General features: G+C 45.6%; 1 protein-coding gene across 1 annotated transcript; it reads left to right on the top strand.

The window, feature by feature from the left end:
* Positions 1-18,810: 18,810 nt before the first annotated feature.
* On the top strand, positions 18,811-54,402 carry CCDC69 (coiled-coil domain containing 69). The gene is made up of 9 exons (XM_055558891.1): positions 18,811-18,982; positions 34,401-34,470; positions 39,525-39,631; positions 40,143-40,230; positions 48,573-48,646; positions 49,553-49,654; positions 50,144-50,263; positions 51,195-51,292; positions 51,927-54,402. The coding sequence occupies exons 1-9, from the start codon at positions 18,935-18,937 to the stop codon at positions 52,102-52,104; spliced, it is 885 nt and encodes a 294-aa protein (XP_055414866.1). The 5' UTR covers positions 18,811-18,934; the 3' UTR covers positions 52,105-54,402.
* Positions 54,403-71,881: the final 17,479 nt, after the last annotated feature.

The raw sequence follows: 71,881 nt of genomic DNA, 5'->3' as shown, positions 1-71,881 counted from the left end.
CTGGGACAGAGTGAAGGGACAAAGTAGGCGATTAAATAGTTATTTGCACTAGGGGATTTTAAGTAGAAAAAATATGGGAGACCCCTGGAAGTTAATGATTTCTCAAGAAAGCAGATTTGCTTAACCACAAAACCAAGCAGGCTTGCTTAGCAACAAAGCCATACAGTAGATGCATGATACATGCCCCCAAATAACAAATCAGTGGTGACAGGAGACCCATATACCTCCAGGTGAGCTCAGCAAGTTAATGATCCCTAGGACATGCTCTCTGCACACATAAAAAAAATAATAATTTGTGGACCTAGCTTGACATGTAGGGACAAAAAACTCTCCCGCCCAATCTGGAGGAGGATCTGATGTTGGAAATGTGATATCTACTCAAGAAAAACAAAATTCTTCTCCCCTCCCCACCTTTCCTTTGATTATAAAACTGTAGCCCAATAAGCTTTTGGGGCATGGCACCCCCACAACTACGCACTTGAAAGCCTCACAGCGGTCCTATTCTAATGAGTCACTTCTTATTTATCATTGCGCCTCTCGATGGATTCTTTTCTGCTCTAGGACATAAAGGAGCTCTTGGAGCTCTTTGGAGCCCCTGAAATGACACCCTAATGGTTTCAGTCTCTGTGAGTTTCAACCCCAAATTTAGCCTGGACCTCTGGTTTTAAACCAGTTAGAACTGGACATGGAACAACTGACTGGTTCCACATCAGGAAAGAAGTACGTCAGGCTGTATATTGTCATCCTGCTTATTTAACTTATATGCAGAATACATCATGAGAAATGCTGGACTGGATGAAGCACAAGCTGGACTCAAGATTGCCGGGAGAAATACCAATAACCTCAGATATGCAGATGACACCACATTTATGGCAGAAAGTGAAGAAGAACTAAAGAGCCTCTTGATGAAAGTGAAAGAGGAGAGTGAAAAAGTTGACTTAAAGCTCAACATTCAGAAAACTAAGATCATGGCATCCGGTCCCATCACTTCATGACAAATAGATGGGAAAACAGTGGAAACAGTGGCAGACTTTATTTTCTTGGGCTCCAAAATCACTGCAGATGGTTGACTACAGCCATGAAATTAAAAGATTCTTGCTCCTTGGAAGAAAAGTTATGACCAACCTAGAAAGCATATTAAAAAGAAGAGACATTACTTGGCCAACAAAGGTCCATCTAGTCAAAGCTGTGGTTTTTCCAGTAGTCATGTATGGATGTGAGAGTCAGACTATAAAGAAAGCTGAGTGCTGAAGAATTGATGCTTTTGAACTGTGGTGTTGGAGAAGACTCTTGAGAGTCTCTTGGACTGCAAGGAGATCCAACCAGTCTATCCTGAAGGAAGTCAGTCCTGAATATTCATTGGAAGGACTGATGCTGAAGCTGAAACTGCAATACTTTGGCCACCTGATGCAAAGAGCTGACTCACTGGAAAAGACCCTGATGCTGGGAAAGATTGAATGTGGGAGGAGAAGGGGACAACAGAGGATAAGATGGTTGGATGGCATCACCGACTCAATGGACATGAGTTTGAGTAAACTCCTGGAATTGGTGATGGACAGGGAGGTCTGGTGTGCTGCAGTCCACCGGGTCTCAAAGAGTCAGACACGACTGAGCGACTGAACAGAGCTGAACTGGTTTTAAATCTTGACTATTCTTATTATTAAATTCTTTTCAAACTTTTTAAAAGGTAAAATCATAACTCTCATACAGATGTGAAATGAGCTTGCTGTAGTGATTTATTTTTAACTCCTTTAATGTACGAACCTGTGAGATGTTACAGCCAGTGTAAAGGAGAGTCCAAAGAACAAACATAAGTATGGATCACGAATTGAGATAAAAGTACATATGGAGGCAAAATTAGTCTCTTCCACAGTGGGGCAGAGAAGTCAATTTAACAAGTCACAGGACAAAAATGACTGTCTATAGGCAAAGATTATTTTCCATTGCTCTGGGTTATCTACATCTTCAGTCAGCTCTTCACATCAGGTGGCCAAAGTATTGGAGCTTCAGCTTCAGCATCAGTCCTTCCAATGAATATTCAGGGTTGATTTTCTTTAGGATTAACTGTTTTGATCTCCTTGCTGTCCAAGGGACTCTAAAGAGTCTTCTTCAGCACCACCGTTTGAAAGCATCAATTCTTCAGAGCTCAGCCTTCCTTATGGTCCAACTCTCACATCCATATATGACTACTGGAAAAACCAGAGATTTGACTATATGGACCTTTGTCAGCAAAGTGATGCTTCTGCTTTTTATTACGCTGTCCAAGTTTGTCATAGTTTTTCTTCCAAGGAGCAAGGGTCTTTTAATTTCATGGTTGCCATCACCATCCACAGTGATTTTGGCGCCCCCCCCCAAAACAGTCTGTCACCGTTTCCATTGTTTCCCCATCTATTTGCCATGAAGTGATGGGACCAGATGCCATGATCTTAATTTTTTGAATGTTGAGTTTTAAGCCATCTTTTTCACTCTCCTCTTTTACTTTCATCAAGAGGCTCTTTAATTCTTCTTTGCTTTTTGCCATAAAGGTGGTGTCATCTGCACATCTGAGGTTATCAATATTTCTCCCGGCAATCTTGATTCCAGATTGTGCTTTACCTACCCTGGCATTTCACATGATGTACTCTGCATATGAGTTAAATAAGCAGGGTGACAATATACAGCCTTGACATACTCCTTTCCTTATCTGGAACCAATCTGTTGTTCCATGTCCAGTTCTAACTGTTGCTTCTTGACCTGAATACAGGTTTCTCAGAAGGCAGATAAGGTGATCTGGTATTCCCATCTCTTTAAGAATTTTCCACAGCTTGTTGTGATCTATAGTGTCAAAGGCTTTAGCATAAATGAAGAAGAAGTAGATGTTTTTTTGGAATTCTCTTGCTTTTTCTATGATCCAGCAGATGTTGGCAATTTGACCTCTGGTTCCTCTGCCTTTCGTAAATCCAGCTTGTACATCTGAAAGTTCTCAGTTCATGTACTGTAGAAGCCTAGCTAGGAGAATTTTGAGTATTACTTTGCTAGCATGTGAAATGAGTGCACTTGTGTGGTACTTTGAACTTTCTTCGGCATTGCCCTTTTTTGGGATTGGAACGAAAACTGACCTTTTCCAGTGCTGTGGCCACTGCTGAGTTTTCCAAATTTGCTGGCATATTGAATGCAGCACTTTAACAGCATCATCCTTTAGGATTTGAAATAACACAGCTGGAATTCCATCACCTCCACTAGTTTTGTTTGTAGTGATGCTTCCTAGGGACCACTTGACTTCACACTCCAGGATGTTTGGCTCTAGGTGAATGATCACACCATCGTGGTTATCTGGGTCATTAAGACCTTTTTTGTACAGTTTTTCTGTGTATTCTTGCCACCTCTTCTTAATATGTTCTGCTTCTGTTAGATCCATACTATTTCTGTCCTTGATTGAGCCCATCTTTGCGTGAAATGTTCCCTTGGTATCTCTAATTTTCTTGAAGAGATCTCTAGTCTTTCCCATTCTATTGTTTTCCTCTATTTCTTTGCATTATTCACTTAGGAAGGCTTTCTTCTCTCTCCTTGCTGTTCTTTGGAACTCTGCATTCAGATGGGGATATCTTTCCTTTTCTCCTTTGCCTTTCATTTCTCTTCTTTTCTCAGCTATTTGTAAGGCTTCCTCAGACAACCACTTTGCCTTTTTGCATTTCTTTTTCTTGGGGATGGTTTTGATCACTGCCTCTTATAAAATGTTACAAACCTCCATCCATAGTTCTTCAGGCATTATATCAGATCTAATCCCGTGAATCTATTTGTCACTTCCACTGTATCATCATAAGGGATTTGATTTAGGTCATACCTGAATGGCCTAGTGGTTTTCTCTACGTTCTTCAATTTAAGTCTGAATTTTGCATTAAGGAGTTCATGATCTGAGCCACAGTCAGCTCCCAGTCTTGTTTGGCTGACTGTATAGAGCTTCTTCATCTTTGGCTGCAAAGGATATAATCAATCTGATTTCGGTGTTGACCATCTGGTGATGTCCATGTGTAGAGTCTTCTCTTGTGTTGTTGGAAGAGGATGTTTGCTATGACCGGTGCCTTCTCTTGGCAAAACTCTGTTAGCCTTTGCCCTGCTTCATTTTGTACTCCAAGGCCAAACTTGCCTATTACTCCACGTATCTCTTGACTTCCTATTTTTGCATTCCAGTTCCCAGTGATGAAAGGACATCTTTTTTGGGTGTTAGTTCTAGTAGGTCCTGTGTGTGTTCATAGAACTGTTCAACTTCTTCCTCTTCGGCATTAGTGGCTGGTGCATAGCCTTGGATTACTGTGATATTGAATGGTTTGCCTTGGAAATGAACAGAGATCATTCTGTCATCGTTGAGATTGCACCAAAGTACTGTATTGTGGACTCTTTTGTTGACTATGATGGCTACTCCATTTCTTCTAAGGGATTCTTGCCCACAATGGTAGATATAATGGTCATCTGAATTAAATCTGCCCATTCCCATCCATTTTAGTTCACTGGTTCCTAAAATGCCAATGTTCACTCTTGTCATCTCCTGTTTGACCACTTCCAATTTACTTTGATTCATGGACCTAACATTCCAGGTTCCTATGCAGTATTGTTCTTTACAGCATCAGACTTGACTTTTGCCACTAGACACACCCACAACTGGGCATTGTTTCTGCTTTGGTTCAGCCTCTTCATTCCACCTGGAGCTATGTCTCCACTCTTCTCCAGTAGATATGGGATACCTACTGACCTGGGGGGTTAATCTTTCAGTGTCATATCTTTTTGCCTTTTCTTATTGTTCATGTGTTCTCAAGGCAGGAATGCTGAAGTGGTTTGCCATTCCCTTTTCCAGTGGACCACGTTTCGTCAGAACTCTCCACCATGACCTGACAATCTTGGGTGGTCCTACACGGCATGGCTCATAGTTTCATTAAATTACACAAAGCTGTGTTCCATGTAATCATTTTAGTTAGTTTTCTGTGATTATGGTTTTCAATCTGTCTGCCCTCTGATGGATGAGGATTAGAGGCTTAAGCAAGCTTCCTGATGCCCTTAACTTTATTGGGCCTCAGTTTCCCCATTTGTTAGAAAGTAAGATCAAGCTAGATGATCCCCAAGGTCCCTTTCAACTTTGAGAGTCTGTCTATACATGTAGATTGAGCTTCCCTAATGGCTCAGCTGGTAAAGAATCTGCCTGCAATACAGGAGACACAGGTTTGATCCCTGGGTTGGGAAGATCCTCTGGAAGAGGAAATGGTGACCCACTCCAGTGTTCTTGCCTGAAAAATCTCATGGACAGAGAAGCCTGGCGGGCTACAGTCCAGTCCAAAGGGTCACAAAGAGTCGGACTTGATTGAGCACCTAAACACACATACACATCAGTGGACCTATGGCTGATTCATGTTGATGGTTGGTAGAAGCCAACACAATACTGTAAAGCAATTATCCTTCGATTAAAAATAAATAGATTTTTAAAAACACATACATACATACCTGTAGAAAACTGGTAGGAATGCTCTGGAAGTCATTTCAATCCCCTTTGGCTAGCCCATTTTAGAGATCAAGAAATTGAAGCCCAGAGAGGGACAGACCTTGCCCAAGGCTACCCAGCAGAAATGGGATGATAATCCAGGTTTGTGGCCTCTCGCTCAGGCTCGCACCTCTGGATTGCATTGCCAAAGCACAGCCCCTTTCTCACTTCATCCCTCTGAACCAGGAAAGCAGCTGGAGGCCTGCCAGGGCCTTGGGGAGCAGAGGCTGGACTGCTCAGGCAGGCCGGGCAGGGCTGGGGAAGGTGCCACAGGAGTACCCGGGGTGGGACACCCCATTCAAATTTGCATTGCTTTCATTCCCCCAAATTTTCATCTCATTAGAGCCTTTGCCTAGAGCTGTGATTCTCAATGCTGGCTATACACTGGAACCACCAGGAGAGCCTTAAGCAAACCACCTAGGAGCCCAGGCCCAGGCTGCACCCCAGGGTGGGACCCAGGCAGCAACATTTTTTTTAAGTAACCCCCAGATGATTCCTAGGTGCAGCCAACTTGGAGAACTACTGGACAAAAGCAGCTTTTCTCTAATGGTAATAAACATGCACAATACCTGGGATCTCATTAAAATGCAGATTATGCTTCAGCAGTTCTGGGTAGAGCCCAAGAATCTGTGTTTCTAAGAAGCTGCTGATGAGGCCAGGGTTATCCAGAAGACCACAGGGTAGCAATAGTCAGGACCAGACACTCTCTCCACCCCTGAGTTGTGGGAGTGGGATACAGATGGAATCTCTATTTCCTCTCAAGAAAGGCGTCTGGTGAACTAATTTCCCCCTCCTCTGTTTACTGAAACAGAGCAGAAAGGACAAAGCCTCGGCTGTGCCAGATTCTCACTCTACACCTCATTGCCCTGCTACAGGTTGAGGCAGGATGGATTCCACGATGTCTGAAGGTCAATGCAGATGCAGCACCCTTTGGTTCTGTGAAGTGTCTGGCTCCAGTGAGCTGCCCAACGGGAGCTGGGTGGATCCAGGCAGTCTGGCCTAAAGCCTGTTCTTTGAACAGCTCTCCTCAACCTTTCCTACCCTTTCTCCCGACTCCTTCCCTGCCCCTTCACTAGCCTCCAAAGTGGCTCTCAAAATAGTTTGAATCAAACAGACCTTGGCTGTTTTTGCCAGTAACCTTCCAACCAAGGACAACCCCACTGACTTATGAGGAAGGAGGGCAATGCCTAACTGAGGGGGAGAGTATTAGGAACTTTGTCCCTTCTAAGGGCTTGGGACATGGACTTAGGGACAGGGTCACAATGCAACAGATTTCAGTTGGCGGCACCTTGGTCGAAACTCCTACACGTGTGCCTTTACAATTGAAATTGAGTCCCCCTAAAACTGAACTCTCTGTCTATCCACAACTTTATTCTCTTTCTTGTCCTCTCTGACCTCAAGCCTGTACTAACTGAAAACTAATCAACTAGAGTCAGATAACTAAAATTGCTCTTGTCAATAACATGTTAATGTACCAAAATTACTATTGTAGATATCATTATTAATGTACAAACTCAGGTAGTTTTTCTAGGGGCAAGATGAGCTAATAGACCCCTGAGCCATGGATCACCTGGCTCGAGAATCATAAACCAGAGATATCCTGACCTCCTGAAATGACAATTAAGAAATGTCACAAGGATAATTATTTCCAACCTCTTTGTTCCTGCCCTTACAGAAACCCCTAATCAGTGACTGCACTGGAGTGGATCTCTGAGGCCCATCTCCCAGTTCCCTACTGTGGCACCCTGCAGTAAGTGCTGTTCTTTTCTTCACTGCCACTCCGTGTCAGTACATTGGCTTTCCTGCGCATTGGAGGAGCAGATCCGAGTTGGTTTGGTAATATTAATGACAGTTACCAAAGATTTCTATCAGCTATCTAATTCATTCATTCATTCAGCAAGCATTTGCTGGGCAGAGCAATGCCAGTGTCCCAACTCTGGGATGCAATCTGCCGGCACTCAGTGTGCTCACTTCTATTGCTTCAGGCGCCTCACACCCTGAAGCTGCTGCTGCTGCTAAGTCACGTCAGTCGTGTCCGACTCTGTGTGACCCCAGAGACGGCAGCCCACCAGGCTCCGCCATCCCTGGGATTCTCCAGGCAAGAACACTGGAGTGGGTTGCCATTTCCTTCTCCAATGCATGAAAGTGAAAAGTGAAAGGGAAGTCACTCGATCGTGTCCGACTCTTCGCGACCCCATGGACTGCAGCCCACCAGGCTCCTCCGCCCATGGGATTTGCCAGGCAAGAGCACTGGAGTGGGTGCCATTGCCTTCTCCGCACACCCTGCAGGGTTGGTCAGAAATGAGTAGCTGTCAGCAACCACCTGTAGTACATTCATGCCGCCAGCAGGGGGAGACCGCCACCCAATTTGGGCTCCTTGTTACCTGACACAGTGGCCCAGTGTGGACAGACCTAGTTTTTCAAGAGAAGCTGAGAGTCCAGATTTTTATGTGAATGTTTCAAATCGTTAAGGATGGGCAGAGAATTCAGATCGTAATAAAAAACTGTGTAAGTTAAAAATAAGTCTGTAAGACAGATATCCCTAAATAACCCAAGTGGGCACACTCTGAAGTTGACCCCAAAGCGTGGGATCCTGAAATTCATTCAAAAATGCCAGGGCTTCACATCATTCATTTAATGCTTGCTTTTGACATGGGGAGACTGAGGATCAGAGAAAAGAGAGACTTGCCCAGGTTTGTTAGGGCAGAGCCAAGAGTTGGCGCCCGGGGTCCTACTTCTGGTCCAGGTCATCTTGCCTTGGGAAGCATTCCCACCAAAACCCTGGGGTCCTAAGGGAGACGAGACTGGCATGCTCCGAGAGCTGGTCCTGACCAGGGGAGCCCTGACAGGACCGGGGAGGTCGCCAGAGCCCAAGGGCAGGAGGGGGAGCCGGAGTTTATTTTTAGCTGCCTAGAATGTGCCTCTAAGCCTTATTTAGACATCAGGCGACAGAGTGAGCTGGAGGCAGCAGGGACGGGGGAGGAGAGAGCCCCCCCCTCCCTGGGCTCCTCTTACAACTGTTCTTCCCTGCCCTGCCCCTTATCATCCTTTCTGGGGGCTCTGGGGCTGCTCTAAATAGCAGCCCTTGCTGGCGTGGGTGCTGTCCTGCTCTGGCTGGCTGGCTGGCTTCCTCCTCCACCTCCACCCTTCTTCCCATTCCCCACAGTCCCGCAGAGAAATAGAACTCCAGGATCCTGGGATGTTTTTTCTTCATCTTCTGGGGTCACAGATCCCTTTGAGAAGCTGTAGTAATTTACTACGGTGGTTTAGAGCGTACGTTGTGGAGTGTGATGGACCTGAGTTCAACTCTAGCACATGACCCTAAGCAAGACCTTACACTCCCCAAACCTGAGCTTCCACTTCTGTAAAGTGGAAATAGTAACCCCCTCCCACCCCCGCCCACAACCTCCATCATGGTACCTGAGGATTAAATGTGATAAAATATGTACAGACCTTAGCCTGTCATAACAAATCCTCAGTAAATTATGGCAAGAGTGATTAAAGCTACAGATCTTCTACCCAGAAAAAACAGAATTGCTCATACATGTACAGTTGTGAATGTAATTTCAGGAGGTTCAGGTAGCCCCTGAAGCCTGCTGATCCCAGTCCAACTTTGGACCCAATTCAGCTAATTCAACCATTCATTCATTTGTTCAACAGATTTTGCTAGAGTTTACTCATGCCTGGCACTGGATAAAGTGTAGGGTTGGGGGATGTGAGGCCTGAGAAGGGAATGCATGTGAATTAGCCAGGGTTAAACATGGAAACCAATCGCAAGTTAAAGACTAGAATGAAAGTCTCTCTCTTTTTTGAAAGAACTTTCTTAAGGTATAATTATAAGCAAAATTTTTTAAAACTGTACATATTTAACCTATATGACTGAATGAGTTTGGTCATACGCATGCACCCCTGAAACCATCACCACAATCAAGGTAACAGACATGTCCATCACTTCCAAAATTTTCCTTGCTCCCCTTTGTTTTTTGTTTTTGTGTGTTTTGTTTTTGTGGCAAGAACACTTAACCATGAGATCCACCCTCTTGACAATGTTCAAGTGCACAATACTACTGTTAACTCCAGACACTGTGTTGTTCCACAGAATCTCTGGAACCACCGAACTCCTCTCTGCTTCTAAGACATTATTTGAAATACCTCATATGAGTGGATTCATGCAGTATTTGTCCTTCTGTTAACTGGTTCTTTTTGCTTAGCACAATATTTTCCAGGCTCAGCCATGTTGTCCCAAGTGGCAGAATTTCTTTTTAAAGGCTAACTAAACTTTGATTGTATGCATACAATCATTTATCTGTCATCGGACCTTTGGCTGATTCCAGATCTTGGTTTTTGTTAATGTTACAGTGGACATTAGGAGTACAAATAACTCTTCACCATCCTGATTTCAATTCTTTTGAAAATATACCCAGAAGTGAGATTGCTGGATTATATTACCATATTTTTTCATTTTTTGAGAACCCTCCATACTGTTTTTCATAGCAACTGTACCATTTTATATTCCCACCAACATGTACCAGAATGCAAGTGTCTTGAGTGCCAATCTTGATTTCTTTGAGGAAGAATTTCTGTGTCTGGAAAAAAAAAAATTAGTCACTCAGCCTTGTCTAACTGTTTGCAACCCCATGGACTTGTAGCCCATCAGGCTCCTCTGTCCATGGAATTCTTCAGGCAAGAATACTGGAGTAGGTAGCCATTCCCTTCTCCAGGGAATCATCCCAACCCAGGGATCGAACGTAGGTCTCCTGCATTGCAGGCTGATAGATTCTTAACCCTCTGAGCCATCAGACGGTGTCCCCATGTCTGAAAGGGGACCACAACGAAGACTTCTTCAAGTCACAATCACAATAGATCTGAGCGTCCATTCCCTCAGCACCCGTACTCCAGCAGGCCCTTGCGTGCTTTTTCCAACATGCTTTACCTCCCAGTGTTAGCCTCCCTCAACGGGGACCTCACTCACGGCCAAGCTGGACCCCTGAATCTTGGACCAAGCTGGAAGGTCTTTCTTCCCAAGGAGCTGGAGCCCCAACAATCCCTGATTGCTCTACCCACTGCTTCTAGTTTTCCAGGAACACTGATTATCTTCAAGTGCTTGAGATGCAAAAGTGCCTTGAAAAAGGCACAGTGGCAGTGGGGTGACCTGAAGATCTGGTCTCCTTCCCACTTTGCCCAACTTCCAAGGCCTTCCTGACCTCGGGCTCCCCCAGCAGTCCAGGCTCCAGCTCCCTCCCTCTGCAGCTGCTGCTTTAAGAAGCATCATAGGAACTGGTCCTGCTACTGTCCTTGGATCCTGTCCAGGGCCCTGATTTAAAAGGTATTGCAACGGTTTGAAAAAAATATATATGTGTTGTAACCCAAGGCCCTGGTAACCACAACACTGCCGGCTGCTACAGCCGCCTCCTAGGCGAGAGGAGAGGAAACTGCTCCCCGCCTACCCGCCTACTCCGGGGCAGACACTCATGCTCGGCCTCAGTGCAGCTCCCGCCTCCCTACCATATTATCTCTGGCTGGAAGCTCAGCAGGGGCGGGACCTGAGCCAGACCCGGGGGCTGCAGGCCTTCTGGACCCTAGTGCCTTTGGGAAGCGCCCCCGTTCCCTCCTGAACAGTTCCGGGAGATGTTTGAGAGCTTCGGGAGCAGCAGGAAGAGCACTTTCTGTCGGCTCTCCACCTGAGCCCCGAGAGTGACCGTGAATAATAACACCAAACACTTGCGCCGCTCTCACTGTCCACATGATTAAGTAAGAAGGTCTTGGCCAAGATTTCAATGTTCTCTGGTCTCTCTCCGTCCCCCACACTCCTTGCTCTCGCCGGACACAGGCAAAGCAGCTGAGCCCCTCTGAAAACCCACCCAGCACTGTGCCTGGGCACGCATGTTCTTCCCCACTTTCTTTTCATTTTATACATGTATGCTGCTCCTGCTGCTGCTAAGTCGCTTCAGCCGTGTCCGACTCTGTGCGACCCCATAGACGGCAGCCCACCAGGCTCCACCGTCCCTGGGATTCTCCAGCCAAGAACACTGGAGTGGGTTGCCATTTCCTTCTCCAGTGCGTGGAAGTGAAAAGTGAATGTGAAGTCGCTAAGTCGTGTCAGACTCTTCGCGACCCCATGGACCACGGCCTACCAGGCTAGATTGCAGAAATATCAGCACAATAAGGTCAGTTAACGCAGCCATCTCCTCACAGAGCTATACTTCCCCACTTGCTTGATAAGAAGAATCCGTGCTTAGTCTACATAGCTCAGGTCAAATATGACATCCCTGGGGAAGCCTGCCCTTCCTTTTCCTCCCAGATAGCGTTGGCTACTCCTTTTGCTTCCATGGTATTTTTCCATACCCCTTGTTGCATTATCTGCCTACCTAGACTAGAAGAGATGTAACCGCGCCTGAAAATATTTTCTTTAGTTTGCATGATGGTGTGTGTGAGAGAGAGAGGAAAGAAAAAACAGATTTTAAAAATCCCCCAAGATTTCTAGTTTCTCTTGAAAAGGAAGGTCAGGCCAGCTTGGGGTTTCATTTCCTTCTAACACCATCCACCCCAACACATCCACTTGTGCTTCTTTTAGAGGGGTATGTGGTCCCTGATTTACGCCCCATCCCTGTCTTATGCCTCTCCTCATTTATGTACCTTCCCTGTCTCGTAGACAGGTTTTAAGCCTTGGGGCTGGGTCATACCTCTCATATGTTCTGGGTTACTCCTGTTTACAAAATATTCTGCCTCCTTGTCCCCATAAACCATTTGGATACCCTAGAAATTCCAGTATGTTGGCAAAGAGTAAATGAATAGAATCAGGTAAATAAAAAATGTACATGTCACAAATTCCTTTGCTAAATCATGTGTTCCAAGTTTTGACTTAGAAAACAGTCCCTGCTTCACCTTCTTCCAATTCTTGCTCCTGTTAGTTCCCTGTGGGGAAGATGCTCCCATTGGAGTTGAGCAAGGAAGGAGGCATCAGGGCAGGAAACAGATTTTCCAGGAAGGAGGGATTTAGGGCAAGTTATCTGTTAGAAAAGGATTGCTTAAATTTTGATTACATAGCAGGTGACATAGATGAGAAAATATGGACAACGGGGCACCACTCGTGGACTCAGCCCTGGACCCCACTCAGTCTCTCATCTCTGTGCCCATTAAAAAATGGATGTCAGGAAGACATAAGGTTGAAAGCAGTTCAAACGTAAGCACACATGAGAATTATCTGGAGGATTCATAAAACACAGATTCCTGGGTCCCCCACCCAGAATTTCTGAGGCAGCTGGTCTGGGTCAGAGCCCCAAAATTTGCATTTCTAACCATTTCCCAAGAAATGCTGATGCTTCTGATCCCCAGACCACATTTGAGAACCACTGATGTTAAAAAAAAAAAGGCGGGGGGGGGGGGTGGGTGCTACTGTTCATTACTAGCAGCCTGCAGACCCTAGAAAGCACTTAAAGAAGTAACGTCTATTAATAATTTTCCCTGGACTCCCTTGGCAATGCTCTCTACCCTCCTATTCTGCATCACCAAAGAAGCCCGTTGAGGCTCCTTGAGGACCTCCATCCAAACCTCATCAAACAGAGAAAGCAGCAACCAATGATGATTGCTGTTGTTTAGTTACAAAGTCTTGTCCAATCATTTGCAAACTGTTCAGGCTCCTCTACCTATAGGATTTTCCAGGCAAGAATACTGGAATGGGTTGCCATTTCCTTCTCCAGGGCATCTTCCCACCCCAGGGGTCGAACTTGCTTCTCTTGCATTGGCAGGTGGATTCTTTACCACTGAGCCACCAGGGAAGCCCCTAAACGATGATTGTGGCATGAAGTCATTCTTGGTTTAAAGGAAATGGTAAAGTGAATCTTGTTGCCTCTCCCAAGGCACCCCCAAGTCCCAAACCACTGGTCTTCTGGGAAAATAGGCAGGGATGGCTTCTTGCTAATTATCATTACTCAGGCTCACTTCTCCTTTCCAAGGACCTCCCCATTAATTCAGTTCAACCCAACTCAATATGATTAATGTAGCAATTCAATTCCCTGGAGAGATGACTGACCACAACCACTGGAGCAATCAGGTTCAAATTTTAGTGTGAAAATGCCTCAGACTCAGCCCTGCAGGTCCAGACTGAATAGATGGCAAAAGGATCCAGATGATTCTGTAGCACACGAATCTGCCCACGCTTTGAGAAACACTCCAATGGAAGCCTAAGAATTCAACAATTTTAGGACCCCTCTCTTTTATTTCTCTTACATATATTTCCAAGAGGAAGCTGTCAAAACTAACATTTCTGTCAATAGTCTGGCAGATCCAGGATACTTTTTCAGCAGGTCCTCCTGTTCTGCCCCTCGAACTGAAGCTGGGGTACATGCAATATCTCTAAGAGTAAATTATTCTAATTAAATTAAATATAACAAACTTTAATTAGTGACTTATGAACTGATTAGAAATGGCATTCTACTGCAGAATCTCAGTGGCAGTAGCTTAAACAAATATTTTATTTATTCTATTATGTGATAATATTAGGAAGGAGTTGATCAAAGCTGGCCCTGAGGCTGCATCAATTCAGAGATCAAGGCTCCTTCCACCTTTTTGCTCAGGGTAATAAAATGGCTTCTGTAATTCAGCCATCATGTCTGTATTCCAAGCAGGAAAAGCAGGGGCAAGGAAAGGGGAGTCCTGCTCCCAGCTGAGTCATTCTTCTATGACACGTTTTCCTGGAAGCTCCAACCAGTAATGTCCCCTTACCTATCACTGACTAGCTGAGTAATAACGTGTTCTCCCAGCATACCGCTGACCCAGAGAATATCAGGATTCCGTCACTAAGGGAGCAGGAAGAATGGAAGTTGAGTAAGGTGACTGGAAGTCTCTGCCACGACCTACTAAGGAGCAGGGGGTGTGAGGAGGGAGGAGGCAGAGCTGTGTGACCTGTAGTCCCTTAGGGAGGACTCACAAAGCACACAAACAAGAGACTTGTAGGGCAGGAGCTGTAGGGCTTTGGGAAGAAGAGGGGATTTGAGCTGCTTGCTGCGGTGCAGGTAGAATGATAACCACACAGACAGATGGTGAAGAAAGTCACTCCCAGCAGACAACATGTTTGGGAAACTACTGGGCCCAGTCGGAACCCACACAGAGAAAACTTTCAGGGCTAGAATGTGGTTAGCGATCACTGCATTGAGAGGTACTTAACCCAGTATCCACACACAGCCCCACTGTGTGTGGGCTGCAGGGAACCCTGAGCTTCCTGAAATTCTAGGCAAAACTTGTTATGTGTGAGTATATTGTAATTTTCATATGAAAGATGTTCAAGATAATTCCCATATCGGTCTTTCCAGTCTTTCCCCAAAATTGTTCACTCCAGTCTCAGCTTTTGTTTCTTTACACCAAGTTAGTCACCAACACATTCCTCCTTCCCCAGCTCCCCAGCCTCCACATTTATCCTGACTTGACCCATGTTCTTGATCCTCCCCCTTTTTTTCCTCTCTCTTTTTTATTTTTTAAATTATGAAAGTATGGCAACACATTTACAGGAGATATGGAAAATGCAGAACAGAGTTATTTATAGTTCCACTGTATATTACAGTTATTTTAGGTAGATAAAATAAGATTTTTAGTTAGTTTCGATATCAAACTCTGAAAAATTAATAGAATGAATATACAGGAAAGTAGACGGACATAGTAGACCTGAAAAGCACTGTGAACCAATTCATCATAATTAAGAATTATACAATTCTCACACAATGGTAGGATACAAATTCTATTCATGTTCCCAAAGACTATAAGCTGATCCTCCCTCTTGTAATTACTCCTTCTTGCTTCTCCTCTTCCCCCTAGATATGGAAAATAGGTAATCACTGGAAGTATTTTAAAATAGACTTCACAAACACAGTCAGAAGGGTAATTATAGAAGAGAAATTATAAAAAAATATTTATCTGAGTTGCAAGCAATGAAAGCAAAGCATCAGATTCCATCTCAACCTGAGACTCTAGGATTCCTTTTGCCATGAAAGCCCTTTGGCTTTAGTGTTTCTCCAGGAAATGCTCCTTCCCCATCCCCATCCACCATGGTCTCTTACCTCCTTATAATTCTAACACTGCCCACGTGGATTATGCAACTTTACATTTGCTTTATAACCTGTTTTTATATTTTCCATCTTTTACTGTGTATCAGTCTAATATCAAGAAAATAGGTTATAACTAATTCAAGACAAAAACTGAGTCTTCTCTATGCCTTGCCATAGGGTGACCAACCATTCCAGGGTACCTAGTACTGAGTTTCCTGGGTTGTGGGACTTGGAGCGCTACAAGTGGGAAATCCTGAGCAGACCAAGATGAGCTTGCCCAAGAAATGGGCACATGATAGTATTTGCTTGTTGACTGCTGTCTATGATAGACATCTCTGCTGTTCACCAGGATTTCGGGTTCTCCTCTCCCTCGGGGCACACATTACACGTTTCCATCCCCTTGGAATTACCCATGGCCGTGTGACTTGCTTTAGCCAATAAAATGCGAGTGGACTTAATGTGTGTCGCTCAGACCCCAGCACCACTCTCCATATACTGCCTCCTCCTGACCTGAAAAGCCATGCGGCCATAGTGTGGGGATGGCTGCATCCTGGGATGCTGTCGAAGGTCTCTGTGAAGCAGAGCCCTCAGCCTCCGCATACTGGCCTCACGTGGTATGAGCAAAACTCCACTTCACTCGATAAGCTGCCGAAACTTGTATGTTTTTCATCACGGCAGCAAAACCTAACCTAACCTGACTGGCTCAACTACTTCTAAAAATCTCATTAACAGCTTATTCAAAATCAAATTCCTAAAGGGAAAAAAAAAAAATACTTAGGGCTTCTTTCTCAAGCGGAAACTTCAAAGCATGTAGCCAAAAAACCAGATTTCCCACTGGTTGTGTGAAAGTGGGAAATCTGAACCTGGTCTCCCAAGATGTTTAAAGAAGCTGGAGGCAAGAGCTCCTGAGAACAGAGGCTTCAGAAACAGAATTTGCCTTCCTGGTTCCTACCCCCCCAGCTCAAGTTATTGATTTCAACTCCTGATATTAAAATTGGAGATCCATTTTAGAAAGCTCAATTGTTTGATGTTCAGACGGGAAACTCTCCCAAAGGAGAAACAAGAGGCTCAGGATCACGCAGGGCATTGCCAGTTAGGATCTCCCTAAACATTTTTGGCCCTGTTGGCCCTTTACCTGGTTTTTCTACCTAGTTCGTTCACGATCATTGTCTATTTCTTTGGGATTTCACATATTTATACTTACCACTTGCTGGTGGAAAACTAGTCTCAATCTCATGCCTGGGTTCACAAACATAGTTTTTAGAAAACTTTTTCTTATCACAATAAAAGTTTTTATTATAGTAAGTGCGTACTCATTGTTTTAAATGTAAGAAAATGAATAATCAAAATCTCACCCTCATCTAGAGGTAATCACTATTAACACTTTTTAAGTATATATAAATTTATTTATTCATTTTTGGCTGCACTGGGTCTTAGTTGCTGCCATGGGCTTTCTCTAGTTGCAGTGTGTGGGCTTCTCTTTGCGGTGGCTTCTCTTGTTGCAGAGTGGGGCTTTAGGGCTTGCAGTCTTCAGTGGTTGCCGTGTGTGGCTCAGTAACCTCGACTCGCCAGCTTAGTTGCCTGCGACATGTGGAATCTTCAACCAGGTATCGAAGCGTGTCCCCTGCATTGATTGGCACTAGACCACCACAGAAGTCCAATTTTTTTTTTTAATAAGAATGAATTTTTTACATTGTATGACATTTTAAAACTTTATCCTTATCAGTATGTTAGCAGGTTACATGATATTCTATCTTCATGGATATATAATAATTTATTAATCAAGCTCCTTTTCTTGGATATTTAGATTGTTCTAGTCTTTTGCTTGTTTGTTGGTTTGGATTTTTAGTAAATCAGGAGCATTGTTTCACAGTCACTGATAATTTAAGTAGACACTCTTTCCTCATTACCTGTTCAGCACGTTCTGCAGCAGTGGTTCTCACACTTGAGCATGGCTCAGAATCACCGGGAGGGTTTGGGAGCCTAGAGGTAGCTGAGCCCCATCTCAGGTTCAGGATATGTAGGTCTGGGTGGGGTCTGAGCTTTTGTATTTCTTTTTGTAAATATTTATTTCTATTTATTTACTTAGCTGCAGTCAGCTGCGGCGCACAGGATCTTTAGTCGCAGCATGCAAACTCTTAGTTTTAGCATGTGGGATCTAGTTCCCTGAACAGGGATCAAACCAGAGCCCCCTGCACTGGGAGCGTGGAGTCTTAGCCACTGGACCACTGGGAAGTCCCGAGCATTTGTGTTTCTCACTAAGATCTCTGGTAGTGCTGATGCTGTTGACTTGGGGGCCACACTCTGTGAATCACCATCTTCTATTATTCTTCTTTCCAAGGACCTAACATAACCTATGTCCTCGGTTTCCTTTCTTGGAACCTACTGTGATTGGTCTACTCTGGAGGGGAAGTTCTTTTGGGGCCTCACGTTCTTTTTCCATTCCTGACCGTAAGTCCCTTTCATCAACACATCTTTCCAAGTGTCTCTGGGCTGTGTATCATTTTCTAACATACACACTCACACTGACTTTCAAAGTTGCCCTGCATTGCCACTCCCAGAAACCTCAGCTAATAACAAAGCAAGGGTAAACAAAAGTTCTTTTTCCTAGGTTCTGACATTGTATGTCCCTTATTCTCCCTGCATCTGCCTCACAGAGTTGTTGTGATTGGTAACCTCTATTCAAAATGGATACAGTAGAATATTACAGATGAGTGTGAGCTGGAAAGAGTTATGGACCCAGAGTGAAAGATCATTACAATTAATTTTCACATGATTATGTATTTGTAAGGAAATGGCTGAAAGCTTAGGTTCTGGAGTTAGAACTGGTTTTTATCTGGGCTTTGGTTCTGACTAGCTAGGTGAGTGTAAGCAGATCACATAGCTGAGCCTCATTTTCCTCACGTGTAAAGTGGAGGAACTAATAATACCTCTGTGGCAAGGAGATGGCAAGAAACAGAAATAATATGTGCAAGGAAGCCAGGACAGAAGCAACTCTTGATAAATGATAGCTGTTGTGTTTACTAAATAGTTGTTTTAATTTTTTTCCTAGCCTTTTCTCTGCTGCGAGTCTGGAAAGAAATCCATTGTTCATTGGGACCTTTTCGGCCCTGACCCGAGTTTTCTGTCATTTACTAAGTTTCTGATCACCTGTCTCAGGCGGCAGCGCAGCGAGCCCCACGGGCTTCCCTGAGGCCCTGCTTTTCGGGTATTTACGGCACACGGCCGCCCCAGCTCTGGCTCAAGTCTGCGCTTCCAGGTTCAGTTTCAGGGTCTCGCCGGCTGCCCCGGCCGGCGGGCGCCAAGCGGGCAGCGGGGCTTGGACGGCAGGGTTCTCCGGGGGCCCCAGAGTTGGGAGGCGGAGTCCGGGAGCCCCCGGAGGAGGATGGGCTGCGGACACAGCAGACTGAGCTGCTGCAAACCCCCCAAAAAGGTAAAGGGCGCCGGCGGAGAAGTTTGCCTTCGGAAAGGAAGGCGGGTGCGGAACCGCTCCGCCGCTGGGGACCCAGGGCGCCCCGGGTGTACTGGGGATGCCGGGCGGTGAACACTTAGAGGCCGGCAGGCAGGGAGGCGGGTAAGGCTCGGCCGGGCAGCTCTCTCTTCCTGATCCAGGGCTGAGCCACGCGGGGCAGCCGAGTTTACAAACACAGCCCCAGGGCCGGGACAGGCAACTGATCCCAGCTGGCGGAGGTGGGAACTGTCTAGCAACAGCTGCAGCAGGTGCCCTTTTCCGTTGGTCAGGCGCTGCTCGCTGTGTGGCCATGGACGTGTGACTTGACCTCTCTGGGCCTTTGGCTTTCCTACCATTAAGAGGCAGATTCTCTCTAGGGCCGCTACTTGCGCGGCAGAATGGCCCACAGATTTACATCATCGGCATCACCTAGGACTTGCAGAATCTCGGGCTGTGTTCCCGACGTGCTAAAATAGAACTTGTCTTTTAATAAGATGCCCAGGTGACTACAACATGCTTTAAAGTTTGAGAAGCGCTGGCCTAGAGCCTCTTCAGGCCCTAGAGCCGGTGCATGTGGGCTGTCCGCTGGGGAGCTGGGAGGGGCCGACCGGGGAGGAGATTTGCGGCCTTCTGCTGCCCTTCCCTCCCTTCCTGTCGCTCCCCCAAGGGGCCTCCGAGCTGGGTTAGGGCCCAGGAGACACTACTCGGGTTTCTAGCAGTGGGACCAGCTGCCCCTTGGGTTCTGACAAGCCCAGAAGGTCAGAGCCTGGAGCCAGAGGACAACCTGAGGCACAGAGAGGGAAGGGCTGACCCTCGAGTCCTGAGCCTTCTTCCTACTCCAGTCAGGTGGAAAGAGGTGGTCCTAGGAACTTGATGATCAGTCCCCTGAGGCCCCAAGAGGCCCTACACTGTGACACTATTCAGTAATTTTTCACTGAACTTGAGCCTCTGTTGCTTTGCTTGCGCCTGAGCCCAAGCTTTTCTGCCTGTTGAGCATGCAGTACTGTCCCGAACCTGGATGATTCTATTTCTGCTCTGTGTCTAGTCCAAGGAGAAGGACTTTTGTCCCAAGTACAGCGCCTTTCCCCTTATCCTTGCTCCTCCTTAATTCCCAGTTCAAAATACCTCATGGAGCTCTGACCCAGAAGCCTTCCTGTCTTCCTGGCTCCAAGAGGGAAACTAAGGCTTGCCTCCATCCGTGGAAGCAGAAGTCTGGCTGATGGGATGATGACCAGATACACCTGAGACCTGCCTGAGACTTATAACAAAGCTGGTGATCGATTCTCAGTGTTAATCCTGGCTCTGCCACAAACATGCCCGTAGTGCTCTCTGTGCCTCAGTTTCTCCCTCTATATGGACAGGGAGGGCTTTGAGCAGGATGATTTCTAGGAGTCAGAGAGCCTGTGTTCTCTGCACCTGTGTTAACCACTCAGCTTGCAAAGTCCGCCAAGGATGAATTCCATCTACTTGGTGGCGGGAAGAGACTGGAGTAGCCCTGTTCCAGGCCTTGACTCTTCGGTAGTCTGGGAAAGGAGCCCACAGTGAGCAAGGATTCCCCTGCCTGTCTGAGAGCCTTGCCAGCTGTCCCTGTCCATCCCTGGCACAGCCTGAACTGGACCCCCTGTCCCAAGCTGTGAAGGAAAGGCAAGTACAGTCAGCAGAGACTATCCCAGAGGGAAAGGACCTTGGGTACCACCTGTGCTGATGCACGCAACATGCAGCTGGGAGGTTAAAGCCTGGAGAGGGAAGGGTCTTGACTGAGGTCAGAGAACAACTTAGAGCAGAACCCAAATTCCCAGTCCCCAAGCCCAGTGTCCTTTGTCTCTGCCCCTACTCAGTGCTTCCAGTGGCTTCTTGTTGATTCCAAAGCCCTTTGGCATTAAAGCCTTTGCCCTGTTGCCTCAGAGCAGAGAGCAGGATTTATAAGCTGATTTTGTTTAAAGTTCATGGTAGTTTCCATCCCTCTGTGCTATGCTCCTGCCCAGTTTCTCATCCAGGTGACAACCCCTAAAAGGCCTGAACGTCCAAGCTCACCCCCAGCAGGTTGTCAGCCCCCTAGGAGAGAGGGAACCTCTGAGGATGGGATGTACAAAAATGAGCTCAGACCCCAGGAGGCTCAAGTCACGACAACAATGACTCACCCTGAATGGCAGTTTACAGGGTACTTTCACATCCTGCCAACCTCACTAAAGCCTGGAAGTTAGGCTGAGCTGTGGGATCTTCTCCACTTTATAGATGAGGAGACTGAGGTTCAGGGAGGAGTGATGTCATTCAGTAGGTTGGTAGCCAAACCATGCAACGGAGCCTGGTTTTTCTGCCCTCCCCGTTGGTACTTACTGCCTTGCACAGAGCCCAGAGCTGGTGCCTCCTAAATATTTGAGTGTGAATGAGGGCCACATCAGACCTGGACTAGAAGTTAACCCAGAGTGCAGCAGGAGTATCTCATCTATCCTTGAGAGACACAGGATGGCCTCTTGGCTGAGGGCTGGGCATACCTTGGCTGGGTGATGAAGGTTTGGTAGGAATGACCCAGTTGAGGCAGAGAGGACAGCCTGAGTGGAGGCTGAGCCGAAGAAGCAGAGTGATGGTGCTGGTTGTGGAGAGTGGGAGTGGCCAGCCATGAGGAATGAGGCCAGGGCTTCCAGGGGGGACTTGCCCGGCTAGGGATAGGGGCTTGACTACTAGGACTTCTCAAGGTCCCTCCCAGGGGCCAGGCCCTAAGGGTTTGCTGAGTCCTGTGGTTGGCAGTGCCAGTAGCCTTAGCTGGCCAGCTGGCCTAGACCCCACTGAGAGGCCTGACCTGGGGCCAAGTGTTACTGGGACTTTTGGTGACAAGTTGAAATCCTGGTGAAAAAATGAGTGGAGATCCCTAGCAGGTTGGGTGTAGATACTGAAGAATCATCTGTGTGATGTGGTCCTTCCTAAACCCTTTTTAACAAAGACTATGGCTATTGTGGCCACGTCAGGAGGATGTGGGAGAAGGCCAGACAGAGGGGGCGGGGCCAAGGAAACAAGCCTTCCGTGGACTTGCCTATAGGATGACATGGGGGGTTTTAGGGCCCTTCCATTCCCCAAAAGTTACCAGCCCCATCTGGGCCAAGGTGGGAAGGGAGCCCTAGCGCCTCATGGTCAACCCTCTGAGTGTGCCTCGTGTGACCCAGGGTTCAGAGCTTTGGCTCTGGCCCCCATGCCACAGCCCTGAGCACCACACCTGAGACCTGGGCTCAGTACTGCTCCAGAGCAGGGCCTCGGGCAACAGGTTCTCTGGGGTCAGTATCCCTTCATGAGTGCTTCCAGGCAGCAGGCCAGGTGAAAGAGGCAGAGATAAAGAAGTGAAAGACGTGGAAGTTTGGCATGGGCACAACTAATTCCAAAACAAAACTATAGACTCTAAGGGCATGGGCTTTAGCACTGAGTCCACGTATTCATTTATAGGAACATCCCTGGTGGCTCAGTGGTAAAGAACACCTGCCAGTGCAGAGAAGCAGGTCCAATCCCTGGGTCAGGAAGATCCCCTGGAGGAGGAAATGGCAACCCGCTCCAGTATTCTTGCCTGAAAAATCCCGAGGACAGAGGAGCCTGGGGGGCTACAGTCCATAGGATTGCCAAGAGTTGGACACAACTGAGCGCCTGAGCACATTCATTTATTAATTCTGCTCTCCAGACTCTGGGCCAGGTGCCACTTCACTCCTGGCACCATCGTGGACCCATTAAGTGACCCTGGAAGGAATTTGGGTTTTCCATGCCTCAATATCCTCATCTGTAAAATAGACATGATGTAGCTCCTGAGTCATAGGGCTCTGAGATTAGATGAAAGAATGCATGTGGTAGAGACCCTGGTACACTAACTGGTTAGCAGGGAATGTAGGTGAGGGACATCACCACCTGGATTGGACCCAAGGAAAGCAAACAGGGATGCGGGAGAAGGCAGCCATGAATGTACTTGGAAGGCCATTTAGGGTTGCGAAGATAAAGTCTGGAGCCTGGCCACTGCCTTCCAGCCTCTGAAGTGTTGTCAAGCGGCATGCAGTGCCACCTGGTTCTCTGTTGACCCCAGAATGCAGATTGTGGCCAGTGAGGGGAAGCTAAGGGGAGCCAGATTCTACTTCTCACCAGGAAGAAGGGTAGTGAGTTCCCCATCCTGGAGGAGTTCAAGCAGAGGTCAGATGTGATTGTGACAGAAATAGAAGGGGGGCAGGGAGGAATAGAAGAGGTGTTGCAAACCTCGGAGTAGGAAATACTAAGATTCCACCCGACACCTAATTATTGTGATTATTCATACTGTTTGAGGCAAAATTTAAAATTTGGTAAAATATAAAGAAATTTTAAAATAATTTTTAACCCCACCATGAAGAGATCACCTCTATGTACACTTTAGTGTCATTTTTCTTCTGTTTTTCCTCACTAGTATGCTATATGTGAGTGTGACTATTTTTGTAGAACTAGGGATATATTTTAAACGATTATATTGTATTAATAGTTATTGGGGTGACTAAAAAGTTTGTAACATCTTACAGAGAAACCTGAACAAACTTTATGACCAAACCTATACCTAATATTTTGCTGGGGGCAGTCTTGCATGTTAAAAGTCTGTGGAAATGTGATTTTTAATGGCCATCTAAGGTTCTGTGGATGTTCTGTGGCTTTTTTAACCAGTTTGGACACTTGGTTATTTACACTCTCCACTCCTGCCCTTGTTATTCATGAGCATCCTTGTGTTATCATCCTAATCCTGGGAGAGTGTGCCTTTTTGTTGGAGGGAAGAGGTGGGGGGAGGGAAGGCCTCCAGAGAAGAGATGGCATCTTGGCTGGGTTCTGAAGGTGGGTGGGGGCCAAACACTTGTATCAGGGTGACTGGGGTACACAAGATGCAGGGTCCCTGACACCTGATCCGTAGGAATAGGGCAAACTTGAATTTTTAACTCATTTTAGACATAGGGTTTGTGAAAGAAAATGGCCTTTGCAAGGCACTGAGCCCCCTTTCCCTAACACTGTGGGGACACTGGTGTGTATGTGGCTTCTGAGCTAGTGAGTTTTGCCCAGCTCAGTTCAGTCGCTCAATTGTGTCCAACTCTTTGTGACACCATGGACTGCAGCATGCCAGGCCTCCCTGTCCATCACCAACTCCCGGAGCTTACTCAAACTCATGTCCATTGAGTTGGTGATGCCATCCAACCATCTCATCCTCTGTCATCCCCTTCTCCTCCTGCCATCAATCTTTCCCAGCATTGGGCTCTTTTCAAATGAGTCAGCTCTTTGCATCAGGTGGCCAAAGCATTGGAGTTTCAGCTTCAACATCAGTCCTTCCAATGAATATTCAGGACTGATTTCCTTTAGGAATGACTCCTTGCAGTCCAAGGGACTCTCAAGAGTCTTTTCCAACACCACAGTTCAGAAGCATCAATTCTTCGGTGCTCAGCTTTCTTTATAGTCCAACTCTCACATCCATACATGACTACTGGGAAAACCATAGCTTTGACTAGATGGACCTTTGCTTGCAAAGTAATGTCTCTGCTTTGTAATATGCTGTCTAGGTTGGTCATAGCTTTTCTTCCAAGGAGCAAGCGTCTTTCAATTTCATGGTTGCAATCACCATCTGCAGTGACTTTGGAGCCCAAAAAAAATAGAGTCTGTCACTGTTTCCACTGTTTTCCCATCTATTTGCTATTAAGTGATGGGACCAGATGCCATGATCTTTTATGTAGCTTCAGTAATTTAGACCTTTATCTAGGTATGAAGTGAAGTGAAAGTCACTCAGTCATATCCAACTCTTTGCTACCCCATGGGCTATACAGTCCATGGAATTCTCCAGGCTAGAATAGTGGAGTGGGTAGACTTTCCCTTCTCTAGGGGATCTTCCCAGCCCAAGAATTGAACCCAGGTTTCCCTCATTGCAGGCAGATTCTTTACTAACTGAGCCACCAGGGAAGCCCTGGTTTTTGCCCAACCCACAATATAATGTCCTCTCATCCCAGTTAAAGCCAATACAAGCTTTCATACATATGTGCTGTGACATATATAGGTCTGACAGAGGGACCAACCAGGACTCCACTGCAGGCAGAGAGAAAGAGCAAGAGAAAATGAGAAAAATCCATCCATCTTTAGCATAGATACATCTAAATCTCTCCATCACCTGCAGACAAGCCATGTGACTTCTCTCACCAGGTAAATATGAATCCCTAAAAATCATTTATCTTGTGTCACTTTATTTTCAAGACTGAATCTTCCAGAACATCTAGGCCAAACGCCTCATAATACATCCATCCCACACATCCCACATCCCATGCTTTCTCCCCAGATAAGCAATGTACAGACTGACCTACTTCCAATTCTCCTTCCTCCCCGGGAGTGAAGTTCTTTTTCAGAGTGTACAACAAACTTTGTCATTCCTCCTCCACCCTGTGCAACTTTACCCGCTGCCCCCTCCTTGAGGAAACAGCTGTGACATGAGAAAAATTACCTGTAATGGGCTAAATAGTGTCCCCCCCCACCCAACTCATGTATACCCAGGACCTGTGAGTATGACCTTATTAGAAACAGGGCTTTTGCAGATGTAATCCATCAAGATGAGGTCATACTGGGGGATGGTGGGCTTTAGTCCAAGGACTGATGTCCTTGTGAGAGGAAGGGAATGTGGACAGAGAAGCACGGGAGAAGGCCATGTGCTGACAGAAGCAGAGATGGTAGTGATGTGTCTGCAAGCCAGGGAACACCAAGGGCTGCTGCGATCACCAAAAGCTAGGAAGGACGGATGGAGCAGAAATTCCCTCAGAGCCTCCAGACTGACCCAATCCACCTGACACCTTGACTCTGGACTTCTCGCCTCCAGAACTGGAAGAGAAGAAATTTCTGTTGTTTCAAGTCATCAACTGCATGGCAATTTGTTACAGCAGCCCTAGGAGATGTATATATTTTATTAATTCCCCACCCTCTCTCACCCCTCCCTGACCTGGCCACCAGTTGAAATGGGCAGGGGAGACCCAGTGCCTCTTCTTTGGCAGCAAAGTAGGGAGCACGGCACACAAGGAGGTGTTTGGACATGGCCCCAGTGCTTTCGGACCAGCTGCAGCGTCTGCAGGGGAAAGAACACTGGGCCGGGGGTCAAGAGTGGGTCCTAGTCCTTCCTGGTTCACTAACTTGCTGTGTGATCGCTACCCAGGCCTTGACCTCCCCACCTGTAAAATGACCCCCGTGGCTGCTTTTAGGTTCCAAGAGAGGTATTGATTCTGTCTGCTGTTCATTTCTTTGTACATGAGTCAAACTTGAATACTCCGTTGTTTTAAAAATTCTAAGAACTTAGGCAAAACTGCAGCTTCCCCTCCTTGACCACAATAATTCTAGTCTTTTCTCCAGAGATGATGACTGACTGCCCTTGGTGTGTGCTTTTCTAGGTAGTTTTTCCTCTGCATGTTTGTACCGTAGAAATCATTTATTTTGCTATTGATATTCTACCAAATGACTTTCCACCTTTGTTGGTAAATACCTACTTTGTTTTTTTAAACAAATGAGCGGCCTTGCATAGTGTCATGTATGGATACGTTAGTGTATGGAGCCAATGCCCCGTTGTAGATGTGAGGCTGGTTTCCAGTGTTTCCCTGTTCTAAGTGACCCTGCCCCAAGCACCCTGCAGGGGCCATCGTCCTCACTAATGGATGCCTCTCTCTCTGCTGGCAGTTCTGAGGCAGGGCGCTTGCCGCCTGTTCTTTGCATGGTGGCTGCTGGGCTATGTCCTCCTCTTCTCTAGGCACTCCAGTCCCCCCTTTTACAGCTTCCCCACAGGGGCTGCTCAAGAACAGAGGGTGGTCTGAAGGGTTCAGGACACTCCCCCCGCAGGCCCTCCTGAGCAAGTACCCCTCCTGCCTTGTCCTGCAGAGAAGCCCTCTGCATGAGGGGGCTGACCGCTGAGTGTGTGCAGCCACCAGCCCTGCTGTGCTGGGAACCAGCAAGCGTGACAGGACTGATGGAGGGTGAGGTGTCAGAATGAACTCACTCTGCCGCTTCTTTTGCGTCCATAGCATATCAAGGCTAGAAGGGCCATGATGTATCCCATTGCCCAACTCCATGCCAGAGAGAGGAGGAAACAGAAGCCCAGAGAGGGGAGGGTGCTCCCCCAAGATCACACAGCAAGCAAGTAGCAAGTCAGGGCCCTGACTCTGGACTCACACTGCGGGGTTTCCCATTGGGTTGGCGAGACAGGCAGATATCCGGCCGTGTGTCTGCGTCCTCAGCCTGTCTCTTCTCCCGTGGTGGCTACTAACACCACTTTCTGTCCTGCTAATTCAGGGTCCTTCTCCCTGATCGGCTGACCCAAATGCCAGAAATGCTGCTGAGTGCTTCTGCCAGCTCTGGCCCCTCCCAGGAGATCTGAGCAGGCAGACCCATGCGAGGCTGATACAGGACAGGAGAAGGTGGGCTGTAGGGAGGAAGGAAGGGCTGTGGTGTATTAGAAACCCTTCCCTAGGCCTCAGCCTCTCATCCATGCAGGAGGGGCTGGGCCCTGCGCTCACTGTCTGGCGTGGGCGGTCTCAGCAGGTGCTTGGGGGGAAGTGGTTCTGTCCTCCCCTGAGACCTTTCATCACCTGGTCAGACAGGAGGGATGGAGACCACATCCGCCTCTGACTCAGGGTGTTCTGGGGGCATTGCAGGTGTTCAGAGAATAGGCAGGGCCTCCTGACACAGCCGGGAAGAACCTGCGGTTGCTCCTGCCTTTCATTGGGTGGTGTGGTCACGTTGGTGTGTCCCAGGCAGGTACTGGGTGATGCTTGACACTGTAATGTGTAAAATGAACAAGTCAAAGTCAATCTTTAGCTGTCCTGGCTGCGTGAAAATAAAATCACATTCAGGCATTACTTGGCAAAATACTTCTGCCCATCTTAGAGATGCGGAAGCTGAGGCCAGTGATTGTGGTATTCTTACCTCTTTGCCTCTGTAGTCTGGGTGTGAAGGCTAACATTTCTCAACAGCTCTGAACATTTAGGCCCCGCCTTTCCTCCACCCCAGGCCCTGGAGGGAGCCCCTTGGGTCTCCGCCCCCACCTCCTTCCTGCCTCTACCCTCAGCCAATGGGCTCTGCCTGTGGTTGTTCAGATCCTGAAACCAGGGCCCCACCCATGCACGAGTCCTGACACCGGAAAGGCAGCTCTGATGTTGCAAAGGAGTGTGACCTGAGTCCCTTGAGGCTCAGAATTCCCTAAATGTTGGATTACTTGGATCAATCTGGCGTATGCACGAAGGAAAGGGAAGGGCTCTGGCTTGAGTCTGGACTCCCAGGAGGCTCTGATCCTGGTTTGTGGCCCCTCTGACAGGCCCTGCCCACTCCACCTCTGGGCCTCAGTTTTTCCATCTGGAAATAGAAGGTGGGGATTGGATAAGCTGTTTCCAGGATCCCTTCCAACCCTATCTTCTGGGTCCCAGTAAGCCTTCCACAGCCAAGGAGCTGGACAGAACTACACGGCCAAGGGAATCCAGGTCTGCAGTTTATGGGGACAGTGGAGGAGCTTGGTGAACTCTCAAGGGTCCTTTGATTACTAAATTCTCTAAGCTAGTCAGGGATAATGAGGCCATAAATCACACCACTCAGTCAGAAATGCACAATGCCTGAAGGGCCATGAAAAGGATGGCATGATGGTCCCTAAAGCAAGGTGAGACCAAGTGTCTTCAGGAAAGGCTGTGCCATCCTCAGGGTTCGACTTCCATCCTGGTAGATCCTGGAGGGAGAGAATAGCTGGGCAGCTTCTATCCAAGTTGCTTCTGCCTTTCTCAGTCTTTCATGGTGAAAGAAATTCCCAGCTCAAGTTTGAGGGAACTTGAGAAGTCTGTTCCTGACGCTTTAGTATAAGACTATGAAAGTTCACCCTGAATTCAACTTGAATAATACTCAGCAGAGCCCACTGAGACTCTGATACTATTGGTGGGTCTTTCATACCATCTGCACTAGCTAAACACTGTGTTTAACAGAGATATTTACTTCTTAAATGTCAAGGATATCTTACAGAATTGGATTGTTGGAGTTTAGGGACCTCTGAGATCAGTCAGTCCAACCTGCAAAATGAAGTTTGCTTCTTGCATGCCATCAGTGATGGAGAGCTCACTACCGCCAGCCCACTCCACCCTCCAAGACAGCAGCCTATCTCTGGGACCATTCTGAGATCCTTCATGTTGCACTAAAGCTTCTTGAAACCTCTAGTCCTTGGTCACCATCCTGTCCTCTGAGGTTGTGGGCCACACACTAGCAGCCTTTACCTCATGGTGGTCCTGCAGAGATTTGGAGCCAGAGTCCAGAGTCTTTGTTTTTCACGTTTTTTATTTTTCAAGGCTGATCAACCGTTACTAGTCCCTCCTGTTAATTTACCCTCCAAAATGCAAGCAAGTTTGAGGGGGTCTTGCCAGGACCAGTCCAAGCTTGCTGCTCTCCCCGCCGCTCTGGGTGCTGTCCTTTTGCTCTGCCTGGACTCTGTGTTTGAAACCATGTTCTGCCACAGACCAGGTTTACCTCCGGTTGACCCCAAAGCAGGGCTCTGGTCCTTAGCAAGGAGCTGGGCCCCAGAACTGTGCATGTTCCCAAGATGGAGAGGCCCTGTTTCCAGCCCTCCTGGTCAAAGGGCTGCCCTGGAGCCCATAAGGAGTGAGAAGAACCTCTGTTCCAACCCTGACCCATCAAAGAGGGTCCAGAGAGGGGACAGCACTTCCCTAAAGTCACACAGTGAAGCTGAGACCTGGGTGTGCTGGCCTTCCCCTCCTCCCAGGTCCATTCTGTGCTGCTAGCAGCCACCTCATAGTGTTCTTCTCCCAAGTTTCCATTGACACAGGAAGCCTCCAGCCCTCTTCCAGAGCCCAGCCGGATGACCCTCCCAGCCTGAGGCCTGCCCCACTCTGCTTTTGGAAGGGGAAATCCTTGTGACCCCCTCCCAGCTCCCGTCCCTGCCCACTGTAGAGTGAACTCTGCTCCATGACCTCTGAGGAGAAAGCAGCCAAGGCCCCGCCATGGGAATTTTCCATGCAGTAGTTGCTTATTGATTCCTGCTCAGTTCCGGGCTATGTGTCTTCAGGAGCCTTAGAATCACCTGGATGGGGTGGTAGATCGGAGCTTCCCAGACCGCGCATACACCCTCAGATTCTGTAGGTCCAGAGCTGGGCCTGGGAGCTGTGTTAAGCAAGTGCTTCAGATGGTCCTGAAACAGGAGACCTTCTATTAGGCCTCAAAATCCCTCAAAATCCCTGTCTGGGCATCACAACAGACATCAAATCCAAAGTCAATTTCAAAATTGGTCCCTGTCCTCAAGGAGCCCCCTTGGATAAACAGAAGCACGGGTAACTGGGGAACTAATCACATGGGTGTTTGAACAGGCCTGCTGATAGGAACTAACTCAGCCCTGGGGAGAGACCAAGTAGAAATTATATATGAGCTGGGCCTGGAGGCCTGAGAAATTATCGACCATATGTCATGCTGGGATGGTCTTGAGCAACTTGGGATGGTGTTGAACACATGGTTGTGCGTGTTGGGGCCAGGAGTACAGTAGGTTGTTTTTGGTTTGGTTTTGGCCTAGCGAATTGATCAACATTAAAAAAAAAAAAAGACACTAGTCCATGTTGGCAGAGTTGCAGTAAAACTGGCCTTCTGTATGCTACTAGTAGGTTAGTTAATTAGTAGAGCCTTTCTGAAGTGTAGAGACAGTAACTTTAGATGTGTAAAAGTCTTACAATCATTATGTTCCCTAAGGCATGATTTGAAAATTTAAAAATGAAAATAATGTAAATATTCAACAGTGGAAAGTGAAAGTGTAAGTCACTCAGTCGTGTCCAACTCTTTGCAACCCCACAGACTCCACAGGCTCCTCTGTCCCTGAGGTTCTCCAGGCAAGAGTACGGATTGGGTTGCCATGCCCTTCTCCAGGGGATCTTCCCTACTCAGGGATCAAACCCAGGTCTCCTACATTGCAAACAAATTCTTGATCGTCTGAGCCACCAGGGAAGTCCATTAACAGTATATTATTGATTAATTGATTAAATTCATCATACTGAAGTCATTAAAATTAATTATAAAATATTTAATGCCATGTAGTAAATGCTTATATTTGAAAAAATGAGATGTAAGAGAATATATATAAATTCCAAAAGTGAATAAATGTGTATTCTTTATTACCCCTATATTTGGAAAAAGATGTTTATCAATATTTAAATGTTAATAGAGAGAACAGTAGCATGAGGACTATTATAATGAGTCTTTTTTAATTATTTAAAAAATATTTATTTTATTTTTCAGATAGTTATTTATTCTATGGAGTTGGGCCCTAGGTGTGGCCTGTGGAATCATTGTGGGCTTGAGCTCTCCAGCTGGGGTGTCCCACATCCCTCACATTGCAGGGACCTGGACCCCCAGGGATGTCCTAAGATGAGTCTTGAATGCCTTGATTCTGGATGGTTATCCTGGGGGCAGAGCTGCTGTCAGGATCTGGAGACTCAAGCACGAGGCCGTGTCCTGCCTAAGGTCTGGAAGCTGTTAGTGGAGAAGAGTTTTTCACCTTCCATGGTGGTTGTTTGGGAGAAGTTTCTCATGAGCTTTATGATGTTATTTCAGGCAACCTGAGGCCAGTGGCAGCCTAAGCAGTCTAGCAAAGCACTGTGGTCTTAGATCCTGCCATGCTTTTTCAGATATAAAGTGATAAAAGTCATCATGCCATGTTTGAGCTATTAGAATTATGGAGTTATAGGTGCTTTATCTTAGCTAATCCTTAAAATAACCTTGTGAGGAAATCAAGGCTTGGAGAGGCAGTGTGGTCACACAGTGTTAAATTTAAGGTTTGAATCCAGATCTGGGTGATTTTAGAATCCAAGAGGTTTTTTTTTTTCCTTTTCCTTTGCTGTGTTGTGTGGCATGTCGGATCTTAGTTCTCCAACAAGGGATGAAACCCATGCCCCCTGCATTGGAAGCATGGAGTCTTAACCACTGGGCCACCAGGGAAGTCCCTAGAATCCCTGAGTTCTTAACAATACTGTTTTGGTCTCTACTCTTCTGAGACCTGGTTCTCATGCTGATTTTGACATCCAGGCTGCATATGACTGTGTCTTACCTCCCTGAGCTCCAGTCTCCTCCCTCGTAATAACCCTTATCTCTCAGCGCAGTTGAGAAGAGCTGAGATCAAACACTCGGAGTTTGAATGCTGTGGGCATTGTTGAGTGAAAGCAAGAATGCCTCACACCTCCACTTCCTCTGCAAAGAAGAAAGCGGGAGCCCAGAGGAGGGAAGAGATTTGTCCAAGTTTGTAGAAGAGCTGGAACTGGAATTCTGGAAATCTCACTCCCATAAAAACATTGACCAGATTGAGTGTAACCAGGAGTGGCAACAGGGACAAGGCAATCAACCTTTGGTGTTTGTCTGCCTCCTTCCTCCAGCCCAGGGAGAGAGGCTGGCTCCTGTCATTACCCCAGAGTCCTGTGTTGACAGCTTGTTCCTGGGCCAAGCGTCCCCTCTCCCCTGGGCGGGAAGAGACGAGACTTCACAGGGTGGGTGGAGGAGGGTGGCTGGATTGCCAGCCACTGAACAGATCCTGGGGACCAGGACCTGAGGGAGACACTGTTTCTTGCTCAGTTTGCCAGGCTCAGTTTGCACCAGGCTCTGTGGTGGGCATTGTGGGGCAGGAGCAGAAGGTTCTAGAAGCCTTCCCTTCTCATCCATCCCCAACCAGAACTATGCTTTCCAGCAGCATTTCATTCATTCTCGAGTTCAGGAAATTGTTAATAATTTTCATTCTATTAATCACTTAATCTATTATCACAGTAAAAAATAAAGTTTTTCTTTTACAGTGGTAATTCACAATTGAACACTTTCATAGTTTTTTCATGAGCTGACTTATTTAAGTGTTTTCTAAAATTAGGCTTAGACTATCTTTTTTTAAAATCAGAAAACTTTTTTGAGGTACAATTGAAAAATAACATAGTATTTCAGATGTACAACCGAATGATTCAATATTTGTACACATTGTGAAATGATCACAGTAAGTCTAGCTAACATTTTAGAACATTTTGAAAAGTATACAAAACGGCTTAAATTTTTTTCTACCCCACATCTTGGTCCAGTGACCAGTGCTGGACTTTGACCAACTTTTCACATCTCTGGGGTGAAATGAGAAAATTAAAGGTGTTCATTGTGTGTAACTTTGAGTAAGATGTTATTTCTCCTTTCCTGAAAGAACTATCTCGAGCTTTCCTTAGTATATTTTGAAAGGTTAAAATGTCTTCTATTTTATGAAATGATAGTGGTAGTCTGCAAATTATTTTTTTTCAGCATTCTTGCTTGTCAACCCATACCAAATCTCCTATTTGAAAATATTATTTATGAAAACCGAAATCTTAGAGCCACTGACACTGTTTTGTGGTATAGAAAACCCTTTTGGGATTTCCCGGGTGGCCAGTGGCTAAGACTCTGTGTTCCCAGTGCAGGGGGCCCAGGTTTGATCGCTGGTCAGAGAACTGGATCCTGCGTGCCACAACTAAAAATTCACATGCCACAATTAAAGATCCTGTGTGCTGTAACTAAGGCCCAGCACAGTCAAGTAAATAAACATTAAAGAAACAATTATTTCTAAAAGTTATTAGAGAAAGCCCTTTTGCATCAGTTCTCTCCTCTGATTCAACCCCCACTGACCAAGGTTAAAGTGCTTACTAGGTATGGGTCAAATACTTGACTCTGCCAGATGTCCCCTGATCTGCCTTGATGGAATCCTCTTTTGCCTCAGCCTTCTCATTTTTAAATTGGGGGACATACATATTTCCCGGGTTCTTCTGAAGATTAGCTGAGATAGTGCCTGGTATGACCTCGCTGCAGTATTTCACCTCCAGCTGTCACATTATATACTGCCACCTCCATATAGTTGGAAACACCCTTCTAGCAGAAAAGAAGCATAGTAAAACCATGGCTTGAAGTTTGATGCTCTGGCTTCAGTACAGCAAACTTGCTGAAAGTTGTGGTAGCCAAGGGCCCTGAGGAGGAAGGGGAATTGTCTCTAAACTGGGGGTTGGGAAGTTTTAGACACTTAAAGGCCATAACTGAGATGAGGGGAATAGCATAACGTCTGGCCAAGTCCATGGAGAAGGAAGATAAGGGCAGGGAGGGGCCCATGGTTGGTAGCCGAGCCAAAGTACAAGAATCTAAGGAGACATCAACCAGCATCAAGCTCCCCACTAAGAGGTTCCCTGGCCAAGATGAAATCCTATCTGCGAACCCCTTCCCCACAGAGCGGGTGCTGCCTTGGGACTGTGAGGAAGAAAGCCTAAGGGAACTGGGCGTAGAGCAGGGGCTGGCACAACTGGAATTCCTATCTTGCCTTTGGAAGAATTACCATAGCATCTATCCTCACATTCACCTCCGACCTTCATCCTCACTGTTATCTCATTTCTTCCAGAGGCGCCAAAGACCAGATCAGCCTCCCAAACCAGAGCCTCAGGAACTGGGTCCCCTCAATGGTGACACAGGTGAGTAGTCAGCCCTATAAATGCCCTCTCTGACATCTGTGAGGCTTCCTACTTTATAATCAACAAACACGATATGGCTATTTAATTATCTCCTGAGATTTTACTTCGGTTACTTTAATAGGAGTATCATTTCTAAGATCAGGGAGGTGATAGTTCTTCCCTGATCCTGGCTATTGCTACCACACCTGGAGTGCTGAGTTTATTTCTGAAAAGTACATTTTCAGAAAAATCTGGAAAAAAATGGAGAAAGTACAGTGGAGAAGAATCAGGTTGATGAGGAATCTGGAAACCATGTCCTTTAAGGAACAGTTAAAGAAACAGAAGATGTTGCAATGAAACACAACAGTTCTCTCCGAGGGACTCACAGAGAAGAAAGATGAGCCTTGTTCAGTGTGACCCAGAGATCAGTACTACGGCCTGAATGTAGCCAAACACACTGGCAGAATTCAGTTCAGTCTCAAAGGAATTTTTTTGTCTGGTTGATGGTTCATCAGAGCTACTGATAGAATGAGCTCTCCATCTCTGAAAGTGTTTAATTACCACCTAGAGACTATCAGGATATTGCAGATGAAGTTAAAGTACCAGATAAGCAACTGGGTCAGAATTTAGATGTTCTCCAATCTGACTATACATAAGAATTACCTGGGGTGGATTTTCAAAAAATACAAATTCTGAGGCCCCACCACAGACCAACTAAATTAGGATCTCTAGGAGTGGGGCTAAAGACTCTGCATTGTTAGTCAGCTAGTTCAGTTGCTCAGTCATGTCCAATTCTTTGTGAGCCCATGGACTGCAGCACACCAGGCTTCCCTGCCCATCACCAAGTCCTGGAGCTTACTCAAACTCATGTCCATCACGTCGGTAATGCCATCTAACCATCTCATCCTCTGTCGTCCCCTTCTCCTCCCACCTTCAATCTTTCCCAGCATCAGGGTCTTTTCCAATGAGTCAGTTCTTTGCATCAGGTGGCCAAAGTATTGCAGTTTCAGCCTCAATATCAGTCCTTCCAATGAATATTAAGGACTGATTTCCTTTAGGATGGACTGGTTGGATCTCCTTGCTGTCCAAGGGACTCTCAAGAATCTTTCTCCAATACCACAGTTCAAAAGCATCAATTCTTCAGTGCTCAGGTTTCTTTAGAGTCCAACTCTCACATCCATACATGACTACAGGAAAAACCATAGCCTTGACTAGATGGACCTTTGTTGGCAAAGTAATGTCTCTGCTTTTTAATATGCTGTCTGGGTTGGTCATAACTTTCCTTCCAAGGAGTAAGCATCTTTTAATTTCATGGCTGCAATCACCATCTGCAGTGATTTTGGTGCAAAATCAAAGTAAAGTCTGCCACTGTTTCCCCATCTATTTGCCATTAAGTGATGGGACCAGATGCCATGATCTTCGTTTTCTGAATGCTGAGCTTTAAGCCAACTTTTTCACTCTCCTCTTCCACTTTCATCAAGAGGCTCTTGAGTTCTTCTTCACTTTCTGCCATAAGTGTGGTGTCATCTGCATATCTGAGGTTATCGATATTTCTCCCATCAATCTTGATTCCAACTTGTGCTTCATCTAGCCAGCATTTCTCATGATGTACTCTGCATATAAGTTAAATAAGCAAGGTGACAATATACAGCCTTGACGAACTCCTTTTCCTATTTGGAACCAGTCTGTTGGTCCATGTCCAGTTCTAATTGTTGCTTCCTGACCTGCATACAGATTTCTCAAGAGGCAGATCAGGTGGTCTGGTATTCCCATCTTTTAAAGAATTTTCCACAGTTTATTGTGATCCACACAGTCAAAGGCTTTGGCATAGTCAACAAAGCAGAAATAGATGTTTTTCTGGAACTCTCTTGCTTTTTCCATGATCCAGCGGATGTTGGCAATTTGATCTCTGGTTCCTCTGCCTTTTCTAAAACCAGCTTGAACATCTGGTAGTTCGTAGTTCATGTATTGTTAAAGCCTGGCTTGGAGAATTTTGAGCATTGCTTTACTAGCATGTGAGATGAGTGCAATTGTGCGGTAGTTTGAATATTCTTTGCCATTGTGTTTCTTTGGGATCGGAATGAAAACTGACCTTTTCCAGTCCTGTGTCCACTGCTGAGTTTTCCAAATTTGCTGGCATATTGAGTGCAGCACTTTCACAGCATCATCTTTCAGGATTTGAAATAGCTCCACTGGAATTCCATCCCCTCCCCTAGCTTTGTTCATAGTGATGCTTCCTAAGGCCTGCTTGACTTCACATTCCAGCATGTCTGGCTCTAGGTGAGTGATCACACCATCGTGATTATCTGGGTTGTGAAGATCTTTTTTGTACAGTTCTTCTGTGTATTTTTGCCACCTCTTCTTAATATCTTCTGCTTCTGTTAGGTCCATACCATTTCTGTTCTTTATTCAGCCCATCTTTGCATGAAATGTTCCCTCAGTATCTCTCATTTTCTTGAAGAGATCCCTAGTCTTTCCCATTCTATTGTTTTGCTTTATTTCTTTGCAGTGATCACTGTGGAAGGCTTTCTTATCTCTTCTTGCTATTCTTTGGAACTCTGCATTCAAATGGGCATATCTTTCCTTTTCTCCTTTGCTTTTCACTTGTCTTCTTTTCACAGCTATTTTATTTGTAAAGTCTCCTCAGACAGCCATTTTACTTTTTTGCATTTCTTTTTCTTGGGGATGGTCTTGATCCCTGTCTCCTGTACAATGTCATGAACCTCAGTCCATAGTTAATCAGGCACTCTGTCTATCAGATTTAGTCCCTTAAATCTATTTTTCACTTCCACTGTCTAATCATGAGGGATTTGATATAGGTCATACCTGAATGGTCTACTGGTTTTCCCTACTTTCTTCAATTTCAGTCTGAATTTGGCAACGAGGAGTTCATGATCTGACCCACAGTCTGCATTGTTAATGATGGTAAGTCCCTGTAATAAGTAGCACCCCGCACTCAAGTTGGAACCAGTTTGGTACTGCTGACCAACATTTGAGATCTTGAGCCAAATGGTTTATGAGAGCCTGGAACTCCATGATCATGACCACTGCCTCCTCTCAGCCCCCTTCTCCCACACCCAGGGCTCCTATCTGATGGACTGACCACAGCCTCTTTCTTCAAACTTCTCATTGTACCTTGTAACCAACCTGGCCTATGAAATTCTATAATAATATTATTGCTACATTTATAACAATGCTAATATAAGCCTCCAATGCTGTCATGAGCCCTGAGAAACATTTAGAGAACAATGAAGAACATTTTTTTGCCACATCACGCAACATGCAGGATCTTAGTTCCCCAACTAGGGATCAAACCTGTGCCCCCTGCAGTGGAAGTATGAAAGCTTAACCACTGGACCACCAGGGAAGTCCCAAAGAGCACTCATTGAGCACCTCCAAATGCCTGGCACTACACGTACTGCTTTAGTTTTTTATTCATTTGTTTGTTGTAGTTTTTAGATTCCACAAATAGGTGATTACCTACAGTATTAGTCTTTCTCTGACTTGGTGTGCTAAGCATAATACCCTCTAGGTCCATCCACGTTGTTGCAAATAGCAGAATTGAATTCTTTTCTATGGCTGAGTAATGCTCCTTTGTGTGTGTAGACATTTGTTGTTGTACATCTTACGTATTCACTCATATGTTGGAGATCCTTAGGCTTCTTCCCTGTGTGGTACACTTAGTGCTGTGATGCATGAGCAGACAGAACGTGGTAGTTCAGAGTGTTTGCTGTGGACCCCGCTTGTGCAGGTTCACAGCCCCTTACCCCAGTTGTGAGCTGGGTAATCTTGGACAGGTTGCATAATTTCTTTGTCCCTCAGCTTCCTCATCTGTGAAATGGGAATAATCACAGTACGCACCGCTCTGGGTAGCTCTGAGGATTCAGTGAGTAATACCTGGGAGACACTTGGAGCAGATCTGGGCATGTTTCCGAGCATAATAAGCTCCTGGTATCCTTTGTTATTGTTGTTGTTGTTTAGTCTCCAGATTCTTTACATGCTGTTGTTATTTTCATCACCGTTGTTTTCTGACTTAATCATCTCAATAGCCCTATGAGGTAGGTATTACTATTATCCTGATTTAACGTATTAGGTAACAGAGGCCCGGAGAGGGTGGATCCCCACCTTAGGTGAGACCCAGAGCCTGTTGGACTCACCAGAGTGACATCACCAGGCCTGTTTCGCAGTTTCCCTCATCAATGGCTAGATTTCCTGTTTTCAAGGTCTCCTTCCTGCTCACAGCAGCCTTTCTGCGCTGTGAGGTGTCCCACAGACACAGTGCCCAACTAGCCCCTTAGTGAGGAGAGGAGAGGTGAGGACAGTGGTGAATGGCAGAACCACATCCTGGATGGAGGGGGAGGCCGCTGTTCCTCAGGCCAGCTCCTGCTGGACACTGAATCACACACTGCTACTTCTTTGGCTTCTTCAAGAAGAGTTGGAGGACTTCCCTGTTGGTCCAGTGGTTAATAATCAACCTGCCAATATAGGGGACACAGGTTTGATCCCTGGTCTGGGAACTAAGATCCCTCTTGCCACAACTGCTGAAAGCCGTGTGCCCTGCAGCCCCTGCTCCACAACGAGAGGAGCCACCACAGTGAGAGGCCCATGCACTGCAACTAGGAATTAGCCCCTGCGCGCCACACCTAGAGAAAGCCCACACAGCAGTAAAGACAATAAATAAATAAATAAAAGCTTAAATCAGGACTTTTTTAAAAAGTTAGAAATCTGTAGGATTAAGTAAAAGCTGCCCAGTTATTAAGTCAGCCACTGTTTTTTTTAATTTAGGCACTGGATGAAGCAAACAGCACCTTTATAGGCTGAATGTGTTCTGTGAGTCACCTGCTCTCCTGTAGATCTTAGGGGCAAGATGAGGCCTCTGGCTCCTCCACTTCATGAAGGAGGGTCTCCAAAGGCAGGGAGATTTAAGGAGCTGCCTCTAGAAGTTGATCCCCCAGCTGAAACCATTTTTGAGGGGGAAACCAGGCTCCCCACACCGTAGCTCCTGCCTCCCACACCCTCTCCATTGGGCCTGGACCCAACCTCCACTCTGTGATTTTTTTCTCCCTCGCCTATAGCCACAACCGACCATGTATGTGCATCTGAGGAGGCTGAGCAGCACCAGAAGACTATCACCAGAATCCTCCAGCAACATGAAGAGGACAAGAAGAAATGGGCTCAGCAAGTAAGTCCCAACCCCTTTCTTTTCCTCCTGCTCCACTAACTTCATTAAATTCCAGAGCAAGGCCAACTTTTGGTTTTATCGTTGTTGCAAGTGTCTCTTACTCCTTTTGCCCAGAAAAGAGTCCTGTATCTGTTAAACAAATATTTGTAACTGTGGGCATATAATTCATTTTATTTATTCTATGCAATAAAAGTGGGGAACCACCAACATAGCAAAGGTCTTTCTGCCTTCAATGGCATCAGGATTAGAAGACTCCAAAATCTCTTAATCTCTGGAAGCCCCCTCTTAAGCCCTAAAGAGGGAGAAGTCAGTCACATCAGCTATGTCTTGGAGGCCTTGCGCCCTCTCTGCACCCTCATAGGAATGTACGCATCATTTCCATCAGTCAGATCAGCAGGGCTGGGGGGACTCTGATCACCAACCTCCAAAAGGCTCCAGGGGTGGTAAGTGGATAAGTGAGGCTGCCCTGAACCTACTGAATCTCATTCTGCTCGGGACCCTCTGCCTCCAGGTGGAGAAGGAAAGGGAGCTAGAACTTGGAGAGAAACTGAATGAACAGCGAAAAGTCCTAGAGGGAGAGCATGCGGAGGCCCTGCGAGGTATGGACGAGATGCACTTGGAAGGCTGTGGACCAGACTCCTTCTGTTCCACCTGCCAAGCTCACGTGGGACTCCCATTTTCCCCTCCCACCCACCTCTGGTCCCTAAGCAACTGTCACTTCAGGACTGGAGTCTGCAGGGTCCTAAGACTTGTCCTTTCGGGCTTATAATATTTGACCCCATGCTTTGTTTTACCTTAGTTGAGAGGTGTTTTTCCTTTCCATTTTAAGAAACAATCTGTATTCATTATAGGAAATTTGGAAAACCTAGACAAATAGGAGAATATTTAAATACCCATGTTTCTTCCCCACAATGACGACAGCTCTGTGCTTCAGTTTAGTTCAGCTCAGTCGCTCAGTCATGTCCGACTCTTTGTGACCCCATGAATTGCAGCACGCCAGGCCTCCCTGTCCATCACCAACTCCTGGAGTTCACCCAAACTCACGTGCATCGAGTCGGTGATACCATCCAGCCATCTCATCCTCTGTCGTCCCCTTCTCCTCCTGCCCTCAATCCCTCCCAGCATCAGAGTCTTTTCCAATGAGTCAACTCTTCCATTCAGGTGGTCAAAGTATTGGAGTTTCAGCTTTAGCATCAGTCCTTCCAATGAACACCCAGGACTGGTCTCCTTTAGGATGGACTGGTTGGATCTCCTTGCAATCCAAGGGACTCTCAAGAGTCTTCTCCAACACCACAGTTCAAAAGCATCAATTCTTCGGCGGTCAGCCTTCTTCACAGTCCAACTCTCACATCCATACATGACCACAGGAAAAACCATAGCCTTGACTAGACGGACCTTTGTTGGCAAAGTAATGTCTCTGCTTTTGAATATGCTATCTAGGTTGGTCATAACTTTCCTTCCAAGGAGTAAGCGTCTTTTAATTTCATGGCTGCAATCACCATCTGCAGTGATTTTGGAGCCCCAAAAAACAAAGTCTGACACTGTTTCCACTGTTTTCCCATCTATTTCCCATGAAGTGATGGGACCAGATGCCATGATCTTAGTTTTCTGATTGGTGAGCTTTAAGCCAACTTTTTCACTCTGCTCTTTCACTTTCATCAAGAGGCTCTTGAGTTCTTCTTCACTTTCTGCCATAAGGGTGGTGTCATCTGCATATCTGAGGTTATTGATATTTCTCCTGGCAATCTTGATTCCAGCTTGTGCTTCTTCCAGCCCAGCGTTTCTCATGATGTACTCTGCATATAAGTTAAATAAGCAGGGTGACGATATACAGCCTTGACATACTCCTTTTCCTATTTGGAATCAGTCTGTTGTTCCATGTCCAGTTCTAATTGTTGCTTCCTGACCTGCATACAGGTTTCTCAAGAGGCAGGTCAGGTGGTCTGGTATTCCCATCTCTTTCAGAATTTTCCACAGTTTATTGTGATCCACACAGTCAAAGGCTTTGGCATATGCTTAGGTTGACTATTTTTTTCAAATACCTTTCTTTCCTTTTATATGTGATAATGCTATCATAGAAAATTTAGAATGTATGGATTAAAAAAATGATCTTGTAATGGCTGGAGCTCAGGCTCTGCAGCCATGGTCTCAGGGTTTGAATCCCAGCTTCACCTCTTATCACCTGTGTAACCTTGAAGAAGTCAGTTAACTCTTATTCATAGAGTCTTTTAGAGAGTCAAACAATTTAATTTACAGATGGATAGATAGAAAGACGGGCAGATAGTGAAAGAATCTAGAACAGTCCCTGATATTTTGCAAGATACTTAGCAAGTATTTATTAGCATTTATTGTTTTATTACTGAGAAAATTATTTTGTGTATAATTCCACCCAGAACTAGTCACTGTTACCCCTTTGATATAGATCCCTTGTACTTCTTTCGTGTGTATTTACCTAGAATATACATCTATACACACACCTACTTTGGGGGGAGGAGATAAATTGATTTTTCACTGTGCATTGCATTAACATCTTGTCATTCAACTCCTGTAGCACAACTTTTAGTAACTACATAGCATTCCAGTGTGTTCCCGTGTTCTTTTAACTAGCCCCTTGGGTTAGGCATTTCAGCAAGTTCAAACTTTTACCATTGCTTATAACATCAGTGATACACAGTGAACCTCATTTTGTAAAATCTTTGCCACATTCATGATTTTATCATTAGAAAAACATTCCAGTAGGGTTGGTATGACAAAGTTTATGTACATGTATCTTTTATTTTGGTAAAATAAACATAAAATGTACCATTAGTGACATTTTGTCTAGTCACAGTCCCCTGAAACCATCACCACTGCACCCTTCCAGAGCTCTCTCATCCTAAAAGCAAACTCCATACCCACTAAGCAGTCACTCCCCAACCCCACACTCACCCTTCCAGCCCCTCAGCAACTACCAATCTGCTTTGAGTCTCATGACTCTGCCCACTCCAGACACTCATGTGAATGGAATCCCACAGCCCCCACAGCTGGCTTCCTTCACCCAGCATAAAGCTCATCCATGCTGCAGTGTGCATGGACACTCCATTCCTCTCCCCAACACCATTTAAAACTTATTCCATTCCTTTTTGTGGCATGTAATATTCCATTGCCTAGGCACCCCACACTCTCTCTTATCCATTCATCTGCTGATGGATGGGCTGTGAACAAATGCCTTCAGTACAAGCCCCTGGTTGATCACCTGCTTTCAGTTCCCCTGGCTGTACCCCCAGGAGCAGAACTGCTGGGGTATTTGGTAATTCTATGCTTAACTTTTTGAGAATCCACCAAACTGTTTTCCATAGTAGCTGTACTGTTTTTCAGTTCCAACAGCAATGCACAAGAGTTCCAGTTGTACCACATCCTTGCCAATGCTTGTCATTGTTGTTCTTATTATTGCCAACCTAGTGAGTGCAAAGTGGTGTCTCACTGTGGTTTTGACTTGTACTTCCCTAATGACTAATTTTGCTGAGTATCTTTTCATGTGCATGTTGATTATTTGTATAGCTTCTTTGGGGAAGGTTATCTAGATTTTTGATGCTATTGAAATTGACCTCAAAAAAGTGATACCAATTTTTTTTCATCATCAGTATTTTTATGACTTTCCCCCAGAATTTTTTATCTTTTAAAAACACAGTTAAGATTATTTTATATGTAAAATTTATATACCGTTCTTTTTATTTAACATTGTGACAAACATGTTTGCAAGTACTTCGTCTGCTGCTAAAATGTGTGTAAAGTCTAGACCACTGCACACATGGTTTTCCTTATTTCCTGTGAGTCTAGACATAAAGATTTTAACTACTGTGTAAGTAATACTGCACTAAATGTGTTTTGCCTAAAGATGTGCCCATATTTTACATTATATCCTTAGATTTCCAGAAATGGAATAACTAGAACAGAGGTCTGAACAATTTTAGGAATCTTGAAACATATTGCAACATTAGCATAAAACGTTTTGAAATAGAACTGAAGCCTTTGCCCTGGGAATTTGAAGGGTACTAATGTACCCTGTGAAACTGGGCTGTCAGTTGACCTCAGTTCACTTTCTACGGTATCTCTGAAACTTACTTTGAATCTCATTTCAGTATCTATATCTCTAAAGTCCTTCCCTCCTTCTCAAAGCTATTATGGGAAAACAGCTTTCTTCTCCAAGCAGAGCATTGACTTGATACTAGTTTTAGCGTTATAAAGATATTAATAAGACAATTTCCTATTGTAAAAACCCAGAGGGGAAGGGACTACCTGTCTTGTGTTCTTCCCAACAGTCAGAATTCTTTCATAGTTATTTTTCAGTTGCTTGGCACCTGTTAGGTGCTGCTTAAGGCTTGCCTGGTGGCTCAGTGGTAGAGAATTCACCTGCCAATGCAGGAGATGCAGTTCGATCCCTGGGTTAGAAGGATTCCCCTGGAGAAAGAAATGGCAGCCCACTCTAATATTCTTGCCTGGCAAATCCCACAAACACAGGAGCCTGGTGGCTATAGTCCATGGGGTTACAAAAGAGTCAGACACAACTTAGTGACTAAATGACAACAACAAAGTGAAAATTAAATAAATGACTGGAAATATACCATGGGGTATACTTTCCTAAGTTACACTTTCCTAAGTGTAACTGGGAAAGGCTAGTGGTGGTTTTTTTAACACTTGATGACACTTTATTGTCTTTTATTTTCTATTTTTGTTTTTTAATTATTATACATTCAAATGGACTTTCTGATGTAGTTTCATAAACTTTAACACATGTATAGATTCATGCAGCCAGCACCATAATCCAATATAAAACAGTCCCATCACCCCCAAAATACTCTCTCAGGCTGCCCATTTGTATTCACATCCTCTCCTACCCTAACCCCTGGGAAATACTGATCTGTTCTCCACTCATGGTTTTGTCTTTTTAAGATTATTACAGAAACAAAATAATACAATATAATATTTAACACTGGCTTCTTTCCCTCATCGTGGTGCATTTGAGAGTCATCTAAGTGACTGGTTATATCAGGAATGCCTCCTATTTCGTGGTTGAATTGTGATCCATTGTTCACTCCTCCCCTTGTCCAAGTGGGGACAGGTCATTTCCAACTGGAGGTAATTATGAATAGTGCTCTCCTCAACATTTGTGTAAGGTTTCTGTGTGTTCTTAAGTTTCTTGGGTAAATATCTAGGAGTGGGATGGATAGGTCACGTGGTACATGTATATTCAGCTTTGAGAATCGACTAAACTGCTTTCCTAAGGGACCGTCATTTTACGTTCCCATCAGGGATGAGTGAGTTCCACTGTTCCTTTTCACTGACACTTGTCAAGACTTTATTTTTTTGCTGCTCTAATAAATAGGTAGTGATATCTCATTGTGGGTATAATTTACATCTCGATAATGATTAATCATGTTGAGCATCTTTTCTTGGGTTTATTTGCTGTCTGTATAACCTCTTTGGCAGAATGTCTGTTCAAGTCCTATGTATCTAATTAGCCTGTTTTGTTCTTACTGTTGAGTTTTGAGAGATCTTTATGTATTTTGGGTACAGGTCCCTTGTATTTACAGATATTTTCTCCTAGTCCATGTGTGTGTGTTTAAGGTGTTTTTGTTTTTTCATTCTCTCATTAATGGTTTTCACAAAGCAAAGCCTTTAATTTTAATAAATTCTAGGTCATTTTTTCTTTTATCAATTATGCTGTTGGTATCATATCTAAGAACTCTTTGCTGAACTCTAGGTAACAAAGATCTTCTCTCTTTTCTTCCAAAAATTATATGGCTTTAAGTTTTACATTTAGATCCATGATCCATATAATCATGTGATTTTCCTTTTTTATACTGTTAACATGGTAGGTTACATTAATTTGAGCCTTCAGTTTTTGAACTTGCATTAACAAAACCTCTCTTGGTCTTTTTATATGTTGCTGAACTTGATTTGCTAATATTTTATTGAAGATTTTTCTCTGTGTTTATAAGGGCTACTGGTCTATAGTTTTCTTGTACCATCTGTCTGCTTGTAGTATCAGGGCAAAGCTTGCCTCATGGAATGAGCTGGGAAATGTCCCTTCCTCTTCTATCTCTGAAAGAGATTGTAGAGAGTTGCACTATATCATTTTAAAATATTCAGTAGAATTTTTTCAGAGAAACCTAAAGATTTAAACAGATATTTGACCATGGAGGATACACCAGATAAACACAAGAAAAGATATGCTTGGCCATTTCTTTTCTAGGCAGTATTTAAGTACAAATTTAACTTCAATGGGCTTCCCTGGTGGGTCAGCTAGTAAAGAATCTGCCTGTAATGTGGGAGACCTGGGTTCTATCCTTGGGTTTGGAAGATCCCCTGGAGAATGGAAAGACTACCCACTCCAGTATTCTGGCCTGGAGAATTCCATGGATTGTATAGTCCATGGGATCACAAAGAGTTGGACATGACTGAGCAACTTTCACTTTTCTAACGTAAGCCCTTAATGCTAAAAATTTCCCCCTAAGCACTGCATTATCTGCATCCTAGAAACTGACGTTTTATATTTTTTGTTCAATTCAAAATTTCTTCTAATCTCCCTCAAGACTTCCTCTTTAGCTCATTGACAATTTAGAAGGGTATTTCCTTCTAAGTGTTTGGACATTTTCCAGTTCTCTTTTTGTTACCAGTATCCAGTTTGATTCCTTTGCAGTCAGAGAACATAGTTTATAGTTCATTCCTTTTCTAACTTGTTACAGCTTATTTTATGATTCAAGATATGGTCTATCTTATGAATGCTTCATGTGCCCTCAGAAAGAATGTGTATTCTGCTGTTGAGTACTTTATAAATTAATCAGTTAAAACAAGTTGGCAGTATTTTTCAGGTCTATATTCTTACTGATTGTCTGCCTATGTTTCCTATCAAGTATTGAGGAATGTTTAAGTTTTAACTGTACTTGTGTATTTGTCTGTTTCTCCTTTCAGTTCTGTCGGTTTTTGCTTCATGTAATTTGAAGAATAACTATACTTGTATAGATATTTAAGGTTGTTATGTCTTCCTGGAGAATAGACCCCTTTATCATGATGTAATGTACTTCTTCATCCCTGAGAATCTTCCTTATTCTTAAATGTTGCTTTTTCATTCTTTTACTTTTAACCTACGTGTGATATATTTAATGTAGGTATCTTCTAGGGATTAAAATAAGCTAGTGAACTTTTGAAGATCCATAGAAATTACCATAAATCTGAACAAAAGCCAGAAAGATACTGGAAAAAAAAATGGACAGAGCCTCAGGTATCCGTAAAATAATCCTAAGATGTCTAACATTTGTGTCAGACTCAGAAAGGATGCGGTGCAGAAAAACTATTTGAAGAAGGAATGGTTGGATGCTTCCCAAATTTGGCAAAAAATCATCCTACAGGTGAAAGATGTGTATTGAACCCCAAAGCAACCCCAACAAAATCCACACTCAAACATATCTCTTTTTTTAAACTAATGACAAAAAAATCTGGAACAGAACCAAATAAAAATGGTGCATTATATAGAAGAAATAAGTTTGAATGAATTGTGGATTTCTCATTAGAAAGCTTGGAGGCTACAAGGAATAAGAACATTTTAAAAGTGCTAAAATAAAAGAACTGTAAATCAAGAATCCTATCTTCAGAAAAAAATGTTCTTCGGGAAAGAAGGTAAAATAGAGACATTCTAGATGAAGAAACACTAAAACAATTCATCACCAACAGACTCTTTTTTATGTCATCTCTGTTCCTCTATTGAGCCCCCCAAGTGAGTTTTCACTTCATTTTTTGTTGTTGTTGTTCTAAAATTCCCTCCTGGTTTTAATGTTTGGTTACACTTTCTGATTTTTCATTCTTTGTTTTCAACCTTTGTTTTCAAAGGTTTTTTCACCTTTGTTTCAGGGCTTCCTTATATATATAGTGGCTTCCTTAAGGTCCCTTCCTAATTCCAACGGGCTTCCCTTGTAGCTCAGTCAGTAAAGAATCTGCCTGCAATGCAGAAGACCTGGCTTTGAGTCCTGGGTCAGGGAGATCCCCTGGAGGACGAAATCCGTGGCCCCTCAGTGTTGGGATCGGTTCCATGTCTTTTCTCAGGAGAGATGAGATTTTCCCGCTTTGTATGCTGAATGTTTAGAGTTGTCACCTGGGGAAGTTTGGATTTGTGTGCTGAGCAATTTTGTATTGCATTCTGAACATTTTGAGTATTTGAATACATCAGATTCTGGGTCCTGTTTAAATTAAATAAATACCTTGGTTGAGCAGTGCTTTGAATTCTGATCTTCTTGCCCAGTCTGCCTGCCACCATTTACTGTTCAGAGTCTGAAAATAGTTGTGCCATTCATTCTGTCCTGGTTTTATAGCTAAATTCAGGAGACCGGATGGCATGTGCTCCCTTCATCTTACTTGGAACCGAAACTGTCTTGGCAAATTACCTGTCCCATAATTTATCAAAAAGGTTTAAATTCGTTTTTATAACAATTTATATAGTTTTTCTAGAGCTGACCTTATCCATTTCGATAGCTCTGTCACATTTAGATTACTGAGCCTTCTCTTCCTCGTGTCACTGCCGCTACGACCCAGGCCCCTTGCACCCCTGGGCTTTCGGCTGTATTGCACTTTCCTGTTCTCTGTCCTGTTTCCCATCCCACCCAGTGACTGGTCATTTCCCTCTTGTCTTCTTTCAATTGAGACAAGGTTGGAATTTTCCGAAAGGAACTTTGTAGAGGAGGCAGGATGCAAGATCTTCCCAGGATCTCATTTGTTTCCCTTTCCATGAGCTTCTATTAAATATCTGCTATAGTTCTAGTTCAGCCCCAAGCCCATGAGATAGAAAGATGAATACAAGCACTCTCAGACTCCTGACCCCTATGGTCCCAAGGGGTCACCTGGGCTCTCTGGCCCTGTGGGGTGAAGTGTCAGGGCTCTGAGCTCACTGCGTCTCCTTTCCCTCCAGTCCTCCAGGCCTCCTATGAGCAGGACAAGGAAGCCCTTACCCACTCCTTCCAGGAGGCCAGGGTGGCCCTGCAGGTGAGAAGGGTTGGGGTGTGAGTTTCTGTGATGTGGCGACCCTGCTGTCAGCTCAGGAGGTCTTGGTCTGAGATGAGGGTTGGCCTCTTTTTCAGGGATTGTTGGGAGCATCTTGGAGACATCGTGGGCCTGGGGCTACGGTGTGATTAGAGCCGAGGGTGGCTGCGCAGTGAGCTGTGGAAGCATGAAGGAAGGCCTCTGACCCAGATTGACTGGTCAGGGATTTTCTAGAGAGGGTGAGGTCTAAGCTGGAATCTGAGGGTGGGTTGGAATTTTTCAGATGAGAAAGGGTAGGAAGAGTGCCTTAGCAGAAAACAAACAAAAAACATGTGTTTAAACGCATGGAGGAAAGGGGAAAAAATACAGAGTAGCTGTGGAACTGAAGCAAGTCCAGGAGGCCTGGGTATAGAGCATGAGGGGGAAACAGTGGAGGCCAGAGAGGGAGGCAGGGACCAAACGATGGGAGTCTGTGAGCCGTAGTAAGGGGGTGCCCTATCCTAGAGGCAACGGACAAAGTTTAGGTGGAGGAAAATCCTTGACAGGGGAGCAGTATGGAGGCAGGCATGTACCTGGCAGCTGCAAGAGTGATGTGATGTTGGCTGCAGGAGAAGGCATGAAGAGGGAGCAGTGAGAGAAGAGACAGAGCAAGGATGCTGAGCCTGGCTTGCATGTACTTGGAATGCCAGTCTGCCACCAGCCGTGAATACCCTGACATCATCCCCAAGGGTATGGAGAGCTGGGGCTGTATGTTTTGAACAGTGGTTGAAGTAGCTTAAGCCTGCAGTGCTGGGTAGAGCAAAGACAGACTGAAGAAGCCAACACTGACCCCTCCCCAAGGGGTGGAGAAGTCCACCTCCAGCCTTATGAGCCAGGCTTGCATCATCTCCTGCCTGCTCCCCCCTCCAGGAGACCATTGACAGACTGACTGCACAGCTAGAGGCCTTCCAGGCCAAGATGAAGAGGGCAGAGGAGTCCATCCTGAGCCGAGACTACAAGAAGCACATCCAGGTAGGTGGCGGTCCCCACAGCCTGTCCTCCTTCAGTCTCCAGAAAGGTCCAGGTCTGGGCAACAGGAAAGGCCAGTCCCTCTTCAAGGTTGGGGCTAGAACTGATGCTGTTACCTTAATGAGGGTCTGGAAGAAACAGTGTCCCCATGTCACTGAGGGGGAACGTAAAGATCAGAGCGAAGCATGTGGGTGGTCAAGTGCTCATGCTCTGAACTCAGAATGAAGTGCCAAGAGCAGACCTACCACTTAGCAGAAGCAACTTAACCTCTGTGAACCACGGTTTCCTTGTCTGTGATGGTGCTGACGCAGCAGGCACTGTTGGAATAGACTAAGATACAGAACGTTAAGCACTTGCCACGGGCCAAGAAGGGGAGGTGACTTGTCAAACACCGTTGGGGGCAGAATGGGGAGGAGGGAGGTAGCCCACTCTCCCCACTGCTCTTCCCTCCCCATGTTGGCTGGTCTAAGGTCACTCTGTGTTCCTGTCTAGGAGCACGGGAGCCTCAGCCAGTTCTGGGAGCAGGAGCTGGAGAGCTTACACTTTGTCATCGAGATGAAGAATGAGCGAATCCATGAGCTGGACAAGCGGCTGATCCTCATGGAGACAGTGGTCCGTGGCTGGCAGCAGCTGGGATGAGGGATGGGGAAGGGGGCTGGGGGAAGGCAGCCTTATGCTTCCACTTTCTGGGTATTTCCTCTGTCATGTGTGCAGAGGGTAGGTACTGATTATACTCTGAGGAAGGCCCAGCCTGGTCCACACCAGCTTTTACCTGCCGCCCATGCTGGCCCTTGAGTCCCTGGGGCTGGTCTGGGCCCAGCAGTGGCTCCTTCTCATCCTGGTCTTGTACTTTTTGACTATGCGTGATGCTTTCACTTGGGTGACACCAGGGCAGGTAGCCTGGCTAACCAGGAGGGGCTGAAAGATGTCACAGGTCTGGCAAGGGTTGAGGAAGGAGTCAATACCAGGAAAAAAAAAAAAAAAAATCAGACAGATATGGGAAATCAGAGTCAGCAAGGACGGGCCTGGGCAGTGGTGGGCATTAGGGACACCGTGGCTTTGTCTCCAGAAGGAAGGCCTTGGGGGACTTAGGATTGAATCCAAACAGATTATGTTACATTGTCCTGGAGGAAGTTCCCTGGCCTCTTGTGTGCCGCACAACCTAAAGTTAGACCATTTCAGTGGACCCTTATCCATTTTGTTCAACCATTTTTTGTGGATTAGCATAACAGATACACTTACATTTATATACATTATTTACTTCTGTCTTTTGGAGAACCAAACTATTTTTTTTTCTCTTGGGAACTGATGGAGATTTTAGATGGTAGTGGCTGTCTTCTTTTTTTAATACTCATCTGGCGAAGTGAAAAGTTGGCAGTCCTGTGTTCACGCCTTAGTTGCATTGTTCCAAGTAATCTTAGTGCCTCATGAAATGTAACATTTGGTCTAAAGTGAATCAGTGTTTTTGGTGGCCACGGATAAGAGGGAGGTGATAGCACACGTTGTGCCGGGGGCTTTCTGAGCTCACTCTGATTTGTTACAGAAAGAAAAAAATCTGCTGTTGGAGGAGAAGATCACCACCCTACAGCAGGAGAACGAGGACCTCCACGCCAGAGGCCGCAACCAGATGGTTGTGTCAAGGTAGCTGCTCCCACGCCCTGCTCCTCCCATCCCCACCGCTTATTTTTTGTGAATCTCCAGTTGGGAGAGTCTCCAGGAGGCCCAAGCCTGTCTGGGGGAGGAGGTTGGCTCTTCTTTGCTTGGGGGTCAGGAGTCCCAAGGGACCAGCTCTGCCCGGAAACAGAAGTAGCAGGACTGATTAATATCTGTTTATCCCCATCCCAGCTGAGTGGGCTCCATGGGAAAGCCCAGTTCAGGAAGAAGGAACAGGAAGCTTAGGGTTCAAGAGGCCAAAAGAATGACTGAATCAGTGGTAAGGGGTTGGTCAGTGACAGCTGAGATCATGTGTCAGATGTAATTTGTTGACAACATATTATCTCATCTAATCCTGATCATTATAATGACTCTAAGAGCCGGTCCTGTTAGCATTCCCATTTTGCAAGTTTTCCCAGAGTGAATACCTGGGGCAGAATTACACTTATTAGTGGTGGAGCAGATCTGAACCCAAAGCTGAGGGCCACCTTGGTCAACAGCTGGAGTTGCCTTTTCAAGTGGGGCCACCGGGCAGGCTTCCTGGAGGAATGGGCTGGTCTTTGCAGTTGCTGGAGGCCCCGAGAGGTGGTCCCCTCAGGCAGCGCTGGCTTTGTGTCCACAGGCAGCTCTCGGAGGACCTGCTTCTTGCCCGTGAGGCCCTGGAGAAGGAGTCGCAATCACGGCGGCAGCTCCAGCAGGAGAAGGAGGAGCTGCTGTACCGGGTCCTCGGGGCTGACGCCGCCCCTGCCTTCCCTCTGGCCTCTGTCACCCCCACTGAGGTCTCCTTCCTGGCCACATAGGGCCTGGGCCTCTAGGATGCCTGCGGTCACAGCTTCCTCTCCAGGACCTAGTAGAGAAGGCAGCAGGGGCCTCTTGTCCTTTTCCCAGGAGGGGATCAGGGCGGGAGTGACACGGGGAGCCAGGGTGTGTGCCCAGCGGGCCCTGGGGGCTTGGGCCACACAGAATCACCTGGGGGCTGCCTAGGCCCCGAGCAGTGCCCTCCCTCGAGCCGGTGCAGGGGACAAGCAAGAGGAACCCTTTTGTTCCTCGCCCCCCAACCCTCTCTGTTCAGGTCAGGGAGCACTGAGGCTTTCCCCAGGGGCAACCATGCCACAATGGGCATCCGACCAAGAGGGAACACGCCCCTGGTCCTAACTTGTCAGCTTTGCTGCCAGCTCCTCAGTGACCTAACTTGCCCCAGCCACCTCACCCCGCCTGGCCTTTCCTCAGCCTGTAAACCAGTTAGGGCAACTGAACAGACCGCCCTTGAGTCACTCACTGTTCCATTCTAGACTTGTCTGAAGGTCAGACTAGGGGCTGGGGGGTCAGCAGGGAAGGGTGGGGACCGCACGCTGTGAATCAAAGTGGGGAGGCACTGGAGTCCCTTGCCCACTGGGCAGAGCATCAGGCACGCCACCGGCCCCAGGCCCAGAGTCTGGTCCATCCAAGGGCTAAGGCCAGAGCTCCTCCTCCTGGACCAGGCAGGGTTCACTTGGCACCTTCCTGCTCCCGCAGCCTCAGCACCATCAGGACTCGGGTGCCCCCTAGTGGATCTAAGTACCCTCAACAGCCAGAGCTGGAACCTCTTCCCCGTGCAGATGAGGAAACCAAGGCGGGGAGAGGGACCCAGAGCCAGGACTGGGGCTCATCTGTCATCTGAGCGTACTTTGTCTTCCTCCCTGAAGTCTAGGAGGTCGTGTATGAGACGTGGTCTTTCTCCTTGCTCTGTTTGCCCCACCCTTTCCAGTCTCTCAGTCCTGCTCTCCACTCAGTCCCTTCTAGCACCCCGACCCCAGGCCTGTAGATCCTGGCCCTCAGCCTCCCCATCAGTGCAGAGGGGTGGCTGGAGGAACTAACCTCGGCAGGCCTGTCCAGGCCTGACCATCGGTGGATTCAAGATTCTTCTCAGGAAGCACTGGGTCATCTGGAGACAGTAACAATCCCGTCTCTGTATCAGCATTTTGATTAAATGCCTTCACATACACCTCGCTCCCCTTCTGTGAAAGATCCTCAAAGCAGCTTCTTTCCAAGCTTTAGCAGAGGGCACACTGAGATCACAAGATCCAGTGGGCCTTGCCTGAGGTTCCCCAGCCCCCGGGGGCCAGCGTGTAGGAAAGGTCGACTCATGGGAACAGAGGTTTCCTGCATCAACCCAGACCGCTTTCTTCATTCCCCTCGATCTGGGCTTCATCCATTTCTCCTTCTAGGTATTCAGATGTGACTCTGCTTCTCCAAACCTGTGCAAACACATTATCCAGGAGCCTTGGGGACAGCTCTGGATGTGAATGGTCACAACCGAGAAAAGAAGGGGCGGCCAAGTAATTTGGGAAACTCTAAGTTCACTCAAGTTACACAGCTCTGCTGTTGGCTCAGACAGCTAAGAATCCACCCACAATGCAGGAGACCTGGGTTCAATCCTTGGGCTGGGAAGATCCCCTGGAGGAGGGCATGGCAACCCACTCCAGTATTCTTGGCTGGAGAATCCCATAGACAGGAGCCTGCCAGGCTAGAGTCCATGGGGTCGCAAATAGTCAGACATGACTGAGCAACTCACCACACAGGTTCACTCAAGTTACACAGCTCTGCAAACTGCAGGACTTTTCAGATCCTTTAATATGCTAATGTGCATTGCAAATTCACAAAGAAGGAGCCAAGAGTCCAGTGTCTCTTAAACATCTTTAACCAAGTTTCTCCCCCAACCTGAGCACTTCAGGCTGCAGAATGCAAATTAGAAAACATTGTTCTAATTGAGAAGGGCCGGGCCAGGCTGGAGAAGGGGCAGGTTGAGGGAGGTGGGGTTTCCCTCGTGTAGCCTGTGGAGGCTGTGAAGAGGTGAGCTGTGGTCATACTTTCACCCTGGGGCAGGCAAGCTATGGAAAATAAAAAGAACACATGATACTGCATTCATCTGGCCTTGCTTTCCTGGGAGAGAGAGAAAGTGGGTCTTTACACAAAGCCTCTGCTGGGGGCAGCGTTCCTTGCTGAGTAAGTCTTGGGAGCTGAGGGACTCACCAGCAGTTCTGGACTTCTCAGGAACTGGCATCCCATGGGCCCTGGCCTTACCCAGGCTTGGTGTGGGGGCTGAGGCTGGAGTAAAGGCTGGCTCAAATGCTGCCTGTCAGAATAGGCCAAGGCTTGGAGTGAGGCCCTGAGGCTGAAACAAGACGTGAAAGCACTGATGGGCTGGCAGAGTGTAAGGGTGATGGTGAAGGTTCTTTCTGCTTTTTAGGGGCACCTCCTAGAAAATCCCATTGACGGAGGAGCCTGGTAGGCTGCAATCCATGGGGTCGCTAAGAGTCGGACACGACTGAGTGACTTCACTTTCACTTTTCACTTTCATGCATTGGACAAGGAAATGGCAACCCACTCCAGTGTTCTTGCCTGGAGAATCCCAGGGACGGGAAGCCTGTTGGGCTGCCGTCTATGGGGTCGCACAGAGTCGGACACGACTGAAGCAACTTAGCAGCAGTAGCAGCCTTGGCATCAAAACCACCAAGGTTCACACAGTTACCTACCCCTGCTTCTACCCGCTGCTCTACACCTGGATGCCAGGGGTCAGGGTGCAGGGGGACACAAGGACATGGGTGGTAGCTGTCCCCGCACCCTGGGGTTCCCGGCCTGGCAGGTATCAATGACAACATCCCTGACCTACGTCTTTTCCACACAGAGGGTGCTCACTGCATTCCACCTGGCTCTCCTAGCACATCGTGTATCTCTGTGGGCCTGGCGCTGACATCAGGGGGTGGGCCCAGCTGCAGGGACAAAATTTTACTGTCTATCAGCTGCCCCATGTGCTGTCTCTGAATGGGGCATGGTGGGCAGGTAAGAGGCACAGTGAAAGAATAGTGACTTGGCCACGGTCACACGTCAGTATCAGAGCACCTGAAAGGCCAGGTATTTGTGGACAAAGATAAGCTGTTCAGGTCCCTGGAGAGAAGCTGAGGGCTCCTCCCCACTGGAGGAGAGACATAAGGTAACTCAGTACTTCCTGGAATGGGTTTTGTCGCACTCTTCTGTACCAAGGTCGCTGAAGCTTGGATGGCGGGTTTAGGGGAGAAAGAAGGGTCTGCCATGGAGAGAAGTGGAGAGACATGGGTACACACATGTTGAACTGATTGTTAGAATGGTTGGAATAAAGATCTGAGTTGGAGCCTGAACAAAATAGCTGGGTATGAGGACATAGAGCTCACCTCCCCCCACAAACACACCAAAAACACATCTACGTATGCAATAAGCCTCTCAGAATTCTATCTGGAAACTGGAAGAGTTCCTGTGTAACCAAGGCTACAAAAAGATTCCCACAGAATCAGGTAGGACGGGAAGAAAAGCACTGGGTGAGCACCTGTGACCCTGGGAGGGGACTGAGAAGGAAATCTGATCACACGAGTGGACACTCATCCTGGGGAGTGAGCGGGTGGAGCCACAGACTGGACATTCCAGTCCTAGGGTCCCACACAGAAGGGACAAGCCCTTGTGGCTGCCTGGAGAACCAGTGGGACTGACAGAAATGCTGGCAGAGCCTAGACTCCACTCATGAGGAGTACATGGGTGCTGGCCTGTCAACAGACAGGGCAGAGAGGTCTGCCCTAGCAACAACCACCTCGCCACAATCCCGGATCTGAGCAAATGCCCGGCCCCACTCAGTCCACACCACAGCCTGGCACTGGGTCTAGGACAGCAGGACCTGGGAACAGAGCGTCTAGCAGAGGCGACCCGGGGGCCTGGCGTGTGTGTGGTCAGGTGGGGCAGCAGTGGCCGCTGTGGCACCTGCTCTAACAGCACCACATGGCCGTATAAGAGCTGTAAATGGAGTATAATATGTAAAAGTTTTGATTCACTATGTTGTACACTTTTAACATATCGTATACTAACTATACTTCAATTAAAAATTATGAAAATGAAACTTTAAAAGAGGGAGACATTGGTCCCATCCACCACCTCTTCAGTGGGGAACTGAATGCAGTGTCCCCTAGGCCAGGGGGTCGGTCACCTGACAGGGAAGCAGAACTGGCCGATAGCTGCACAGCTGTACCATCTCATATAATCCTCCCTGAGGACGAAGAAGAGCTCCTCTGGGTCTGGAAGGAGAGAATGAGCTTCCCTGACTTCTGGCTTCCTGATGTTCTACCACTACCTGCAAGCAGGAGGTCCCTGGTGGGGACTTGAAATCCCACTTTTCCTCCCCATCCCCATTCTCCATGCTCCTTGCTCTCTTACATGGGGTCCTGAACTGAAGACTAAAAACCAGTTTACCAGTTTCGGTTTGTCATCAGTTTGCTGTGCATCTGCAATCTCCCTCCCTTTCTGATCTTAATGTTGTCATTTGTACCATGAGGGTGTTCATACCAGTTGATCTCTAAAGGACCCTTTGTGAAAAACATCACTGGAAGTACTGAACTAGAAGTCCAGGTTTCTGATTTGATTCCAAACCTTGCCACCCGCTAGCTGTGGGGGACCTTAAACAAAACCCTTTCTTCCTGTGAGCCTTGGTTGTTTATCAAGTAGAAGCAATAATCCTACTCTGGCCTATTTTGCAGAGCTGTTAAGAAGCACATGAGATATTAGATATGAGACGCCAGGCCTGTGGGAGGCAAACATTCGTCAAACTCTTGCATGGTACTCTGAGCAACACAATCTCAAATCAGATTCTTCGGTACATCATGGTGCCATGAGTAGGAATTATGAATATCTGGGGACCAGTTTTCTAGAGCAGTGCTACCAATAGAACTTTCTGCACTGGCATCTGTGTTGCTAAATATGTAACGACTAGTCACATATAGCTATCAGATCAGATCAGATCAGATCAGTCGCTCAGTTGTGTCCGACTCTTTGCGACCCCATGAATCGCAGCACACCAGGCCTCCCTGTCCATCACCAACTCCCGGAGTTCACTCAGACTCACGTCCATCGAGTCAGTGATGCCATCCAGCCATCTCATCCTCTGTCATCCCCTTCTCCTCCTGCCCCCAATCCCTCCTAGCATCAGAGTCTTTTCCAATGAGTCAACTCTTCACATGAGGTGGCCAAAGTACTGGAGTTTCAGCTTCAGCATCATTCCTTCCAAAGAAATCCCAGGGCTGATGTCCTTCAGAATGGACTGGTTGGATCTCCTTGCAGTCCAAGGGACTCTCAAGAGTCTTCTCCAACACCACAGTTCAAAAGCATCAATTCTTCGGCGCTCAGCCTTTTTCACAGTCCAACTCTCACATCCATACATGACCACAGGAAAAACCATAGCCTTGACTAGACGAACCTTTGTTGGCAAAGTAATGTCTCTGCTTTTGAATATACTATCTACGTTGGTCATAACTTTCCTTCCAAGGAGTAAGCGTCTTTTAATTTCATGGCTGCAGTCACCATCTGTAGTGATTTTGGAGCCCCCAAAAATAAAGTCTGACACTGTTTCCACTGTTTCCCCATCTATTTCCCATGAAGTGATGGGACCAGATGCCATGATCTTCGTTTTCTGAATGTTGAGCTTTAAGCCAACTTTTTCACTCTGCTCTTTCACTTTCATCAAGAGGCTTTTGAGTTCCTCTTCACTTTCTGCCATAAGGGTGGTGTCATCTGAGGTGACTGATATTTCTCCCGGCAGTCTTGATTCCAGCTTGTGTTTCTTCCAGTCCAGCATTTCTCATGATGTACTCTGCATATAAGTTAAATAAACAGGGTGACAATATACAGCCTTGATGAACTCCTTTTCCTATTTGGAACCAGTCTGTTGGTCCATGTCCAGTTCTCACTGTTGCTTCCTGACCTGCATACAAATTTCTCAAGAGGCAGATCAGGTGGTCTGGTATTCCCATCTCTCAGAATTTTCAACAGCTTATTGTGATCCACACAGTCAAAGGCTTTGGCATAGTCAATAAAGCAGAAATAGATGTTTTTCTGGAACTCTCTTGCTTTTTCCATGATCCAGCAGATGTTGGCAATTTGATCTCTGGTTCCTCTGCCTTTTCTAAAACCAGCTTGAACATCAGGAAGTTCACGGTTCACACATTGCTGAAGCCTGGCTTGGAGAATTTTGAGCATTACTTTACTAGCATGTGAGATGAGTGCAATTGTGCAGTAGTTTGAGCATTCTTTGGCATCGCCTTTCTTTGGGATTGGAATGAAAACTGACCTTTTCCAGTCCTGTGGCCACTGCTGAGTTTTCCAAATTTGCTGGCATATTGAGTGCAGCACTTTCACAGCATCATCTTTCAGGATTTGGAATAGCTCCACTGGAATTCCATCACCTCCACTAGCTTTGTTCGTAGTGATGCTTTCTAAGGCCCACTTGACTTCACATTCCAGGATGTCTGGCTCTAGGTCAGTGATCACACCATCGTGATTATCTGGGTCGTGAAGATCTTGTTTGTACAGTTCTTCCGTGTATTCTTGCCACCTCTTCTTGATATCTTCTGCTTCTGTTAGGTCCATACCATTTCTGTCCTTTATCGAGCTCATCTTTGCATGAAATGTTCCTTTGGTATCTCTGATTTTCTTGAAGAGATCCCTAGTCTTTCCCATTCTGTTGTTTTCCTCTATTTCTTTGCATTGATCTCTGAAGAAGGATTTCTTATCTCTTCTTGCTATTCTTTGGAACTCTGCATTCAGATGTTTATATCTTTCCTTTTCTCCTTTGCTTTTCGCTTCTCTTCTTTTCACAGCTATTTGTAAGGCCTCCCCAGACAGCCAGACTCCCCAGACTCCCCAGACTCCCCAGACATGTAGCTATAGGGTTCTTCAAATGTAGCTAGTGCAACTTGGGAACAGAATTTTAAGCTTTTAGTTAATTTGGATTTAAATAGCCACATCTGTTAAAAGCCTTCTGTATTGGGTGAAGCAGCTCAGAGGTAGACAAATGCATAGATTTCTTAACTTTGGCTGCACAGTAGAGTCACTGAGGTGCTTGTAAGATAACCAATTCCTGGGCCCCACCCCCAGACCAAACCCATTGGAGCATGGCTTGAGGTGAGGATTTAGTGCCAGTAGTTTTAAAGTTCCCCAGTTGGGGACTTACCCAGTGGTCCAGTGGCTAAGACTCCATGCTCCCAATGCAGGAGCCCAGGTTCGATCTCTGTTCAGGGAACTAGATCCCGCATGCTGCAACTAAGAGTTCACATGCAGCAATGAAGACAGAAGATCCTGTGTGCTGCAACTAGGACCTGGCACAGCACAATAATAAAACAATAAAAAATATTAAAAAGAAAACTCCCCAGGTGACCCTACTGTGCAGCTATAGTTGAGACACTTCTTATCAAATCTTCCTGAAGATTGAAATCACCTATAGGACTTGTTAGGCTTCTAGAACCTGTCCAGACTTAATGGCAGGGGGCTTCTAAGAATCTGTTTTTAACAGCCTCCCAAGTGATGCCGATAGTCATGGTCAAGACCTTCTAAATTGGATCATCGTTACTGTTATGGTTGGAATTGAGTAAGGGAGAGACACCGTTGAGTCTAGAAGGGTCATCTCTTTCCTCTGTTGGACAAAGGTGGACTCTGCTCCCCCGTTCCGCGTGGAACTAGCCGTAACATCCCAGAATGTCACAAGAAGGATCTTAGAGAACCACTAGTGCTGCTCCCTCATTTTACAGCTGGGTCTAAGAGGAGATACTGAAGGCCGGTGGGAAGGACTTTCTGAGTTGAGGTTCTGGGAGACCCTGACTCCAGGGCCCTTGCAGGTCTTTCCCTGGTGGTCCTCTCCTTCTGCATTCGTGCTGTCCTGGCAGTGCAGAGCCCAGCAGCTGTATTTCCCTGTGTCTGCACCCACGGAGTCTCTTGGCTGAACTGACTGTGCTGGTTTCATTTTGGGGTGCCAGCTGGGGTGGGCAGGAGATGGGCAAGAGCTGAGACACCTAGTGAGCAGCATTTGTTCAGCTGACAGTCCCCTTCCCCAGCTTTTATCACTCCACCCACTCAGTCTTCCCCTCATCCCCAATCAAGCTGTCGGGATTTGTATTGGTCTCTGGCCCTACCCACCATGGCTTGCAAGATCTTAATTTCCTGGCCAGAGATGAACCCAACACGCACGGTGTCCTTACCACTGGATGGCCAGGGAATTCTCCCCACCCACAGCTTGACCAGCTCTCCTATCCCACTGGCCTCAAGTGCAGCTTCTAATTGGTCCATCTACCACTCCCCTCCCCATCACCATCATTGACCTTGCCCATACTTTGCAAACGGAATTTCACAAATCCCTTTGCCCTTCTTGGCCTCTTGCTTGAATCCCTTTGTTCAGGCCAGCAAATGCCCTCTGAATACCTCCATCTGCCAAAAGAGGCAGAGTCCCAGGAAATCTTATTTTAAGAGACTCAATCGAGAGAGGACAAATCTGAACTCAGTTTTTATTTCCCAGCCTCTGCCCAATTTTCCCCTGGACTCAAAGGGGCAATGCTGTGGGACCGATTTTGCCTTTATTCCTGCCTTCCCTGTGATGGAGTCCTTGACAGAAGGATGTCTCCAGCCTGGCATCCAAGCACCGACAGATCATTCTTCTTGGCCTTACCACTGACACATTTCTCCCTACAGGCAGTATTTGCTGCCTCCAACAGATACGCTGCTGGTGGAATTACCATGTGCACACAGAAACTGGAGAGTAGCCCCAGCTCTCTGGAACTAGAAAAAAGCCCTTGCAGGATATAAAGCCTCAAAAGACGCCTACGCACCTATGGTCAATTAATCCATGACAAAGGAGGTAAGATTATACAATGAAGAAAAGATAGTCACTTCAGTAAGTGCTGCTGGTTGCACTGGACAGCTACATGTAAAAGGATGAAATTAGGACATTCTCTAACACCATACACAAAAATAAACTCAAATGGATTAAAGACCTAAATATAAGACCAAAACTATAAAAACTCTTAGAGAAAAACATAGGCAGAACACTCTTTGAGATAAATCACAGCAAGATCTTTTTTGATCTGTCTCCTAGAGTAACAGAAAAGCAAAAACAAACAAACCGGACCTAATTAAACTCAAAAGCTTTTGCACAGCAAAGGAAACCATAAACAAAATTCAAGGACAACCCACAAGATGGGAGAAGATATTTGCAAACAATGGGACCAACAAGGGATTAATCTCCAAAATTTACAAACAGCTCATGCAGCTCAGTAATGTTATAATTATATTTTTTTAAAAAATCAAAAAATGGGCAGAAGATGTAAACAGACATTTCTCCAAAGAAGACATATAAATGGCCAAAGAGCACATGAAAAGATGCTCAACATCACTAATTATTAGCGAAATGCAAATCAAAACTATGATGAGAAATCACCTCATACCAGTCAGAATGACCATCATCAAAAAGTCTACAAACGAATGCTGGAGAGGGTGTGGATAAAAGAGAACCCTTCTACAGTGTCGGTGGGAAGGTAAATTGGCGCAGCCACTATGGAAAAAGGTATGGAGGTTCCTTAAAAAAAAACTAAAAATAGGGCTACCATATGATCCAGCAATCCCACTCTTGAGCATACATTTAGACAAAATTCTAATCCAAAAACATACATGTACCCTCAACATTCTTAGCAGCAATATTTCAATAGCCAAGACGTGGAAGCACCTAAGTGGCCATGGACAGAGCAATGGATAGAGAAGATGTGAGAGGTAGAGGAATATTACTCAGTCAGTAAAAGGAATGAAATAATGCCATTTGTACAACATGGATGGATCTGGAGATTATCACACTAGGTGAAGTAAATCAGATAAAGACAAATATCATATGATATTGCTTATATGTGGAATCTAAAATAAAGGCTACAAATGAACTTATCTATAAAACTGAAATAAAGTTACAGATACAGAAAATAAACTTGTTGTTACTGGGGGTTGGGGAGGATAAATTGGAAGATTGGGATTGACACATACACACTACTAGATAAAAATAGATAACTATTGAGGATCTACTTACAGCACGAGGAACTCTACTTAATACTCTGTGATGACCTATATGGGAAAAGAGTCTGAAAAAGAGTGGATATATGTATTTGTATAACAGATTTGCCTTGCTGTACACCTGAAACTAACACAACATTGTAAATCAACTATACTTCAATTTAAAATTTTTTGTGGAGGCTTCTTCATGTAGACATCCTCCATCAACTCAGTCTCCAGCCCCTCTCTCCTTCCCAGAGGACACAGGTAGAGCTTAAAGTGCCAAGTTTCTAACCATGGTTTGCTCTTTCTGGTGACCAGCCCTCATCCAGGAGCCCACAAGAGTCACCTCATTAGAACAAAAGATACTCCTGTCACCTGGGAAATCCAAAGAGCTCTAGGAACTCTGTGCTGGGAACTGGGATCAAAGACCAAACATTTTAAGATGCTTCTAGTGCACCTATCACTTGGGAAATTCCAAGGGTTTTTAGGAACTGGTGTCAGGAACTGAGAACCAGTGTATATATTTTTTCTGTTATTTCACTACAGTATAAAAGGTCTCCCTGGTGTCCCTGGTGGGGTTAAGTATCCTGGGAGCTGCTCCTAGCCTTGGAGGGAAAGGATGTTGCAATGGTTTGGGGAAGTCTTGGTACTTTGAAGAGGTTTATTCTGAATTACTTACATGGAGAACACTTAACAGTTCAGAGAATTTCACCACCCACATTCTGGTTTAAATCTTGCCATAGCCGAAAAGAGCGCCCAATGAGCATTATGACCCTCTTTTTACAAGAAACTAAGCCTCTGAGAGAACAGTTGGACTCAAAATACTGAAGAGGCGGCCTGGAACAGTGGTCCCCAGCCTTTTTGGCCTAGTGACCGGTTTCGTGGAAGACGATTTTTTCACAGACTGGGAAGTGGTGGGGGTGGTTTCAGGGTGATTCAAGCACATTACTTTTACAGTGCACTTTAAGCTAATGCTGTTACTGATCCGACAGGAGGTACTGGGGACCAGAGGCTGGGGACCCCTGACCTAGACACTGAGGTCTGGCATCTGAAAACAAAGATTCCCTGAGGAGGTACTCTCTAAGCCACTCCAGAGAAGCAGAGGTGAGCCTGGGCAAGCTGATGGCACGTGGCCTTTAGAGCTAGAGGTGTTAGACTTTGAATCTTTTCTCTGCTACACACTAGCTGTGTGACCTTGGCCAAGTCACTAAATTTCCCTGCTTTATAGAACTATTATATGTATTAAGTAATAAATGTGAAATACTTAACACAGTGCCTGAAATATGACAGAAGTTCAATAAAGAGTTATCATGAATAATTTATTCATTTCCTACTGGTGCTGTAACAAACTCAGTGGCTTAGAACGACATAAATTTATTATCTTATAGTTCAGTCAAAAGCCTGAAATGGTTCTCATGGGGCTAAAACTCAGGTGTCAGCAGGGCCTCGTGGAAGATGTTTGTCTTTTCCGATTTCTAGAGGCTGCCCATATTCCTTGGCTTACGTTCCCCTTTTCTCTGTCTTCAAAGCCAGCCTCGTTGGACCAAGTCTTCATCATGGTGCCACCTCTCTGATTCTCTCATGTGAGTCCCTTTGTTACAGACCAGGTTTGTTTTTTTCAGTGAATACACAGTCAAACACTGTGACGCCACTGGATTTTGAGAACAAGAAGATCAAGTCTCAAATTCGCATCCCAAAGGCAAGGGGCCTGGAGTGTCTACAGGATGAAAAATAAAGAAGCAGCTTGGTCTGAGACGTGGGGAAAGGTGATTCAGAAAAGGTTCAGTAAGTATTATTCTGTGCATGCGTAACTAGGCCACATGTTCTGAACATGGCGTTTTCCACCCTCTGATGTCCAAAGGTCACTAGCGATTGCCCAGTTGAAAGGTTTGTGGTCCACCCAATCTTCATCAGCTCAGCTCAAACTAGACATGGCTGATTGCAAGTCCTAGAAAATAACTTGGGCAAACATCTTATCCTTTAGGCTCCATGATGCTTGGGGGACATGCAAGTTTTACGATGACCTGGATTAGTGAAGGTAGGTAAACCGGATTTAACCCAAAGTTTCATTTCTTCCATGTTTAAGGATCCTTGTGATTACACTGGGCCCACCTGAATGAATAACCTAGCATACTATCCTTATTTTAAGTCAGTTGACCAGCAACCTTAACTCCATCTGTGAGCTTAATGCCTCTGCTATATAAGGTTCTGGGGATGAAGATGTGGACATCTTTGGGAGGCCATAGTATATTTTTTTTAAAACTAAAGCTAATGTTTTAATAGGCAAACCTCTATGGATAGGAGCCTTCAGTGAAGCAACCAATCAGTGAGCAGGATAAAAGAGGGGCCAGGAACACTGGCTGGTTCTTTGATTGCCCGAATTGAGAAGATCTTGTCAGAGCAACCAGCTGGGGGTATCTCTGGGACTTGGGTCTGAAACCCTATTTGGTCTGGAGTTGAAATCTGACCACTGACTGGAATAGAGCAGCTCCCAGTGCTAGGGTTGTCCTGGCTGCATTCAGCCAGGACCCAGAGCAAGCCCTGATTACAGGGCGGCTGCAAACACTTCACTAGCAGAGGCCAGACGTCCCAGGATGGAGATTCTTAGATGCTACCTCTTTATTCCTCATCTTGTTGTCTCTGGACCTGTGTTTTTGTACTTATAAAATGAAGAGGTTGGAAAACCAAGATTTTCAATTTTAAAAAACAAACCAATTAATAGACACACTCTGGATAACAGAACCCTCTCTAGACATGTTGAGGAAAAAAAAGGGGGGTGGGATCCTGCTGGTTGAAGAATTGAGGGGGCTGTAGACTCACCCAACCAGTTTTTCAAACATTACTTTCCCCGTCTCTTGTCCTGACCCCAAAGTAAGCAGTAAGGCAATAGAATGGATTCCTTCAGGCATCGTTTTTAAATTTCTGGTCTGGATGAGCTCTCAAGGATCATTCTCAGTGCCCATGCTCTAAATGTATGACCACATCACCTCCAGTATTCCCATCCTCCAACTCCTTCCCCTTCAAATAAACCCTCCAGTCTCAACAATTAACCCTTTCTTAAACTGCTGCCTTATTATCAAGAGGGTGCCTGCCCTTCCCTTCCATCTGAGGCTCTCTGAAGAGCATCTGATAGCACCACATAGGAATATCTGGTGCCAATGACCAGACAGATCTGGGAGAGGACATCTGGGGTGATGCCAGCTCTCTAAATCCTATTTCAGCCACAACTATTCTCTCGCAGAGATTGTTACGGCCCCAGCCTCTTCCTGGGATGGTTAGAAGCAGAGAGATAGAAGAACGTCTTCCTGGGGACTCGGCCTCCCCTGAGCATTTACTGCCTGTCAGAAATCCTTCAGGCTGTACGCCCGATGGAGCCCTACAACTGTTGATCTTTGTGAGAAAAATCAGAGATTCTTAGAGAGGGGCTTCCTTGGTGACTCAGATGGTAAAGAATCTGCCTGCAATGCAGGAGACCCAGGTTCAACCCCTGGGTTGGGAAGATCCCCTGGAGAAGGGAATGGCAACCCACTCCAGTATTCTTGCCTGGAGAACCCCATGGACAGAGGAGCCTGGCAGGCTATAGTCCATGGACTCACAAAGAGCTGGACATGACTGAGCAACTAACAGAGTCATAGAATCTAGAAATAAACACTTCTAGACACTTAGAATTACATAATCTTGGTATGATCAAGAATAATCAGGTTCCTTTAAATTAATAGTGCTACCACTTATTGAGTGTTTGTGTGTGAGGCTCCAGGCCAGATGTTTGTATCAGTTCAGTTCAGTCCAGTTCAGTCACTTAGTTGTGTCCGACTCTTGTGACCCCATGAACTGCAGCACACCATGCTTCCCTGTCCATCACCAACTTCCGGAGCTTACTCAAGCTCATATCCATTGAGTCAGCGATGCCATCCAACCATCTCATCCTCTGTCATCTCCTTCTCCTCCTGCCTTCAATCACTCCCAGCATCAGGGTCTTTTCCAATGAGTCAGCTCTTCACATCAGATAGCCAAGGTATTAGAGTTTCAGCTTCAGCATCAGTCCTTACAATGAATATTCAGGACTCATTTCCTATAGGATGGACTGGTTGGATCCCCTTGCTGTCCAAGGGACTCTCAAGTCTTCTACAACGCCACAGTTCAAAAGCATCAATTCTTCAGTGCTCAGCTTTCTTTATATGACCAACCTAGACAGCATATTTAAAAGCAGAGACATTTCTTTTCACTTCACTTCACCGACAGGAAAACTTTGTCAGCCCTGGCTCTAAAGGTATTTTTCATGCCATTTGCAGCAACATGGATGGAGCTAGAGATTATCATACTAAGTGAAGTTAGACAGAGAAAGACAAATATCATATGATATCACTTATATGTGAAATCTAAACACACACACACACACATACACAATACAAATGAATTTATTGACAAAGCAGAAACAGACTCACAGACTTAGAAAATAAATTTATGGTTCCCAAAGGGCAAAGGTGGGGCAAGGGATAAATTAGGAGTTTGGGATTAGCATATACACACCACACTGTACTGTATATAAAATAGATAACCATCAAGGACCTATGGTTTAGCACAGGGTGCATGTATGCTCAGTTGCTCAGTCATGTCTGACTCTCTGACTCCTGAACTGTAGCCCACCAGGCTCCTCCTCTGTCCATGGGATTTCCCAGCAAGAATATTGGAGTGGGTTGCCATTTCCTCCTGCAGGGGACCTCCCCAATCCAGGGATCAAATCCACATCTCCTGCAGCTCCTGCATTGGCAGGCAAATTCTTTACCACTTGAACCCCTGGGAAGCCCATAGCACAGGGAATTCTACTCAATATATAATATTTTGTAATAACCTAAATGGGAAAAGAATCTGTAAAAGAATAGTATATGAATATGTATAACTGAATCACTTTGCTGTACATCTGAAACTATACAACTCTGTAAATCAACTATACTCCAATATAAAAAAAAAGTATAGTATTTCTATAAACTAGTGTAACTTGGGACTCCTCTGGTAGTCCAGTGGTTAAGACTCTGCATTTCCAATGCAGGGGACACAGCTTTGATCCCTTGTTGGGGAAGTAAGATCCCACATGCCACACAGCATGGCTAAAAAATAAATATTGATAAATAGATAAATAAATAAATAATTTAAAATAGTTTAAGTAAATAATATGCAAATAAAATTTATTCTTTTTTTCTTGTCTATTCATTTTTTTAATAAATTTATTTATTTTAATTGGAGGCTAATTACAATATCGTAGTGGTTTTGCCATACATTGACATGAATCCGCCATGGGTGTACATGTGTTCCCCATCCTGAATCCCCCTCCCACCTTCCTCCCCATCCCATCCCTCTGGGTCATCCCAGTGCACCAGCCCCGAGCGCCCTGTCTCATACATCAGACTGGTGGCGATTCATTTCACATATTATAATATACATGTTTCAATGTCATTCTCCCAAATCATCCCTCCCTCGCCTTCTCCCACAGAGTCCAAAAGACTGTACATCTGTGTCTCTTTTGCTGATGAGCTTCCATTTGACCAGTCCCTCCCCCAATACATAACCTCTTCCCCCAATACATGGCCCTTTCCCCTTGCCTCTGACGTTATTTATTAACTTGGTGTGTGTTTTTCCAGATTTTATTTCTGCATTTATATAAGCACATGTGTATCCACAGAAAGATACAGGATTGTTTCATGAGTTCTTTTGTTTTCTGTATGTGGTTTTACACTGTAGATATTTTTCTTAAACTTACTTTTTCTTTTTTTTTAACTCAACAATGAGCAGTAGGCCCCTGTATAGACCTACAGCTGTCCTTTTAAAGTGCTACCGAGTGGCCGATGCCTTGGTTCTACCATCGTTCATCTGTTGCTTTAGCAACAGATGTTAATTAGGCTGTTTCAGTAGCAGTTGTTTCCATTTTTTTGCTACAGGAAACCATGCTACAGTGAGCAGGAACTAGCATTTCAAGGCTCACATAGCTACATTTACTCCAAGAAAATGTTTGTTAAAGGAAAAGAATATATTCAACACAGGCATGTCATGGATGGGTTTTCATTCACATATGTTTGTGATCTACGTGAACACGACCATGCAAGTCTTTCTAAACGGAGCCTGGTGGGGCCCTTGCTCTCCTGCAAAGTCTGGTCAACATTCTAACCAACATTCTGTGGTTTGTGAGCTGGTAGAAACCCTCCTGTCTCTTTGTTGAGACAAGACTCCCCAAGTATATATGTTTAACAGTCATTCTTAGAAGGAGGGAAGTAGTGTGTAGCGGCAGGAGGCAGCAGAGCATGGGGGGCCTGAGGGGCTTGGGGTCTGGTGCTCACTTTGCCACTTTCTGTGTGACCTTGAGGAGCCTCTTCTTCCCTTTGGACCTCATTTTCCCATCAGTTCCAAGAGGATGACAGACACCTAGAGCTCCCGGTTTAACTCCCAGTTTCATGGGCACAGTGCTCTTAATGGAGGTGCTGGATGCTGGGCAAGTCACCACTTCATACTCAAGCTTTTGTTGACCATTCCCTAAGGGAGCAATTTCATCAGGAGAGCAGCCATGTGTCCCAGATAATGAGCGTGGTGGAGCCACTCAAGATTCTGGGTCTAGACCGCAGGTCATTACACAATCTCAGAGACCCCCATCCTTCTTTGTCCCACAGCATCTAACTCAGTTTGTAATTTTATGATAATTTGTGATTGTTCACCTGCAACGCTCTAGGGTGTGAGCTCTGTGAAGCTGGGACCAGGTCTGCTTGGCTCCTGCTTTGTTCCAGCCTCCTGCACGCTGCCTGGCACTTTGTGGGCACTAGACAAACATTTGCTGAATGAATGCCTGAATGAACTGCTCCAGGCTGGTTTCAACAGAGAGACATAGCCCAGCCTCTTCTCTAATCCAAGGGCTCCCAAAGTGGCAAGTAACAGAAAGGTGGGGAATAGAGGGGGGCAGGACATAAATGGTCGAGGAAACATCATGGAATTGGAAAGGTCACTGCCTTCCTGTCAGCCCTCAGAAGGGGTAAGGGTGGGACTAAACACTCATGGAATCTTAAAATTGTGGAATGTGTTTATTTATGACTGTGCTGAGTCTTTGTTGCTTTGTGTGGACTTTCTCTAGTTGCATCGAGCAGGAGCTACTTTTCTGAAGTGGTTTGCAGGCTTCTCATTTTGGTGGCTTCTCTTTTTGAAGAGCACAGGCTCTAGGCGTACAGACTTCAGTAGCTGCAGCACACAGGCTCAGAACTTGTGACACACAGGCCTCGCTTTTGCTTGGATGTGGACTCTTCCCAGACCAGAAATCGAATCCATGTCCCCTGCATTGGCAGGTGGACCCGTAACCACTGCGCTACCAGTTCATTTTTCATTCATCAAATATTTATTGAAAATCTACAATCAGTGGAGACATGAAGACAGTCATTAACCAAACACACAAATAAATATATAAATACCAACTGGGGCCCAAGTTGTGATGAAAAAGGATAGGATTCCATGAGAGACAATGGAGAAGGGTATATAAAGTGCACTGGAGGAAGGGCTGAAAGGAATTTCTGAAGAAGTGCTATTTAAGGAGAAACCCACAAGAACAGTGAGAGCTAGCCAGGCAAGCTTTGAAGGAAAGCTCTCATTCCATGCAAATGGACTCTTTCAATAGAATTGTGAGTGAGGCACGGGATTTCAGAATCCCAGAGAGACGACCTTAAAGTTACAGAGTCTTAATCTCACAGAATCTTGAAAGAAACACAGATTCCTCAACAGCAAATGGAGTCTTAGAATGTTACCGACTAAATCTTCACAGACAAATAGAAAGGCAATCTTAAGAGATCATTTTTTCCCCATCCCCTCCTCTCTACTAATGTACAGATAGTAACAAAACAAAAACTACACTGCAAGGTCATATAACCCAGCCAGAGTAGCTCCTGCCTCTTACTATTTACAGACCAGGATAATATCCATTTAATAAATAGTAATAATGGTGGTGGTGGCTTGGTCGATAAGTCAAGTCCGACTCTTGCAACACCATGGACTGTAGCCCGCCAGGTTCCTTTGTCCATGGGATTTTCCAGGCAAGAATACTGGAGTGGATTGCCATTTCCTTCTCCAGGGGATCTTCCCTACCCAGGAATTGAACCAGGGTCTCCTGCATTGCAGACAGATTCTTGACTGACTGAGCTACAATGATGCTTAAATTGATAGTCTCTACTAAGTGCTAATTGCTGCTAAGGGATTTATATCATTACATCAGTAAATTCCAACAGCAAACTTGCAAGGTAGATACTTTTATAATATCCATGTATTGTAACTGAAAAAACAGAATCTCAGAAAAATAAAGGGTTCACAGTGGCTCTGCTAGATGTGGTGGAACCAGACCCCTACAGCTTTGATGGTTATTTGCTTTTTAATTTAAAGACTATGCTCTAGAGACTTCCCTGGTGGTCCAGTGGTTAAAAATCTGCCTTCCAATGCAGGGGAAAAAGGGTTTGATCCCTGGTTGGGGAACTAAGATCTCACATGCCTCAGAGCAACTTAAAAAAAAAAAAAAATACTGCTCTAAAGCACTGTACTATGCCTCCTTTTCTAATCACGGTGGCTTTCAAGCCTGCTCTTTCCACCATGACCCCAGCTTTGCTGTGACCTTCTCCTTAGGGGTTAAGGGAATCTCATAGTTCAGCTTTGCTGTGGGGTGATGAGCTGTCTGGAGGGTCCACAGAACATTCTCCAGTCGAAGAAGCCTTCTGAAGACGTAGTTGTTGTTGTTCAGTCACTTGGTTGAAAAGCTGGCTTTAAAAAAGCTGGCTGAAAACTCAACATTCAAAAAATGAACATCATGGCATCGGGTCCCCTCACTTCATGGCAAATGGGAAGAAACTGAAGACCTACATGTGGTGTCAAAAGTAAGTGAGTTTGCTTATGAGACTCAAGAGACACAGTGAGAGAACCTGAGTTCGAGTCTGAGCTTGGACACTAACTAGCTGTGTTATGTGACTCAGTCACGGAGCTTCCTGGGGTCTCAGGTTCCATGTCCTTTAGATGGGACTATAGCGCCTGCTCTGTCTGCCTCAGCTGTGCTGAGATAATAGAGGCCAACGTGTTTCTTGATGTATGAAATACAGTTAATGATTCTACAGTTCAGGGGTTTCTCTTTGACAGTGTACACTGATTTCCTCTAAATGGAGGGTAATTTGGTAATATTTATCAGAAGCTTCAAAAAATATTCACTACTCTTTTTATTTGGAATTCAAGTTTTAGAAAATAATCTCAAAAGTGTGCTGAAAAAAACAGAATCAACCTAAACATTCAATATCAGGCAATTAGATAAGTAAATTATACTATTATCATGGAAAGGAATTTGATCCAGCTACTTAAATGTTTTGAATAACAACATTCAATCACATGAAAAAATGTTTCAAATAAAGATCTATGGAGGATAAAGTAATATTTGCGAGACTTCCCTGGTGGTCCACCAATTAAGACTTTGCAGAGTGTTTGGGTTCAATCCCTGGTCAGGGAAATAGGAGCCCACAGGCTTCATGGCACAGTCAAAAATAAATAAATAAATAAATACAACTTTTAAAAACAAGTTATTTGTGAAAAAAATAAAAATCAACTTATTAAAAAATAATAATATTTTCAATATGTTACAGTTTTTTTGCAAAGGAAAGTCTGTGTGTGGCACATAGTTCAGTTCAGTTCACTCACTCAGTCGTGTCCAACTTTTTGCAACCG

Source organism: Bubalus kerabau, chromosome 1, assembly GCF_029407905.1.
Source record: "Bubalus kerabau isolate K-KA32 ecotype Philippines breed swamp buffalo chromosome 1, PCC_UOA_SB_1v2, whole genome shotgun sequence".
In the NCBI taxonomy this organism is placed as follows: Eukaryota; Metazoa; Chordata; class Mammalia; order Artiodactyla; family Bovidae; genus Bubalus; species Bubalus kerabau.
The sequence above is the reverse complement of the archived record's forward strand: the minus strand, read 5'-3'. Positions and strand labels throughout refer to the sequence as shown.

Bases quoted from the DNA above. Each gene is read 5' to 3' on its own strand.
- CCDC69 (XM_055558891.1), top strand. From the start codon at position 18,935: ATGGGCTGCGGACACAGCAGACTGAGCTGCTGCAAACCCCCCAAAAAG. The intron at 40,231-48,572 runs GTATGGACGAGA...CTTTCCCTCCAG, and splicing joins GCATGCGGAGGCCCTGCGAG to TCCTCCAGGCCTCCTATGAG. The intron at 50,264-51,194 runs GTCCGTGGCTGG...GATTTGTTACAG, and splicing joins TGATCCTCATGGAGACAGTG to AAAGAAAAAAATCTGCTGTT.